The 72089-nt window shown below is 36.1% G+C and overlaps 3 protein-coding genes and 1 pseudogene across 3 annotated transcripts; 3 read left to right on the top strand and 1 right to left on the bottom strand.

The window, feature by feature from the left end:
• Positions 1–39350: 39350 nt before the first annotated feature.
• LOC126021027 (olfactory receptor 1P1-like) lies at positions 39351–40304 on the top strand. The gene has a single exon (XM_049782615.1). The coding sequence runs from the start codon at positions 39351–39353 to the stop codon at positions 40302–40304; it is 954 nt and encodes a 317-aa protein (XP_049638572.1).
• Positions 40305–51524: 11220 nt separating this feature from the next.
• LOC126021441 (olfactory receptor 1P1-like) lies at positions 51525–52487 on the top strand. The gene has a single exon (XM_049782641.1). It carries the CDS (start codon positions 51534–51536, stop codon positions 52485–52487), a length of 954 nt encoding a protein of 317 aa, XP_049638598.1. The 5' UTR covers positions 51525–51533.
• A 10390-nt stretch (positions 52488–62877) lies between these two features.
• LOC126021489 (olfactory receptor 3A2-like) lies at positions 62878–63834 on the bottom strand. The gene has a single exon (XM_049782644.1). The coding sequence runs from the start codon at positions 63823–63825 to the stop codon at positions 62878–62880; it is 948 nt and encodes a 315-aa protein (XP_049638601.1). The 5' UTR covers positions 63826–63834.
• Positions 63835–65895: 2061 nt separating this feature from the next.
• LOC126027530 (uncharacterized) lies at positions 65896–65991 on the top strand (annotated as a pseudogene).
• The last annotated feature ends 6098 nt before the right edge of the window (positions 65992–72089 follow it).

The raw sequence follows: 72089 nt of genomic DNA, 5'->3' as shown, positions 1-72089 counted from the left end.
CCTCAACTTCATTTCAAGCAGTATATGTTTCAAATTATGAACCTCTTGAAATGGAGGATGTAGAACGGTTTAAGAAAGCATGTAAAGAATATGGGGCTACCTCTCCATATTGTCAGGAGGTGCTAAGCATGTGGTGTCGAAAATCAATTTGGACTCTGCATGACTTTAAAAAACTTGCTGAAACATGCCTGCCATCTAAACAGCGAACTGAATGGGAAATGTTATATGCAGAGGGTGTGAAATCCAAACTATATAGTCCAGATGGAACCAAAAAACGAGTGGCAGGGGTTAATCTCTCATATGAATTATTAATGGGAGAAAATCAATATTCAGATATACAGACACAAGCAGCTTTACCAAAGGAAATCTCAAAAATAATTAAAGACATTGCATTATCTGCATGGGAAAGAATTGATACTAACAGTACTGGTGAGGGAACCTTTTTAAGAATCATCCAAGGTCCCCAAGAGCCTTATGTAGAATTTGTGGCTAAACTCAAAGATGCTTTAAAAATACAAGTTAAAAATGATGAGGTGAGGAAATTTCTAGAAAAATGTTTGGCTTATCATAATGCTAATTCAGCTTGCAAATTGGTATTGGCTCCATTGCAGGAAAAAGCTGATTTAAATGAATTTTTATATGTATGTAGGAATGTTTATGATATACCCCATTCATTAGCAAATTCAGATCAGGTGTAAACCTTTGCAATTACTAAAGGAAATAAACCTCTTTACCAAAGGGGACAAAAACTTGCCCGAAAACCAGGTCTCTGCCCAAAATGTAATAAGGGTTACCACTGGGCGAAAGACTGTAGATCTGGAAATCCCCCTAATAATAACATAGGAAGAGGTTTTAATACAAACCCTAGGAGACAATTTGCCTGTTACCATTGTGGAAAACAAGGGCATATTAAAAGAAATTGCCGTCTTTTGTTAAATTCAGTTCCTCCAGGATCTACAATTAAAAAACAGGGAAACTCCTACAGGGCCAATCCCCAGGCCCTTACAAATCAGGGGCAAAGTCATCAAACCATAATTCTCCCCAGCCCAGCCCAAGAAGATTAATCTCAATTAATGAATTAACACATGCCACTGTGGGCAGTGCTGGGCTTGATATAACTTGCCCAGTGGACATTACAATTTACCCAGGAGAATGCCCTTATATGTTACACACAGGCATAGTGGGACCACCACCCCCAGATACAATGGGTTTGATTCTGGGCAGAAGTTCCCTTAATGTAAAAGGTATATCAGTAACCACAGGTGTTATTGATTCAGATTCAAAGGGAGAAATTATTGTAGTTATCAATGTGCCAGTTACTTAGACTTTCAAAAAAGGGGAGACGATTGCCCAAATAGTAATAATACCTTATGTTAAATTTGGGACTTCAGATAAGATAAGAACTGGAGGTTTTGGAAGCACAGATCCAGGGGCTGCCAAAAACCCATTAGTGGCTCTGATTACTAAATGTAAAGATGAAAATCCAATGATTAAACTTAATATAGAAGGGCAAGTCTTTAATGGCATGATAGACACAGGTGCTCAGGTCACTGTAATTTCTGATAAAGAATGGCCAAAAAATTGGTCTCTGCAAGAAATTCCATATTCGTTAAAAGAAATAGGAGGCCTGAGTTCTTGCTTGTTAAGCACAAGAACCATGGTATTTTATGGCCCAGAAAATCAAAAGGCTATAATCAGACCTCATGTGGGCCCATTCTCACCATCCCTGGGGGGCCGTGATTTGCATAAACAATGGAAGGCAGAATTCCATATTCCATTAGCTCAAGGTGAGCCTGAACCTTCTTCTGAATTAAAAACCCAAAATTTTTGGTAGGGGCCACTGCCAGAAAAACCCCAGCACCAATAAAAATAAAATGGAAATCTGATGAACCAATTTGGATAGGCCAGTGGCCCCTTAAAACTGATAAATTAAAGGTGCTGACAGAATTAGTGGAAGAACAGCTAAAATTAGGACATATTGAGCCTTCGTTTTCTCAATGGAATTCACCTGTATTTACCATAAAAAAGAAATCTGGTAAATGGAGATTGTTAATGGATCTGAGAGCTGTGAATTTATCTATGGTACCTATGGGAAAATTACAGACAGGTTTACCATCACCTGTAGTAATCCCTAAGGAATGGCCACTAATTATAATTGACTTAAAGGATTGCTTCTATCATATTCCTATTCACCCAGATGATAAACACCGTTTTGCATTCTCAGTTCCTTCTATTAATAATACTCACCCTTGCAGGTGTTTTCAATGGACTGTTCTCCCTCAGGGCATGCTAAATTCACCAACTATGTGTCAATATTTTGTGGACAAAATTTTGAGCCCTGCTCGTGAAAGATTTCCCCAAGCTATAATTTATCATTACACCAATGATATTTTAATTACAATGAATAATGAAACAGATTTACAGAAATTATATGCTTATGTGATCAATTGTTTGCAAATGGCAGGACTGAAAATAGCTTTAGAAAAAATACAGACCATGCCACCATATCAATACTTGGGCTTTATTTTGGACAGAACATCAATACGTCCACAAAAAATTTCCATAAAAAAAGAGAACCTTAAAACGCTTAATGACTTTCAGAAACTTTTGGGTGATATAAATTGGCTCCGCCCAGCACTAGGAATCTCAAATGCAGAGCTGTTTAATCTATTTAAAACTTTGGAAGGTAATCCTGCATTAGATAGTCCCAGAAATTTAACACAAGCTGCTAAAAATGAATTGGACATTTTCTTGAACAGACTGCAAAAATCATTTCTCTTAAGATTTATCCCTGGAGAGAAGTTATTTTTATTAATTTTCCCTACAAAAGAAACACCTACTGCGGCTTTAATGCAACAGGCTGGTCCTTTGGAATGGGTGTATTTACATAACAAACAGCCTCAGTCTGTGATATCTTACCTGCAACTAATCTCAGAATTGATTATCAAAGCAAGACTCAGATCAATATCTTTGTTAGGTTTTGATCCAGATATAATAATATTGCCAATACCAAAAAAGGAAATTGAGTCAATATTGCCTCTTAATGAATCTCTACAAAGGGCTCTCTCAGATTTTACAGGAGAGATTTCTTCTCACTATCCAAAAGGAAAGACCTGGGACTTTTTGAAAAAGACTCAGTTTGTTATCTCTTCAATTGTGAGGGATTCTCCTATTCCCAATGCAAAAGTTTTTTATGTAGATGGATCAAGTGGGGGACGGGGCGGAATAACCGGAGAAAATATGAACATAACAATAGAAACCAAATATAAGTCTGCACAGAAAGTTGAATTAGCAACATTAATTTATCTATTAGAAAATGTATCTGAAGCCATGAATGTCGTTTCTGATTCTTTATATGTTGTAAATTTATGCCCGGTGATAGCCACTGCCTCCCTCAATTCTCATAGTCCTATTATACAGAATTTATTAAAAAAGTTACAACACATTATTCAAAAAAGAACTGAACCTATCTTCATCACACATATTAGAGCTCATTCAGGCCTTCCAGGGCCAATGGCTCAAGGAAATAAAACTGCTGATTTGTTGGCAATGCCTGTATTTAAATCACCTGTAGAGGAACATTCAGCCTTACACACAAATGCTCGTCGTTTACATGTAAATTATCAAATTCCATGGAGGCAAGCGAGAGAAATTATAAAAAGATGTAACATATGTGCCTCGCTAGCACAAAAGACCCATATAGCAGGAGCAAATCCAAGAGGCTTGCAGTCTAACGAATTGTGGCAAATGGATGTAACTCAAACAGACTTATTTCCCAAAAAAACCATACCTTCATGTGGTAGTGGATACATATTCTCGATTTATTTGGGCAATTCCTATGTCTTCCCAAAAATATAAGGCAGTTTGCAGTTTTCTTTTACAATGTTTTTCTGTTATGGGTATTCCGTATTCTATTAAGACTGATAATGTACCCTCTTATATAAGTAAAACTTTTGAATTTTTTTGTAATGAATGGCAGATAAAACATCTTAAAGGAATTCCCCACAATTGTCAAGGACAGGCAATTGTGGAAAGAGCCCATAGAACTCTGAAAACTCAATTGCAAAAGAATAGAAAAAGAGGTTTAATGCCAACTGAGCTGTTATCTTTGACTCTCATTACACTAAATTATCTAAATTTACCTCAGGGAGAGAGCTATACAGCAGGGGAAAAACATTTTAAAGAAGATAATCAGAGACAAGAAACAACAAATATTCCAATTTGGATAAAAGAGGATAAAAAATGGATTGCTGGTTATCTCCTCTTGAGAGGGAGGGGTTATGCTTATGTTTCTACAAATGACAACCCTCCTAAGAAATTTTGGGTCCCCTTGCGCCTCGTTAGAAATCGGACTGGCGCTGATGATCAAGGTCAGGTTGCTAGGACTATAGATTCCTCCCCACATCAAGTACAGAGTGCTCAAGATACTGACAGTTGTGGTGCTGCTGAGGTGACTGAGAAAGTAAGTGAGGGATTAACTTTTATACCTCATATTCTCAGTGAATCTGACAAAAGTGAAAAATCCTTACAGTCTGGACTACAAATAGAAAAACAGAAACCTGTTTTCACTGGATTACAAAATTTGGGTAACTCATGTTACATGAATTCAATATTGCAATGCTTGTATAATATTACAGACTTGACTCAGTATTTTTATCAAGATCATTATAAAAAAGATATTAACAGAGAAAATCCAAAGGGACATAAAGGTAAATTAGCAGATGAATTTGGTCATCTTATCAAAATCATGGGAAATGGATGCCATAAGTATTTCAATCCTGAAAGTTTCAAAGCAACAATAAGTTTACTCAATGACCAATTTGCTGGACACAACCAACAGGATCCTCACGAATTATTAATGTTTCTTATAGAAGGACTACATCAAGATTTGCTTAAAAATTCAATAACAGATGAAACTGTACACTTTATAGACAATGATAAATATGAACAATTTAGAGCTTGCAAATCTATTATCTATGATACCTTTCAAGGACAGTTTAAATCTATACTACAGTGTCTTACATGTTACCAAAAGTCTGAGGTTTATGAAACATTTGTTCAGTTGTCCCTGGCTGTCAAGTCTGCAGATAAATGTACTTTACAGGAATGCCTTGTTGAATTTTTTAAAGAAGAAGATTTGAGAGATAACAATAGAATTCACTGCAATAATTGCAGCACTAAAAGGGATTTTTCAAAGAAAACATATTTATGGAAAATACCTCCCGTATTGATAATTCATTTGAAACGTTTTGCTTTTGATGGAAAACAGATTAAAAAATTACACACTTATGTGGATTTTCCTTTGGAAGGCCTCAATTTAGCAGAGTTCACTCAAGAAGATAATAACAAGACTGAAAAATATAATTTATCATCAGTATCAAATCATTTTGGTCAAGTTCATTATGGACATTGTACTTCATATTGTAAAATTGCCACAGAACAGTATTGGATCAATTTTGATGATAAGATCAAGAAAATCCCTATTGTATCGGTAAAATCTACAGCAGCATATATCTTGTTTTATATTTCTCAGAGATCTACTATGAATATTTAATGATCATTTCCTTTATTTGTCAATTATCTTTGATGTTTTACTGGTCATTTTTTAGGTATGATTTCTTAATAGGAATGAATACGATGAATTCTCATTGTGGTTGTTTGTATGAGGTATTTATGCCTTAATTTCAGTATTGTTTTAGGTCACTATTAATTAGAAGATTTTGCAATATATTGATGTTACTTAAGACCTATATGAAAGAAAGATTCTTAATCATTTTAATGTTGCTTTATGATTGTGTATTGATATATGTTCATTTGGCAACTTTTGACTTTTCATTGTAACATCAGTGTTTTATTGCTTTCAACATAGATTTTGAGATGAAAGTATAATCATAGTTTTGATATAACCATAATTTTGGGTAGACTGTTCACAATGCTCATTATTGATGACTGATTATAATATATTTATTGTTTCATATTTGCATTATGGAATTTTATGGTCATGTTGCACATGAAATTCTTGATCACCTAAATTTACTTGACTTTAATTTAAAAAGTTTTTTTTTCATTACTATAATTTTTTGTTATTTTGAAATATTTATTTAAACAGTTTTTTCATTATTGTATTTTTAAAGTGTTTTTTTTTCTTTTGATTTAATTTAAATTTTTTTGGGCTTTATTTTGATTTCTGTCTAATAGATATTTTTGGCAATTATAAGTGAGTGTTATTCCCATAATTTTGTATAGTATGTATTTGCATGTTTATCAGTTTTGTGATTTTTGTTTATGGTTTTCTTTTTCTGATACTTTATGCCTTAATTTATTATTTCTCACAATTCATCTTTTCTTCCTAGTTTTTAACGTTTTATTTGTAGGAATCTCATCACAATTGCAAGCCTCCTGATATCGAACTGAGGAATACATCATTAACTGTTCCAGTGCTGTGTTCTATATCAAGTTACAACTCGTCTTTCCTGATTCATCAAATGTCTTTGATTGGACTTTTAGGAGTTCTATACTCCTTATTTTTTGAGAGTAACTTTGAACCTAGTAAAAAAAATTTTAACTTATATATTTGTATTTTTTATGACTAAAATCTTTTAAAGTATATTTAATTTATGATTAGTGTAATTAAATGTTTTTAATTAATTGAAATTAATGTTTTTAATTTTATAGTATTTAATATTTCATTAAAGTTTTGTAATTGTAATTATGTAGTGTTGTATTGTATTGTATATTATTATTGTATTGTATTGTATACTATTATTGTTTGCTTACAAAAAAGGGGGAATTGTTGAGTAATTGTTGTAATATTGTTTTTGCCTGTCATCCCACCTGGATCTTCCAGGTGGGGGTGATTAAGGAATGAAATAAAAAGCTTGTTGGGGAGGCATAGGGAGCTCTTTGGCCAGAACTGACTGTTGGTTCGGTTTGCTTTTTGGAGCTGGCTGCAACTGACAAAAGACTTTCTTTGCTGAACCTTTGGTCCCCTATTCTTTTGCATTCGTTGATTATTTACTCCGGACATTATTATCAAAGTCTCCCCCAAAAGGGGGGACGGAAGGATGGGATTCAATTTATCTTTTTGGGAATCATTCTTTGACTTGGAGACCATCAACAAGGGGTTTGACCTCTCCCCACAGATATCAAGGGAATTCAGATAGGAAAGGAAGAAGTCAAGATCTCACTGTTTGCAGTTGACATGATACTCTACTTAGAAAACCCTAAAGACTCTACCAGAAAAGCTTCTAGAAACAATAGACTCATATAGCAGGGTGGCAGGCTTCAAAATTAACACACAAAAATCAATGGCCTTTCTATACACCAACAGTAATAAGGAAGAAATGGACATTAAGAAAACAACTCCATTCACAATAGTGCAACACAAACTCAAATATCTTGGAATCAACTTGACTAAAAATGTGAAGGACCTATACAAAGAAAACTATAAAACTCTGCTCCAAGAAATAAGAGAGGACACGCAGAAATGGAAACGCATACCCTGCTCATGGATTGGCAGGATTAACATAATCAAAATGGCAATACTTCCCAAGGCATTGTACAGATTTAATGCGATCCCTCTGAAGATACCCGTGACATTCTTCAAAGAAGTGGATCAGGCACTTTTGAAATTCGTTTGAACAATAAACACCCTAGCATAGATAAAGCAATCATTGGGAAAAAGAATATGGAAGGAATTACTTTCCCCAACTTTAAATTTTAATACAAAGCAATAGTTATCAAAACAGCTTGGTACTGGAATAAGGACAGGCCCTCAGATCAGTGGAATAGGCTTGAATACTCAGAAAATGTTCCCCAGACATACAATCACCTAATTTTGATAAAGGAGCAAGAAATCCTAAATGGAGCAGGGAAAGCCTCTTCAACAAGTGGTGTTGTCACAACTGGATAGCCACTTGCAAAAAATGGAACTTAGACCCCCAGCTAACATCATGTACGAAGGTAAAATCCAAATGGATTAAAGACCTCGATATCAGATACGAAACCATAAGATATATAGAACAACACATAGGCAAAACACTCCAGGACATTGAGACTACAGGCATATTCAAGGAGGAAACTGCACTCTCCAAGCAAATGAAAGCAGAGATTAACAGATGGGAATATATTAAGCTGAGAAGCTTCTGCACCTCAAAGGAAATAGTGCCCAGGATACAAGAGCCCCTCCACTGAGTGGGAGAAACTATTCACCCAATACCCATCAGATAAGATGCTAATCTCCAAAATATACAAGGCACTGACAGAAATTTACAAGAAAAAACATCTAATCCTATCAAAAAATGGGGAGAAGAAAGGAACAGACACTTTTAGAAAGAAGAAATACAAATGGCCAAAAGACACATGAAAAAATGCTCCACATCACTAATCATCAGGGAGATGCAAATCAAAACAACTATGAGGTACCACCTCACACCACAGAGAATGACACACATCACAAAGAATGAGAATAAACAGTGTTGGCGGGGATGTGGGGAGAAAGGAACTCTTATCCACTGCTGGTGGGAATGCCGTCTAGTTCAACCTTTATGGAAAGCGATATGGAGATTCCTCCAAAAACTGGTAATCGAGCTTCATACAACCCAGCTATACCACTCCTAGGAATATACCCTAGGAACACAAAAATACAATACAAAAACCCCTTCATTACACCTATATTCATTGCAGCACTATTTACCATTGCAAGACTCTGGAAACAACCAAGATGCCCTTCAACAGACGAATGGCTAAAGAAACTGTGGTACATATACACAATGGAATATTATGCAGCTGTCAGGAGAGATGAAGTCATGAAATTTTCCTATACATGGATGTACATGGAATCTCTTATGCTGAGTGAAATAAGTCAGAGAGAGATGCAGAATGGTCTCACTCATCTATGGGTTTTAAGAAAAATAAAGACATTCTTGCAATAATAATTTTTAGACACAAAAGAGAAAAGAGCTGGAAGTTCCAGCTCACCTCAGGAAGTTCACCACAAAGAGTGATGAGTTTAGTTAAAGAAATAACTACATTTTGAACTGTCCTAATAATGAGAATGTATGAGGGAAATGGAGAGCCTGTCTAGGGTACAGGCGGTGGTCAAGTGGGGAGGAGGGAGACTTGGGACATTGGTGATGGGAATGTTGCACTGTTGATGGGTGGTGTTCTTTACATGACTGAAACCCAAACACAATCATGTATGTAATCAAGGTGTTTAAATAAAATATATATATATATATATATAAAGAATAGAATTTCAAGCCATGATATAAGAAATGAAAGACACATTGACCAGAGATTACAATAAATTAATAGATGAAGAAATGAACCGATTTAAACAAGAATTGCTATAAAATATGAAAGACTCCATACGAACAAAATTAAAAGAAAATAGTAAAACCGCAGAAAGCCAAAAGAGCAGAATCACACAGCTAGAGAATCACATAGAACAACTCAAAGATAAACTGCAAACAAAAGACAACAAATAAGCCAACAAAGAAATAGAAGGTAAAGCACTGGAAGTAAAAGTCCAGTATGTAATGAACAAAGACAAAAGAAACAATTTAAGAATTGTAGGTATACCAGAAGGGGAGGAAACAGGGAAAGGGGAAGAACAATTAGTCAGGGAGATAATAGAGGAAAATTTTCCCACCCTCTGGAAAGACACATCTGAGCAAATCCAGGAGGTTAAAAGAGTCCCCAACAAAATAGACCCTAACAAACCAACTCCAAGATACATAGTAATTCAAATGATAAGAAACAAAGAGAAAGGCGATCTACTTAAAGCAATAAGGGAGAAAAACACCCTCACATACAAAGGAAGGAACATTAGAATCAAACCAGATCTTCCATATGAAATACTTCAAGCAAGAAGACAGTGGAATGACATATTTAAACAACTGAATGAAAGAAACTTTCAACCTAGAATCCACTATCCAGAAAAACTCTCATTCTTATGAGAGGGAAGACTAAAATCATTCTCAAACAAAAATGAACTCACAGCATTTGCGCAAACAAAACCGACCCTAAATGACCTACTCAGAGACAAATTACACAATCCAAACCCCTGATTGTAACAACCACCCTAAACAACACACTGCACAACAGCCCTCTCTGTCAATAATCTCCTTAAATGTTAATGGACTAACCTCTCCCATTAAAAGACACATAATAGAGAACTGGATTAGAAAACATAAACCAACTTTTTGCTGACTACAAGAAACACACCTACAAGTACAAGATAGGCACAGGCTTAGAATAAAAGGATGGAAATCAATTATCCAGGCCAATAGAAATAAAAAAAAGGCAGGGACAGCCATTCTTATATCAGACCAAATTGCATTCAACCTTAAGAAAGTGATCAGAGACAAAGAGGTTCACTACTTACTGATCAGGGGAACTCTAGACCAAGAAGTGCTAACACTGGTTATTATCTACGTACCTAATGCAGAGCCAGCAAAATATGTATAGCAACTGCTTGCAAAACTGGAGAAACACATGAAAGAAAATGTGATAGTAGTAGCAGATCTTAATACTCCACTATCACCACTGGACAGATTTACCAGTAGAAAACTAACAAAGAAATAAGAGCCCTAAATAAAAAATTAGAAGAACTAGGGCTAATAGACTTATACAGGGCCCTCCACCCCCAGAAAGCAGAATACACATTCTTCTCAAGTCCACATGGAACCTTCTCCAGAATAGACCATGCCTTACAATTCAAATCTGACCTGCATAAAATCACAAAGGTAAGAATAATTAGAAGCACCCTTTTCAATCACTATGCAATAGAAGTCAAAATTGACTATAATAAGAAACAATGGAGAAAATCCAACACCTGGAGATTAAACAATGTGCTGCTCAAAAACAGCTGGATCAAATAGGTACTCAAGGAAGAAATAAAAAGATTTCTTGAGACAAATGACAATAAAGAAACAACTTGTCAAAACTTGTGGGACACAGCAAAAGCAGTAATCAGGGGGAAACATAGCAATACAATCCTATGTCAGGAAAGAGGAAAACGACAAAATTAGTAGCTTAAAGGACCATCTTAAGGACCTGGAACAACAGCAACAAAGAAACCCATACATAACCAGAAGACACAAAATAATAAAAACCAGAGCAGAAATAAACAACATAGAAACTAAGAAAACAATACAGAAAATCAATGAGACCAGGAGTTGGGGTTTTTTTTTTTTTGAAAGAATAAACAAGATAGAAAAACCACTGGCAAAACTCACCATAAAAGAGAGAAAACACCCAAATAAGCAGGATCACAAATGAAAGGGGAGAGATTACAACAGAACCCCCCAAAATCCAACACATATTATGAACAACTATACTCAGGCTAGAGAACCCAGAAGAAAGTGATAGATTCTTGGAAAAATACCAGCTTTCAAGACTAGACAAGGAGGATTTAGAAAGCCTAAACAGGCCAATCACGTCAGAGGAAATTGAAACAGTAATTAAGAAATTCCCAGAACAAAAGTCCAGGAACAGATGGTTTTACAGGTGAATTCTATCAAAAATTCCAAGAAGAATTACTTCCACTGATCCACAGGCTCTTCCAAACCATTGAATAGACAGGTATCCTCCCCAATTCCTTTAATGAGGCTAATATCACTTTGATTCCCAAAGAGGGCAAAGATACCACCAAGAAAAACTACAGCCCAATCTCACTAATGAACATAGATGCAAAAATACTCAACAAAATCTTAGCGAACCAAATCCAGCACTACATCAAAAAGATTATACACCATGACCAAGTGGGTTTTATCCCAGAGATGCAAGGCTGGTTCAATATATGCAAATCAATCAACATCATACACCACATCAATAACAAAAAAGACAAAAACCACAGGATCATATCAATCGATGCAGAGAAGGCACTTGACAAAATCCAACACCCATTCATTTTGAAAACACTAAGCAAAATAGGTCTGGAAGGAACCTTTCTCAAGATAGTTACAGCTATCTATGAAAAGCCCACAGCTAACATTATCGTTAATGGTGAAAAACTGAAAGCATTCCCACTAAGGTCAGGAACTAGGCAAGGATGTCCACTCTCTCCACTCTTATTCAACATAGTCTTGAAGTCCTAGCAATAGACAAGAGAAGGGAATCAAAGGAATTCAAATAGGGAAAGAAGAATTAAAACTATTTCTTTTTGCAGATGACATGATGATATACATGGAAAACCCTAAAGAGTCCACAGTAAAACTCCTTGAAACAATAAACCAATACAGCAAAGTGGCTGCTTACAAAGTCAATACACAAAAGACAGTAGCATTTCTCTATACAAATAACGAAGCAGAGGAGAGAGAGATTAAGAATACAACTCCATTTAAAATAGTATCAAAAAACATCAAGTATGTAGGAATCAACCTTACAAGGGAAGTGAAGGACTTATACCAGGCTCATGGGTAGGTAGAATCAACATAGTCAAAATGACTATCATACCCAATTTCTATATAGATTTAACGCAATCCCCATCCAAATTTAAACATCATTCTTTAAAGACTTAGCACAGTCAATCATAAAATTCATCTGGAACCACAAAAGACCCAGGATAGCCAAACACATACTAAAAAACAGAAAGCTGGGTGGCATCTCTTCACCTAACCTGAAGCTATACTATAAAGCAGGAGTCTCAAATTTGTGGCTCATGGCCTTTTGCGGCCCTCCGTACAACATTTTGTGGTCTGCGGCCGGCCTTCAAATTTCGCAGTATTCGCGATTATTCACTTACCGAATAATCGCAATAAAAATTGCATTAGTAAGAAAAAAATCGCATTAAACATTCGGATACTCCGAGCAGTTCCGTTCGGGGTATGCAAATGTTTAATGTGATTTTTTGCGATTTTTCTTACTAATGTGATTTTTTTTATTGCAAATATTCGGTAAGCGAATAATCACGAATACTTTGCACCTATCGCAGACGTCAGTTCTGCTGCTCCTGCCTGCGGTACCTTGCATTATTGGAGGCCTAAGGGAGAGAAGTTTATTACAGAATTAGATTTTGTCATACCTGCAGTGAAGAGAAAGATTGATGACGAGCACAGACAATTTCAGGAAGAGTGGGAGACGCAGTAGTTCTTTGTTGAGCACAGGGGTATCCCCACATGTCTTTTTTGCTCAGAGAAAGTTACAGTGCACAAGGAATACAACTTGAAATGCCATTATTCAACTAAACATGATGGGGAATGCACAAAATATCAAGGAAATGAGAGAGCCAAGCGGGTTGCCAGTCTTAAAGCATATCTAATGAGGCAACAAGATTTCTTCAAGAAAGCAACCAAAGAGAATGTTGCATCAGTCAAAGCTAGTTACATGGTTAGTGAGATGATTGCTAAGGCAGGGAAACCATTCACAGAAAGAGAGTTTGTTAAAAAATGCATGCTACAGGCTGCAAGTATTATCTGTCTGGAAAAGAAAGGTCAGTTAGCAAAATCAGCCTTTCTGCCAACACTGTGGCAGAGTGCATTTCTGACATGTCAAGTGACATTTATCATCAACTGTGTGAGAAAGCCAAATGTTTTGATGCATACTCAGTTGCTCTTGATGAGGGCACATATATAACAGACACTGCGCAGCTCACAATTTATGTCCATGGTGTTGATTGCAATTTTGAATTGACAGAGGAGCTGTTCACAATAATTCCAATGCATGGCCAGACCACCGCTAATGAACTATTTTGGCATCTGTGTAATGCCATTGAGAATGCAGGTTTGCCATGGAAGAGGTTTGTTGGAATAATAACTGATGGAGCACCATCGATGACAGGGAGAAAAATGGACTGGTGGCACTTGTTCAAAAAAAAAACTTGAAGAGGAGGGTGTAAAGAAGGTCATTGCTCTTCACTGCATTATCCATCAGCAAGCTCTTTGCAGTAAATGCCTGCCGTGTGACAATGTGATGTATGTTGTGAAATGCATCAACCAAATCAGATCCAGGGGCTTAAAGCACAGGAGGTTCCATGCTTTTTTAGAGGAAATGGAGTCAGAATATGGTGCTCTATTTCACTGAGGTACATTGGCTCAGCAGGGGAAATGCCCTGAAAAGATTTTTTGAGTTGAGAGACGAAGTGAAAGCCTTTATGGAGAAGAATGGGAATGCTGTTTCTGAGTTGAGTGATCACAAATGGCTCATGGACTTAGCTTTTCTTGTTGACATTACACATAAGCTGAATGTACTAAACAAGATGTTACAAGGCCCGGGGCAGCTTATCAGTGCTGCCTATGACAATGTGAGAGCATTCTCCACAAAACTTGTGTTATGGAAATACCAGCTCTCTCAGACAAACCTTTGGCATTTCCCAGCATGCAAGGAACTTGTGGATGCAGGCATACCATTTAGTGGTGAGAAATATGTTGATGCTATTTTTAAGCTAGAGAAGGGATTTGATCACAGATTTGCAGACTTCAAAAAGCACAGAGCCACTGTCCAAATTTTTGTGGACCCCTTTTCCTTTGATGTGCAAGATTCCCCTCCTGTGCTTCAAATGGAGCTCATTGACCTTCAATGCAACTCTGATCTCAAAGCCAAGTTCAGGGAGATTAGTGGAAAAGCAGACATGCATGGGCAATTTTTGAGAGAATTGCCACCAGCTTCCCTGAGCTTTCCCGAATCTTCAAGCACACCATGTGCCTTTTTGGAAGTATATATTTGTGTGAAAAGTTATTCTCCACATTGAACTTCAATAAGTCAAAGTACAGGTCTAGACTTGATGATCATCTTCAAGCCATACTGAGGGTCCCAACTGCTTCCTCTCTAAAGCCAAATGTGGTTCAGATTTGTGAGAAGAAGCGCTGTCAAGTCTCTGGCAGCAAGGAATAGGCAAAAGATGCCATGCTCAGAAGAACTGTTTATGATCTTCATTCAATTTTCTATTCATGTTCAGAAGAAATAATTAAAACTGTAAATAATGATGTTTGAGGACTTTTTTTGTGAAATCTCTTATGCGGCCCTGCCTCACCCCGACTTTGCCTCCTGTGGCCCCCAGGTTAATTGAGTTTGAGACCCCTGCTATAAAGCCATAGTGATCAAAACAGCATGGTACTGGTACAAGGACAGAGCCTCAAACCAGTGGGTTAGAACAGAATTTCCAGACATAAGCCCTCAGATATACAGTCAACTAATATTTGACAAAAGAACCAAGAACTTAAAATGGGACAAAGAAAGTCTTTTCAACAAATGTTGTTGGTACAACTGGAAAACCATTGGTAAGAAACTGAAAATTGACCCCATACCTCACCCCAGGTACAAAAGTCAACTCAAAATGGATTAAAGACCTTGAAATCAGACCCGAATCTATAAAGTTTATTGAGGAAAAATAGGCAGAACACTCGAAGACCTATATATCAAAAAAGTCTTTGAATGATAGAATGCCAATGGCTAGATCTTAAGCATCAAACATAAACAAATGGGACTACACCAAACTAAAAAGCTTCTGTATGGCAAAAGAAACCCTACTTAACACAAGAAGACAGTTAACTGAATGGGAAAAATTTTTCGCACTGAACATATCAGATAAAGTGCTGATAACCAGAATATACAAAGCACTCAGAAAGCTGAGTCCCCCAAAACCAAATAAAGCTATAGAAAAATGGGGAGATAAAATGAATAGACACTTCTCTGAGGAAGACCAAAAGATGGCCAACAAACACATGAAAACATGCTCACCTTCATTCATCATTAGGGAAATCCAAATCAAGACAACAATGATGTACCACCTTACTCCAGTGAAGATGGCTCACATCAAAAATAATGGGAACAATCTGTGTTGGTGGGGATGCGGTATGAAAGGCACTCTTATCCACTGCTGGTGAGAATGCCCCCTAGTCTAACACCTATGGAGAACAGTTTGGAGAGTGCTCAAAGATCTCAGAATTGAGCTGCCATTTGACCCTCTCCTAGGTATCTACCCCGAAGTTGGAAGGACATTCATTCCAAAGTATGTGTACACCCCACTATTTATCGCAGCACTCAGTATAATTGCCAAGTCTTGGAACCAACCTCGATGTCCAACAACAGATGAATGGATCATTAAGATGTGGTATCTATACAAAATGGAATACTACATGGCAGTCAGAAATGATGCAATCACAGACTTTGTGGCAACGTGGATGGACCTAGAACATATTATGTTAAACAAAGTAAGCCAGAAGATGAAAGACAAACACAGAATAATAGCACTATTCTGAAGCACCTAGAACATACACTCTATATACAATTAATACTCAACAATCAAATAACAGGGTTTAACAGGGTAGAAACTCCAAACACTGTAACAGTCAACATATACCGGAGAGCAGTGCTCAAAACACATGAAAGAGGAACAACATAAACTCTTGACTACACATTATACCACAAAGAAACCAGCAACAACAGAAACAGAAGCATAGAGAAAACAGGTATGTAATCAGCCTTTTACTACAAAGGCCCATAATAATCTCTTAGGGATTTTATACAGGATTACAGGTAAAGAATACCATGGGAAATCACTTACTCCAGTGGAAGCATTTCATAACAATTTGTTTTAATGCCTTAATCTTACTGTATTTAAAATAACCTCTCAGCTTTTCTGTCCACAGGCATTCTTGGATACAAAGGGTGAACAAACTAAGATGGCATCTCGGGGCTCACTCACATGAGATACCATACCCAGCTTGCACTATGAGAATGTCCTGATAAAACTCTTTAACATACCCTTTATCTCTAGGTTATACCTTCTTTTAGGACCTGAAACACGTGACCAGCCAGACCACTGAAGCAGCAACTCGGACCTACAGATTTATACTACAGACCCTACTCATCGAACACAATCAAGCAAACTAGCATTCCCATGCTCTTTTCTCCTCTCTTCTCACTACTTTCTTTTTTTAATTTCTCTTTTTCTTTTTAATTGATCTTCTCTTTTCTTCCTTTCCATATATCTTCCCCTTTTCCCCCTTTGGAAATCTGACTATTCCTTCACCCCTGAATCCCGCCCAGATTTCCCACCTTATTAAAACTCTTCAACCTCAGTTCTTAACCCATTAGGCATTAAGACTGACCTACCCCCAATGAACCAGTACCCAGCACCCAAACGAAGAGACAACCAGTCAAACCCACACCTCGTCCCCTGAAAGAAAAGGCAACCAACTCCCCTGCTGACTCATGCTGCGCAGTCCTCCTTACCAACCCTTCCTAACGTGGACTGTTACTTGAAACCGGGTTTAACTATAAAAGTATCCCCAATGCAAGAACTCTTCCCAAGACCTCCCTGCCGCAAATCTTTTGCCATTCTCAAGAGGGTCAGGTTGTGTGATGAAAAGGCGCCCGAGAACCCACACACCACAAGAAAATCTCAAAAGACAATGGGGAAACCTATACTTCCATCATAAGTATAAGACCTGTATTACACCACCTCTTTACCTGCTTTTTCCCAAATGTAAGGTAGTCTCTTGCATCACTCTGTTTCTTTAATCACTTTTTTATTTCATTTTCTTAAATCTTTTTTCTTTATATATATGTGAGCACATATATTTTTATTTCTATTTTTATCTTTTTTGGGTGTGTGATCTATTTCTGTTTTCTTCTCTTTCCACCCTCAAATGCACCGGCAATATATTGTAGCACCATTTCTCCCCGCAAAGGCACACTAAAAAAAGGGGAAATCTTACGTATAAAAATGATCTCTTATCTATTAGAGATAAGAACTCATACTTCTTTACAATACAGGGGCATCTCCCACCTTGTAAATATATCACATGGACCCAACTTATACCCCAGGTGATTAGACACCAACCGTCCAGCCTTGAACACTGGATCCCAGACATAGAAATGACACAGTTCTTCACAACAGCCACAGGAAACAAATCCCATTCGGGACATCCTTAATACTGCTCGGACATCTGTAAGTGCCAGCTCTAATATGATATCCTGACAACGAGGAAACTGGGAACAACTTTACCTAAGAGCAGGTTATCCTACCTCACCAGCTAACGATAAGACAAAATCAGAAGACTTGTCACTCTTTGGTCTGTCCAAATGCCAAGATTGTAATCTACAGATGACTGGCTGCTAGAACCATGACTGGACTGTATGTATCCTGGGACCAATAAAAAAGCCCTAGTCTAGGGTTTGATCTACAACCTGAACTACAACCACGATCTCTAGTTCCAGAGGTCTGTCTGAGACAATTGCAATGAAATGGGTCTTCTGGAAACATAATTAAAGACGCTATCCCAGACCCTGTCCTAGGATCAGCAGAAAGACCAAGACCACCAACCACGGAAAACGAATTAAAATGACACAGAGAGAACAGAACTTCTAGAACCACAACGAAAGACTTCATCATAAGTTCCACTCCCTGACCTGTGCAGATACAGAGATCTCTAGATACAGAGGTCTGATTGTATCACGCAGGATGGAGCAGAAGCATTCCATACACCACAAAAGCACCAAGGGGAGAGTAAATGAACCTGAAAGGAGTCTATAGTTAATCCCATGACAATACACTTCAAGGGTGGAGAAACCCTGTTTTTCTTAGGCCAAGGGAATTCCTTTTCGAATGACCCCAATATTTACTGTGCCTGGGCAGGAGAAAAGAAAAAAAAAAGGCAAAAAGCACATTTTTAAATTTTATTTATCTAGTTTTTGCCGATTTATTTGTTTTGATGTGGTTATTGAAGTTGTTGTCTCCATTCATAATTATTTTTTCTACTTTTCTTTTCTTCCTTTATGTGCTCTACCATGTTTTTTTTATCTCAAGACCATGGCCTTTATGTGGTGCTTATCTTTATTGTTGGAGTGTTCACTGGATGTTTTATTTGGCACTTCTTTTTGTACTGCTGTGGTGTTCCACCTCCTTTATTCCATTTGTCTCTCAAAAATAGGATGAGAGCTTCCAGAAGGACTCTGCCCATTTTTGGCGTATTTGATTTTTCCCCCAGTTTATTACTTTTCTCTTCAAGCAAAACCACATAACTTGAACTATCTAGTCCTGCCTCCCAACTAGAGCAGGAAATAAGGGAGGTACCAAGACCAAACAGGTGTAGAACCACTAAGTAGTTAGCTAGGCACAGAGGGGACCACTTATTCTGGCAGCCCCGGGGGTGAGGGAGGAGGATATGGGAGGTAGGATGGGAACGGAGGTGGAGGGAGGACAATTCGGTGATGGGAATTCCCCTGATTTTATGTTAATATGTACCTAAAATATTATTGTCAATGATACATAGGCCACTATGATTAAAATAAAATATATTAAAAATTAAGTAAGCAGAAGAAGAAAGATAAATGCAGAATGTTATCACTTATATGTATATTTAGAACATATACCATATATACATATAATACTCTATGAAGAAATACAATGGTCTAAATGGTAGATACTCCGAACTCTGTAGGTGCCAGGGAATAGTGAGGAGAAGCAATCAAATCAGTGGAAGAGGGGAAACACAAACACTTTACTCTCTTTTATACCTCAACGAAACCTGCATCAATGGATACAACTGTTTAGATCAAACAGGTGTTCAATCAACCTCACAATACAAAGGTCTATAATAATGTTCTAATGCTTTGTTTTGTTTTGTTTTGTTTTTGGTCACACATGGTGATGCTCAGGTGTTACTCCAGGCTTTGAATTCAGAAATTTCTCCTGGCTTGGGGGACCATCTTGGATGGTGGGGATCGAATCTAGATCTGTCCTGTGTCAGCCACATGCAAGGCAAATGCCCTACAGCTGTGCTCTCTCTCTGGCCCCATTTTTTTGTTTTGTTTTTATTTTTTGGGCCATACCCAGTGATGTTCAGGGATATGCAGTCAGAAATCCCTCCAGGCTCAGGGGACCATACGGGATGCTGGGGATTGAACCCAAGTCAGTCTTGGTTCAGCTGCATACAAGGCAAATGCCCTACCACTGTGCGATCACTTCAGCCTCTAATGTTCTAATGTTTTTATTGACAAATCATGTGCATAATATGATTGGAAGACAGGGACTCTCACTGCAGTGTTTAATATTATTATGTTTTAATGCCTTAATTTTATTATGTATAAACACACCCGGCATTTCTCAGGGGTTACTCCTGGCTGTCTGCTCAGAAATAGCTCTTGGCAGGCACGGGGACCATATGGGACTCTGGGATTCAAACCAACCACCTGTGGTCCTGGATCAGCTGCTTGCAAGGCAAACACCTCTGTGCTATCTCTCCGGGCCCCTAGTTATGTCTTCTTCTAAGATGTAAAGCTTATTACCATGGAGACCACTGAAATATATAACTGCACATAATAGACTTTTGTAACAGGTCCCTCTATTGAGTATGTTTTTGAAAATTACTATTATACCTTTTCTTTTTTCTTTTATTTTCTCCTTTATTCTTTTTCAATCAAGCTATGTTGCCATTATATCATCATGCTCATGCTATCAGTTTTTTTTCAGGAAAGGAACCTCGATGCAAAAGACATGGTGATGATACTACATAGGGTAGACTCCTCCTATACTGCTCACTACCATATTGTTTAGTACTCTGGACTTGAAAATTGTGTTCTCTTAAAATTCTCTATGGACAATCAGACCCTGAAATCTTCATTTAGCAAAGTTCACCCCTGCCACTGATGAAATGACTAGAAATTGGAAAACCTTTCCCCTCAGATTCAATAAGATGACATTGTGGGATGAAAATATAGCATGGATCTCGTCCCCACAAGACTATCTCAAAAGACTTCATGGGATATTTATATTTTTTCATATGTTTAATTCCTTAATAGTTATACCTCTTAGTATATTTATTTCCAAATGTAAAGGTAGCTTCCTCAATCCTTTTTTTTATTTTGCTTGTTTTGGTTCTGCTTAGTATGAAATTCTAGTAGAAAAGTCTTGCTTTGAAAAAAGCTCAGGTCAAAACCAGGGGACAGATATTGTCATAAGCCTGTCATTTTACCCCCAAATGCATCAACAGCATAATAGAGCATCACTACCTTTTGCATTGACACACTAAAATGGGGGAATATTATGTATAGAAACAAGCTCTTACTACTAGGAATAAGAATCCATACATTTTATAATATAGGGGCATTTCCTAACCTGAACATTTTTCACAGGGACTCTACTTAGACCACATGTGATCAGACATCGACCATCCAACCCCAAATCCTGGATCCCAAAATTATAACTGACACAGTTCCCTGCAACAGCACCAGGAATCAAGCTTCCCCGAAGGGAGTCCCTAATACCATTCTGGAACCAACTTGCACCAGGCTAGGTTCATATGACGTCCTGACAAAGAGGAAACAGCAACATCTTGACCTAATGCCATATTGACCTATCTCATCACCGAACGGTGAGATGAAATTTGAAGACAGTCCATTCTTTGCTCTGTGCAAAAACCAGTATCACTAATTACAGAAGACTGACTACAACAACCATGACTGAGCAGAAGTTTATAAACTGTAAAGACTCTATCCTAGACTTCATCCTAGGATCTGTGCAAAAGCCAAAATCTCTAATTACAGAGGACTGACTTTGACAATCTTGACTGAGCAGAACGTTTCCTGACACAATAAAAGACCTGGAGGTTTGACGTTTAACGTATCTGGAGCCTGTAGTTGGTCCCATGACAGTATGCTTCAAAGATGGAGAAACCCTGTATCTCTTAGGCCATGGGGATTTCCTTTCTAATTTCCCCCAACTTACTGTGCCTATGCAAAAATTATAAAAACAAACAAACAAAAAAACAACAAAATAAAAAATAACCAAAAAAAACCCAACTCAAACAACAACAAAAACAACAAAAACACACACACCTTGCCATACCAGTCCCCTGGTGATTTTCTCTTGGTTTGCTTTCTTTTTTTCTTTTCTTTCTCATTTTTTGTTTTCCTTTTCTTTCTTCCTTATTTTAAATATATATATATATATATATATATATATATATATATATATATATATATATATATATATTTATAGCTTCTAGACAGGGGCTCATTCCCACTTTCTTTTTTCATTTTCTTCTTTTTCTTAAACAGAACCACAAAATATGAATCATCTTTTTCTGCCTCACAAATTGAGAAAAAAATTGGATGTTATCAGGGGCAAGCAGTCTCATGATCATTGAGTGGAAATAAAAAATGATCAGCCCTAAAAACTTAATCCAAAGTCAATGATAATAGAATCAAGAGACCCAAACTAAAACAAGCTATACATAAAAAAGACCTGTCACACGAACAGTCCAGTGGGCTAAGGGTGAGGTATAGGATGCATGTTGGGTACAGGAGTGGAGGGAGGTCAACACTGATGGGAATATCCATTATTCGTTGTCACTATGTACCTTAAATATAACTGTGAAAGACTTGTAATTCACATTGGTCTCAATAAAAGTGATTTAAAAAAAACAAACAAAACACTAAATAAAATAGAATCTTCATCCTGAACAAAACACTCTTTAATTATTGTTTATATCACCTGCATGTATTTGCAAAATTATGTATAGTCACACAACAATATTATAATGTCATATATCATCTTAAGTATCTTATAATAGGTTGTACAGCAACAAATGAGAAAGTTGATTATTATTAATGATTTTAGTATTTCACTATAAAAATATAATCACATTTTTTATATTACCAATTCACAATGTCAGATTGTATCTGTAATTGATTATATTTGTGAAACAGTAAATCATGAGATGAAACTAATATTTTATTGAACTAGAACTAAAACTTCAAGTTAATATTTTAAATGTCTCTTTATACTATTAAATGTTTTTATGTTAAAAATCATAGTGTTAATTTAAGAAATATAAGAGTGTAAGAGATAAGTAATAATTCTAACATTTTATCTACTTTTTAAAGAAATATTTTTCTTTATGGAATTTTTTTTTGTCATGTAAATCTTTAATTTTTAAATTAATAAAGTCTATAATCGAATCACCCTAAAATACAGTGGCAAAATTGTTGATGATTTAGTTCTAGTTATAAATGCCATACAATGTCATCCAATGTCCTTCACCAGAGCCACAAAAGTTTTCCCACCCTGCCTGCCTCCTTTATGGCTAACATTTTTCTCTCTCTTTCTCCCCTTTGACATTGGGTTGGAAATATTGTTACTGAAGAGATATCAATGTATATTACTTGACCTCTGTTCAGCATTCAGTTTCTGTCCAGAGTGATCATTTCCAACTATCATTATCATTATCATAGTAGTAACTTCTCTGACTTAATTGTACTCCTCTGCTCTTTGTGTCAAGCTTCCTACTACAAACTGGTCCTCTTGGCTCTTATCTTTATTGTCTTTGGGCATCCTTACCATCTATTCTTTTTTACTAATATTTCACAAATGAGTGTGGTTCTTCCATGGTTCTTCCTATTTCTGACTCATTTCACTCAGCATAATAGTTTCCATATACATTCATACAAATAGAAAATATATTTTGATTTCAACATTAATAAAAATCAGAAATTATATTGGCAATAGAATCAACATATTAATATTTCTTATATAATAATATTGTATTATATCATAAAAATTAAAATAAGAATAATTATTTTATACAATAAAAGTGTTTATGTACTTTTCAGAAATGAGGTAATTATCATCAACATATCACCAATTTTTTTTTAATTTTTTTTTATTTAAACACCTTGATTACATACATGATTGTGTTTGGGTTTCAGTCATAAAAGGAACACCACCCATCACCAGTGCAACATTCCCATCACCCAAGTCCCAAATCTCCCTCCTCCCCACCCAACCCCCGCCTGTACCCTAAACAGGCTCTACATTTCCCTCATACATTCTCAATATTAGGACAGTTCAAAATGTAGTTATTTCTCTAACTAAACTCATCACTCTTTGTGGTGAGCTTCCTGAGGTGAGCTGGAACTTCCAGCTCTTTTCTCTTTTGTGTCTGAAAATTATTATTACAAGGGTGTCTTTCATTTTTCTTAAAACCCATAGATGAGTGAGACCATTCTGCGTTTTTCTCTCTCTCTCTGACTTATTTCACTCAGCATAATAGATTCCATGTACATCCATGTATAGGAAAATTTCATGACTTCATCTCTCCTGACAGCTGCATAATATTCCATTGTGTATATGTACCACAGTTTCTTTAGCCATTCGTCTGTTGAAGGGCATCTTGGTTGTTTCCAGAGTCTTGCTATGGTAAATAGAGCTGCAATGAATATAGGTGTAAGGAAGGGGTTTTTGTATTGTATTTTTGTGTTCCTAGGGTATATTCCTAGGAGTGGTATAGCTGGATCGTATGGGAGCTCGATTTCCAGTTTTTGGAGGAATCTCCATATCGCTTTCCATAAAGGTTGAACTAGACAGCATTCCCACCAGCAGTGGATAAGAGTTCCTTTCTCTCCACATCCCTGCCAACACTGTTTATTCTCATTCTTTGTGATGTGTGCCATTCTCTGGGGTGTGAGGTGGTATCTCATCGTTGTTTTGATTTGCATCTCCCTGATGATTAGTGATGTGGAACATTTTTTCATGTGTCTTTTGGCCATGCGTATTTCTTCTTTGTCAAAGTGTCTGTTCATTTCTTCTCCCCATTTTTTGATGGGGTTAGATGTTTTTTTCTTGTAAAGTTCTGTCAGTGCCTTGTATATTTTGGAGATTAGCCCCTTATCTGATGGGTATTGGGTGAATAGTTTCTCCCACTCAGTGGGTGGCTCTTGTATCCTGGGCACTATTTCCTTTGAGGTGCAGAAGCTTCTCAGCTTAATATATTCCCATCTGTTAATCTCTGCTTTCACTTGCTTGGAGAATGCAGTTTCCTCCTTGAAGATGCTTGTAATGTCCTGTAGTGTTTTGCCTATGTGCTGTTCTATATATCTTATGGTTTTGGGGCTGATATCGAGGTCTTTAATCCATTTGGATTTTACCTTTGTACATGATGTTAGCTGGGGGTCTAAGTTTAATTTTTTGCAAGTGGCTATCCAATTGTGCCAACACCACTTGTTGAAGAGGCTTTCCCTGCTCCATTTAGGATTTCCTGCTCCTTTATCAAAAATTAGATGGTTGTATCTCTGGGGAACATTTTCTGAGTATTCAAGCCTATTCCACTGATCTGAGGACCTATCCTTATTCCAATACCATGCTGTTTTGATAATTGTTGCTTTGTAGTACAGTTTAAAGTTGGGAAAAGTAATTCCTCCCATATTCTTTTTCCCAATGATTGCTTTAGCTATTCGAGGGTGTTTATTGTTCCAAATGAATTTCAAAAGTGTCTGATCCACTTCTTTGAAGAATGTCATGGGTATCTTTAGAGGGATGGCATTAAATCTGTATAATGCCTTGGGGAGTATTGACATTTTGATGATGTTAATCCTGCCAATCCATGAGCAGGGTATGTGTTTCCATTTCCGTGTGTCCTCTCTTATTTCTTGGAGCAGAGTTTTATAGTTTTCTTTGTATAGGTCCTTCACATATTTAGTCAAGTTGATTCCAAGATATTTGAGTTTGTGTGGTACTATTGTGAATGGGGTTGTTTTCTTAATGTCCATTTCATCCTTATTACTATTGGTATATAGAAAGGCCATTGATTTTTGTGTGTTAATTTTGTAGCCTGCCACCTTGCTATATGAGTCTATTGTTTCTAGAAGCTTTTTGATAGAGTCTTTAGGGTTTTCTAAGTAGAGTATCATGTCATCTGCAAACAGTGAGAGCTTGACTTCTTCCTTTCCTATCTGGATTCCCTTGATATCCTTTTCTTGCCTAATCGCTATAGCAAGTACTTCCAGTGCTATGTTGAATAGGAGTGGTGAGAGAGGACAGCCTTGTCTTGTGCCAGAATTTAGAGGGAAGGCTTTCAGTTTTTCTCCATTGAGGATAATATTTGCCACTGGCTTGTGGTAGATGGCCTTCACTATATTGAGAAAGGTTCCCTCCATTCCCATCTTGCTGAGAGTTTTGATCAAGAATGGGTGTTGGACCTTATCAAATGCTTTCTCTGCATCTATTGATATGATCATGTGGTTTTTATTTTTCTTGTTATTGATGTTGTGTATTATGTTGATAGATTTACGGATGTTAAACCAGCCTTGCATTCCTGGGATGAAACCTACTTGATCGTAGTGGATGATCTTCTTAACGAGGCATTGAATCCTATTTGCCAGGATTTTGTTGAGGATCTTTGCATCTGCATTCATCAGTGATATTGGTCTGTAATTTTCTTTTTTGGTAGCGTCTCTGTCTGGTTTAGGTATCAAGGTGATGTTGGCTTCATAAAAGCTATTTGGAAGTGTTTCTGTTTGTTCAATTTCATGAAAGAGTCTTGCCAAGATTGGCAGTAGTTCCTCTTGGAAAGTTTGATAGAATTCATTAGTGAATCCATCTGGACCTGGGCTTTTGTTTTTCGGCAGACATTTGATTACTGTTTTAATTTCATCAATGGTGATGGGGGTGTTTAGATATGCTACATCCTCTTCCTTCAACCGTGGAAGATTATAAGAGTCCAAGAATTTATCCATTTCTTCCAGGTTCTCATTTTTAGTGGCGTAGAGTTTTTCAAAGTAGTTTCTGATTACCCTTTGAATCTCTGTCATATCAGTAGTGATCTCTCCTTTTTCATTCCTGATACGAGTTATCAAGTTTCTCTCTCTCTCTTTCTTTGTTAGGTTTGCCAGTGGTCTATCAATCTTGTTTATTTTTTCAAAGAACCAACTTCTGCTTTCGTTGATCTTTCGGATTGTTTTTTGAGTTTCCACTTCGTTGATTTCTGCTCTCAGCTTTGTTATTTCCTTCTGTCTTCCTATTCTTGGGTCCTTTTGTTGAGCATTTTCTAGTTCTATTAGCTGTGTCATTAAGCTACTCAGGTAAGCTCCTTCTTCCTTCCTGATGTGTGCTTGCAAAGCTATAAATTTTCCTCTCAGTACTGCTTTTGCTGTGTCCCATAAGTTCTGAGAGTTTGTGTCTTTATTGTCATTTGTTTCCAGGAACCTTTTTATTTCCTCCTTGATTTCATCTCGGACCCACTGGTTATTGAGCATGAGGCTGTTTAACTTCCAGGTGTTAAAGTGTTTCTTCTGAGTCCCTTTGGAGTTCACAAATAATTTCAGAGCCTTGTGGTCAGCGAAGGTAGTCTGCAAAATTTCTATCCTCTTGATCTTATGGAGGTATGTTTTATGTGCCAGCATGTAGTCTATCCTGGAGAATGTCCCATGTACATTGGAGAAGAATGTGTATCCAGGTTTCTGGGGATGGAGTGTCCTATATATATCCACTAGGCCTCTTTCTTCCATTTCTCTCCTCAGGTCTAGTATATTCTTGTTGGGTTTCAGTCTGGTTGACCTGTCCAGTGTTGACAAAGCCGTGTTAAGGTCCCCCACAATTATTGTGTTGTTGTTGATATTATTTTTCAGATTTGTCAACAGTTGTATTAAATATTTTGCTGGCCCCTCATTCGGTGCATATATGTTTAGGAGAGTGAATTCTTCCTGCTCTACGTACCCCTTGATTAATATAAAATGTCTGTCTTTGTCCCTTACAACCTTCCTGAGTATAAAGTTTGCATTATCTGATATTAGTATGGCCACTCCAGCTTTTTTATGGGTGTTGTTTGCTTGGATAACTTTTCTCCAGTCTTTTATTTTGAGTCTATGTTTGTTCTGACTATTCAGGTGCGTTTCTTGTAGGCAGCAGAAGGTTGGATTGAGTTTTTTGATCCATTTAGCCACTCTGTGTCTCTTAACTGGTGCATTTAGTCCATTGACGTTGAGAGAAAGAATTGTCCTGGGATTTAACGCCATCTTTATTTCAAAATTTGGTGTGTCTTTTGGGTAGTCTTGTCTTAGATTAGGTCTTTCAGTTTTTCTCTTAAGACTGGTTTTGTGTCTGTGAAGTTTCTGAGCTGTTTTTTGTCTGTGAAACCATGTATTCTTCCATCAAACCGGAAAGTGAGTTTTGCTGGGTATAGTATTCTGGGTGAAGCATTCATTTCATTCAGTCTTGTCACAATATCCCACCACTGCTTTCTGGCATTGAGCGTTTCTGGTGACAGGTCTGCTGTAAATCTCAGGGAAGCTTGCTTGAACATGATTTCCCCTTTTGATCTTGCTGTTTTCAGAATTCTGTCTCTATCTGTGGGATTTGTCATTGTGACTAGGATGTGTCTTGGGGTGGTTTTTCTGGGGTCTCTTTTGGTTGGTACTCTTCTGGCATGCAGGATTTGATCACATATATTCTTTAGCTCTGGAAGTTTCTCTTTAATGATGTTCTTGACCATTGATTCTTCCTGGAAATTTTCTTCCTGGGTCTCTGGGACTCCAATGATTCTTAAGTTGTTTCTGTTGATCTTATCATAGACTTCTATTTTCGTCTGTTCCCATTCTTTGACTAATTTTTCCATTGTCTGCTCATTTGCTTTAAGTTTTTTTGTCCAATCTCTCCTGCTGTATGGAATTGTTATGTATCTCATCTTCCACAGCACCAAGTCTATTCTCAGCTTCTGATACCCTGTCCCAGAGCTTATCCATTTTGTCATTCACTTCGTTTACTGACTTTTTCAGTCCTGTTAGTTGACATGTTATTTCAGTTTGGAGTTTTGTCATTTCTGCCTTCATATTTTCTTGGTTCTTATTAGTGTTCTGTTCAACTCGATCCATGGTTTCTTGGAGTCTGTTGAGCACCTTCCATATTGCTAGTCTAAAGTCCTTATCTGAGAGGTTGATTAGTTGTTCAGTCATTATCTGGTCCTCAGAATTGTCATCTTCATTCTCTATGTCTGATGCTGGCCTGCGTTGTTTCCCCATTGTCACACTTGTATTGTGGGTTTTTCTACGTGTTGTAGTGGTATTCATTGTCTATATGATGTAGGCAGCACACTCCTCTGGCTCCTCCCTTTCTGGATGGGCTGACTTGCCTCTAAGGGAGGGGAGTCCTCCGTGGATGAAGCCTCACACTGGGTCAAATCTTAGGCCCGAGCATGCAACAGAGAAGACAGTCCAGAGAGAAATGTTTGCTTCTGTGATATAGCGCCGTTCTTAGTGTGATTTTTCCTTCTTGTTGCAATGGAGTTCTTTCCTTAGAAAGAGTGCACGGCCGCGTAGCGAAGCGGAGCGGCCGTGCTCCTCTGAGCCTCTTTTTGCCCCACTCGCAAGAGTTTCACGCAAGAGGACAGTAGACAGACATAGACAGGTCACACTCACAGTCTTTCACAGCTGAGCCCCACTGGGCCGGTGTACTTTTGCGGATTTTCCCCGCCTGGTGTCACACACAGGGAGCCAGCTTTTGCAAAGGTTAGCCGGTTTTTATGCTCTGAAGTCCCTCCCTGAAAATGGTGTCTGGGCGAGCGAGGTTTCTGGAGGCTCTTTTTGCCCCACTCGCAAGAGTTTCACGCAAGAGGACAGTAGACAGACATAGACAGGTCACACTCACAGTCTTTCACAGCTGAGCCCCACTGGGCCGGTGTACTTTCACAGATTTTCCCCGCCTGGTGTCACACACAGGGAGCCAGCTTTTGCCTTTATGGAATTTTTTTAATGAGAGCAAGGGAAACACTTGTCACAGAGATGCTTGTGGAATGATCTGTGCTGGATATCAACTGTGATAACATTGAAGTAGCAACAATTCAAGACCTAATTCTAGGCACTTATACTGGGGTTGGCCATTCACTAGTGACCCAGTATCATTCACATTAATTCAAGATAGCAGACTAAGCATTGTTTGACGTTTTTGGAGACCACTGTCATGGATGTCATGGATGTCCCATAGTTCCTGGTTCTTCTGTCTGGAAGCCAGATATTGTTATTTCACTATATTCCTTCACCCATACCTCAATTTTTTTCATAGTGATCTTCATAAAATGTAGGTCAGAATAAATGTTCTTCAAAATGTAAAAGACCATGATTTTTTATTTTATGATACTTCAAGAAGTTATTTCATTCAAATAAGAATCCAAGCATTTTTTGAGGTTTGTTTGTGACTTAAATATTGTTTTAGATATCAGTTACTAGAGATGATGGTTTTGAATGAGCGATGTGGCTTTCTAGCTGAACTAAAGCAATAGATCAAAACTAACTTTTCTTAGAGAAAAATATTAAGACTGCTAGGATATCCAAGCCAGGAAAAATATGGGTATACCAGCCATTCAGCTGAAATATGCCCTCAGGAGGAGAGAGCAGGCTAAGTCCCTGCCCTGCTGAAGCTACACCTACTATACTCACATCAACAATTGCCACTTCACCTATGGCCCTGTTTCACCACCCCTCTAGAACTTTATGCAGAGACACCTCTCTGACCAAAACTCCAGATATGCCTGTAATTGGAATAATATAACCATGACTTTTTTTGGAATAAGTGCAGGTATCCTTTCCCCAAATCCGCATACACCCAAGAAGACCTGACAGCTAAAAGCATGGCCTACAAAAGTGCTTGGAAATCCTAGACCACACAGCCTCATTTGTGGCTATAATAGCTCCTATTTGTTTAGTACTGTCATCCTCACAGGAAAACACCAAATTTAGATGCTAATGTGTATCTTAAGTCACCTAATCTTCTGAAACAACTGAAGTTAACAGAATTATCAGCTGACAACAAGAGCTTCTGACAATGACTTTATGACCTCATTGGAGAAACAATAATTTTCACAAATACTCTTGTTGCTATACTTCTTTTTCTTTCTATTTCTTATTCCTATTTTTATCTCTTTTCTTTTTAAAAATAATTTTGCTCTCACTTATCTGGAAACAAATGTATTATGATCAACCTTACCAACTATATGACACATGCACTTTAAATAAAGTAAATTAAAAAATGAAAAAGACTGGGGCTGGAGTGGTGGCACAGTGGTAGGGTGTTTGCCTTGCACACGGCTGACCTAGGACAGACCTGGGTTTCATTCCCAAACCAGGAGTGATTTCTGAGCACAGAGCCAGGAGTACACCCTGAGCGTCACTGGGTGTGGCCCAAACACCAAAACAAAACAAAACAAAACCCCCCAAAAACTTCTATAATAAATCTCTCTCCTATTCTCGAAACAGTACCTATGGGACTGTATATAGGGCATAGGATAATTTCACTGAGCATCCTCCCCCCCCAACAAAACACCCAAAAGGGATAATACTACTGGGAAATAGGTAACACAGTATCATTATAGCCTAGAACTAATAACCCTAGGGTTATTCTCACAATTAATAAGGCAAAACCTATGAGCTGCTCCACTTTGTTGGAGTGCTGTAAAATGTTGCTATAGTAAAGGCAGATAATCTACAAGAGATCTTATTATTAAGCAGCACAAACTGTATTAAGAAGATGATAATGTACCTTCCAATAATATAAAGGAAGAAGTAGATGCCATTGCCTGAGATGCTGGTGCTATTGCCTTAGATGACCACCAGCAAAAAGGTAAGATTCATAGCTGGAGTGGACATATTCTACAATTTATTTCACAGGATGTACAGATAAGCAGATCAAGCTTATCCCAACTCAATGAGGATATGGAAAAAGAATAAAGCACAATTTCCATCTGTGAATTGTCTTTCAGAAAAAGTGAGAAGGAAGAGACCTAAGACATCATGAAGACATCATAAAATCTTGATGCTACAGTCTTTGGCATGAAGGATGTCAGCCTGATTTTTTTTTTTTTCATCAGAAGGCTAAGATTCCCAAGGCAAGTAATAGGAACCACCAAATGAGGAACATAGAAAATAGGAAATGAAGAAGCAAATATAAGAGAGTGCCCACAAGATGGTTATTTAGGAAGGCTTTACAAGCAAGAACAAGACACTTGAACTTCCAGATTTAGGTGAGTCTTTTAGAATGAATTTAAATTTTACATCATCAGGGTCTATAAGATAGTGTCTCTATATTTAGACTGAGAAATTTTTCACTGGGCACAAGTGGTCTCAGGTTTGGCTGTGTATGAAGAATGTCTGATATTTTTTTGTATAGCTTATATTTTTGTTATTATATCACAATCACGGTGGGTTTTTGTTTGTTTGTTTGTTTGTTTTTGTCTTCGTGACAATAGTAACAGTAAATTATACCAGTCTTCAACCACAGCTCAATTTTTTCTTCTATTTAGTTTTAGTTCTTTTTTGTTTGCTTGTTTTTGGTTTTGGTTTTTTTGGGGGGCCACACCCAGCGGTGCTCAGGGGTTACTCTTGGCTCTGCACTCGGAAATCGCTCCTGGCTTGGGGGGACCATATGAAATGTTTGGAATCAAACCCCCATCATTCCTGAATCAGCTGCGTGCAAGGCAATTGCCCTACTGCTGTGCTACCACTCAGGCCCCTAGTTTGAATTCATTTTTTAAAATTTTAATTGAGGACATTGTGAATTATAAGTCTTTCACAGTTGTATTTCAGGTGTTTAGTAACAGTGAATTAGGGCCATTTCCACCACCAGTGTTGACCTTCCTCCACCATAGTTCCCCAAATGCATCCCAAATTCCTACTACTAGCCCCCTGGACTATTAGTATAACATTTTGTGCTTAGCTTTGGGTCTCTTGAATCTGTTGTCGTTGACTTTGGCTTGGGTATTTAGTTCTGACCTCTTTTATTTTCACTCAATGATCCTGAGACCACTTGGCACCTGGGACCCATCCACTTTTTTTCCCTTTTCTCAATTTATAAAAAGACATAGAAATATGAGGCAAAACAAAGTGATTCAAGTTCTATGTTTCTAGGGAAAAGTCAGAATTCCTATCTAGAATATAACTAAAATTAAAAGAATAAAAGAAGAGAAAAATGGGGGAATGGAGGGACAGGTGTGGCTTTTCCTTTTCCTTTCCTTTCCTTTCCTTTCCTTTCCTTTCCTTTCCTTTCCTTTCCTTTCCTTTCCTTTCCTTTCCTTTCCTTTCCTTTCCTTTCCTTTCCTTTCCTTTCCTTTCCTTTCCTTTCCTTTCCTTTCCTTTCCTTTCCTTTCCTTTCCTTTCCTTTCCTTTCCTTTCCTTTCCTTTCCTTTCCTTTCCTTTCCTTTCCTTTCCTTTCCTTCCTTCCTTCCTTCCTTCCTTCCTTCCTTCCTTCCTTCCTTCCTCCCTTCCTTCTTTCCTTCCTTTCTCCCTCCCTCCCTCCCTCCCTCCTTTCTTTCTTTCTTTCTTTCTTTCTTTCTTTCTTTCTTTCTTTCTTTCTTTCTTTCTTTCTTTCTTTCTTTCTTTCTTTCTTTCTTTCTTTCTTTCTTTCTTTCTTTCTTTCTTTCTTTCTTTCTTTCTTTCTTTCTTTCTTTCTTTCTTTCTTTCTTTCTTTCTTTCTTTCTTTCTTTCTTTCTTTCTTTCTTTCTTTCTTTCTTTCTCTCGCATAGGAACATCAAACAGGAAAATTAGAAAGAAAATTTCATTGGACTAAGAGATACATGGTGTCTTCATCCATCAAGCATACTGTCAAAAGACCAACTACAGGGTCCAGGCATGTTGGCTGCCAGCCCCAATGTCTCTCTTTATGGTCCCAGAGAAAATTTTGCTTAGTCGCAGTTGACAAAGTCAGTCTTCTGTAGTTAGAGATCTTGGTTTTTGTATAGCCCCCAGTGTAATTCTTAACTTAAAATTGGATGAGTGAATTCTACATGGGCATTATTTAATAATTTTATATTTATTTGATCACTTTTGTGCACACATTGATGCAGATTTGGGGAATCACATTAACAAAAGAACTGAGAAGGAATCCGACTTTTGAACTTTTATTTCAGATATTGGTGAGAGTGTGATTTCAGGCAGAAACTTATGGAGAGAACTCAGGAGATAAAGATAACATCTGTAAGCCTGTCTTTAGGAGAAAATCAGATCAGAATAAAGAATAAATCTTAGCAGGAAACTGTGATCACCAAGCCCCAGCTTTGTTTAGCCTTTTCTTCTACATAACACAGGATAATAATGCTTTAGAAGCCATGTTGAAAATCATACCCAGATTCTGTTAAGATCAGTGTCTAACCTTGGAGAATTCAGACAATTTTTGGAGTCTCAGTTTCACATTTTAGCACTGGATAACAATGTCTACTTCTGGTTAATACAGGGCAGTGGGGGTTTAGATATTTTAGTTCAGGGTCAATGAAAGGGTCTGTGAAATCTTTGGGGTTTCCTTGAAAGGTGTGTGCATGAGGACTGAAATATTAACCCTTACTATGCACATAGGCTAAGAGCTACCTTATGACCTAGCAATCCCTGTCTTGGGTATCTATCCCCAGGATAGAAAGACATTCATTCCAAAGTATATATACACACCACTATTCATTGCAACACTCCTCAGTACAATAGCTGAGGAACTTATTTAGCATGGGCTTGATGTTCGCCTTCTCATATGCCCCCTCTCTCTGATCACCAGGAGTAATACTGAGGGCAGAGCTATGAGTTTTGAGGGTTGTGACCCCAAATAAAACAAACAAACAAAAACTCCAACCCCTCCAAATTAGATAATCTTAGAATGTAGACAGTTCCACAAAGTTAACAAACATGACAACATAGAGCAGAGAATGTTGTGTCAATGTGACTTTTTAAGTAAGAATTAGAAAAATCTCAATAAGTGGAATTTAAACTGAGATTTAAAGTTGAGATTTATTAACTGAATTGCAATTGTGTTATAGTTACATTTTGATTAGGAGATGATGAGTATTTTTAATTCAAGTTCTCATCTAGAATAATTTGTTTTTTATTTTTATCTCTTAATTTTATTTAATAAGGCTGTATATTTTTCACTGTAGCTTATTTTTTATTTAAATTTTTTACAAGTTTTTTCACATTCGTATTTCAGTCACATAGGGACAGTCAACCAGTGTTGACCTCACTTCACCATAGTTCCCAGCATGCGTCCTGTATCTCCACCCTTAGCCCCCTGGTCCATTTTGTGTATAGCTTGTTATAGTTTTGGTCTTATGATTCTATTGTCATTGAAATTGGTTTGGGTGTGTAGGGCTGACCATTTTTTTTATTTCCACACTATGTTGCTGGGACCATTTGGCCCCTCAGTTTCATCTACCTTTTTTTTCCCCTTTCTCAGATAGTAGGGACACATATAAATGTGAGAATGAACCAGATGATTCATGTTCTATGGTTCTGTAAAAAAAAAAGTTACAAATATAAATAAAATTGAAAGAAAAGAAGAAATGGAAGGGGCAGACATGGCAAGTGGGATTTTTTCCCCCAAAGGCACACCGCGTGCTAGGCAAACACCCTGCCACTGTGCTGTCTCTCCAGCCCCATATACTTAAGGTGCCTAGTTAAGCAGTTGATTTTGTCATTTTCCTCTTTCCTAATAGGCTTGTTTTGCTATAAGTTTTCTCCTAATTACTGCTTTTGCTGTGTCCCATAGATTTTGACAATATGTTTCTTCATTGTCATTTGTCTCAAGGAATCTTTTTAGTTCTTCCTTGATTTCTTCTCTGATCCAGCTGTTGTTGAGTAACATGTTTAATCTCCAGGTTTTAGATTTTCTCCACATCTTCTTTTTACATTTTCAGATGTTTATGGTGAAAATTCATTTGACCAATAATTGATGTGTATATATTTACACTTTTATCCTCATATTCTTACCTGTTCCTGGCAGTAGGTAGTATTCAGAAATATATTGAATGAATTGAATATTATGCCATTAGTATTGAACTCCTTTTACCTAATGACAAAATTATTCTTTTAAGGGAGAAAGAAGCATTGAGTCAGAATGAATTGATGTAAAATCTAAGCTTTTAGATTTTGGTCAACTACTGAAGTTTTAAAACAGTTTCTAGGACAAATGACCTAGCTAAGATAATTAATACTAAAATTACTCTCATTTCGGAATGTGTTTGCTTTAGATTCAATTTCTCCAAGTAATAGTAAATTTTACTCTCCAAAGATTAGTTATTTAAATTAGAATTCCACATTTCTTCAGATATTGTTTTAAGTGGTTTTATGATTTAATCTTTTTCAGCATACATTATTTTACCAATTTGTATTTTCTCTCTTTTTCTTGGTTAAGTTTGCAGATGGATATTAGGTTAAGCTTATATCACTTTTTTTTTCAGGGAACATAAATGTTTAAATACTTCTATTGAATTATAACTTATATAAATTTATATATCATCAGTTGACTAACTTAGAAATCATTGCCAATGACTTTCGTATTCTATGTTCACTGGATTGTTGACAACCACTACAATCAACTTTAGAATATTTGGATCACTAGAAAAAAGGTAAATTATTTTAGTTACCTCCCCACTCACCCATTTATTCCTATTTTTGGCAGCTTCTAACCAACCTTTTGTTGCTAAGGATTTAGCCAATTATGATATCTTATGAAAATTAAAAATTTTATTTTATGTATTATTTATTACACTTAGAACTCTTAGTATTATTTCAAGCTCCATCAATATTATAGCATGAGTTCTACTTTATTTCTATTTATTGATTCATTTCCTTATTTCTTAAGTTGGTATGTTGAATATCATATATAATGTAATTATTAGAAATTTAGGTAATTTTAAAATTTTTGTCTAATATGAATCATGCTGCTATGGACATTTGTGTATTAACTTCTATGTGGGCGAAGTTTTTTTATTTCTCCTGCATATCTGGGATATCAAGTTGCTGGTCCATATAAAAATGTTAAATGTAGTCTTTTAAGAACCTTACAGATGCTTTTCCAAAGAAAATAACTATTATATATTTTCATTAACAGTGTGGAAGCCTTCCAATATCTTCACCCACACACTTATTATCTGACTTCCTGAATGTAGCCATCCCAGAAGATACAATTTTTGTATTATATCTATTTACCTGATACCTATAATGCTTAATATTTATTATGTGTTAATTTCTATAATGCTTAATATTTATTATGTGTTAATTGATGATTTGTATATCTTCTTTCTTTGTAGGACTGTCTTTTCAGTCTTTGCTGTGTTAAAAATTGTTAGTTTTCTTTCTTTTCTTTTATTTTGGGGCACACCCAGAGGCATTCACCGTTACTCACAGATCTCTCAGAAGTCGCTTCTGGTAGGCTCTGGGGATCATATGGGATGCCTGGATTCAAACCACCATCCATCATGGGTTAGCTTCTTGCAAGGCAAAAGCCCTACCACTGTGCTATCTCACTGGCCCCTAGTTTTCTTTTTACTATTGAATTTTAATGTTTCATAATCTTGATAAAATATATAATAGAGTCTGGAGAAGTAGAAGAGGGGTTAAGTACATGTTTTGCATGTAGCCATATCCAGTTAGATCCCTACCACACATGTGGTGCCTTAATCACAGCCAGAAGTGATCTCTGAACAAAATTCAGAAATTTTCCTAGAGCACAGTGTGGTATAGCCCCAAACAAATGAAAGTTAAAACAGAAAAAGCAAATATATCACACATTTGCTTTAAACATTTTTCTATTAGACTCTGAGTGTCATTTTATTGTTTTGATATGTCTATCAAAGTGCAATTGAAAATGAATGTTTTCAGTTTGGTGATAGTTTACTCACTTTTCTTTCACTGATTATACTCTTGGTATCATATTTAAGAAATCATTACTTACTCCAAAGACATGAAGATTTATATCTATATGTGCTAGTGTTAGCTCTTACAGACTCATCCATTTTAACTAATTTTGTGTATGATCTGAAGTAGTTCTAACTCATTTTAAACTTGTTCAGTGAATAGCAAGCTCTCATATCACCCTATTTTATAAACAACAATGAAGTCTTTTACATTTGTTTACTGATCTCCATTTTAATTTTTGCTTTGACTTTATTCCACATAGAGTTATTGTTGTTTCATATAAGTCATTAATTTATTATACTTTACTATTATTCCTATAAATACTCATGATAATAAATATTTAATTGCAGGATTTTACTGGTTACGATATATAGCAAAGTCTTCCAAAATCTACATTTTATAATTTTATTTTTGTGAGAGTATTAGTTGAATTGAGTATACTTTTCATAATTTATGATGTTTTCTTTGTGGCTTTTTTTGGCTGTTTGGGTATGCTTGAAATGAAGCTTTTTTTTTTTTTATACTATGATTGGAACACAGTGGTAAATACACCTCTGTTCTTTTTGTATCTTATGATGTCCACATCAGGTAATTTCTGTTTTATTTAAAACAAATTGACATAAATATCATATTATTATTTAAATTGATGTGATCAAAGTGATGTGATCATCAGATTATTATTATACAGTTATATGTACCTTGTTTAGAGCTTTTTATCCTAATTTATTCTGCCTTATGATATAAAAATTGTATTCTTTTGTTCAGATTAACTCCCTCCATCATTGCTCATAACTCACTTTCAATGATTTCAAACTGCTTTACTTTAATTATATTTTTGATATAGACTAGGATTTGGATTTTGTGAGTCAAATAAACTATTCTCTCTTAAAATATCCATTAAACTTATTTATATCTATAAAAAATCTGATGTTTGGCCTAGTAAAATAATTTTACATTCTTAAGAATATACCTTGTTCCCTTTTTCTCAGTTACATAATTTTTTACATACATTATTTCCTTTAGTTGGTTCCTCTTTGTTTAGACAATATCTTTGACTACTTATAATAAAGAATGAAATATAACTGATTTTCCTCTCCATTCACTTTTCTCTTTTCTCAACAACTGTATTTTATCAATGAGTTTTAAATAGGCTTAATTTTGAGAACATTGTATTGTTTTTCTTTTCTCCTATCTAATTGTACATTATAGAAAATGTAGAATTTCTCCTTTCTACTTTCCTCTTTCTTTGTACATGTATTAGTTGTATTTTCTATATTTTCTTTTTTTAAAACTTATTTTGATTTTTTGGCTATCTTTGTGTGTGTGTGTCACACCTGTTGACAGTGTCTTGAAGGAAGCTGAATGGATTAAATTTTAATAAATTTTAATAAAAATTATATGATTTTAATTTATAGACTCATAAATTTGAAAGCAGTATGTCAGGTCTTGGATTTGTTATTTATATTTGCACTAGACAAATTGATGGAATGAAAGAGCTAAGAACTTAATAAATAAAAGCTTTATAATTCCTTGAGAGTATAACTAAAGAGAAGCTACAAATACAGAGGAAGAAATATAGAAAATAAAATAAGAATTTTAAAAAACTTTTTATTAAACCATTGCTATTTGCAAAGTTATTCATAGTTGGATTTCAAATGTACAATGATTCAGGAAGGACCCATTTTATCTTAATTTTTTCTATAATTTTCTATCTTTATTCATAAGATTAAAAAATTCAAAAAAAAAGAAAAGAAAATAAGAAATCTTAAATTGTGTCCAATTCTTCATGACACTTGTATTTAGTAGCTTTTACTAAATATATAGAAAAATATATAGAAAGCACATAATTGCACTTTTTTGCAGAGTATAAAGAATGGCATATTAATCACTTATTTAGTGTTAAATGTGTTTTAGAGAATTTTAATGGCTCTCAACCAAGGTCTCTCAACCTTGCTCTGACTCTGAGCATCATGGCAGGAGGGAACCAGAGCAACAACTTCAATTTCCTCCTCTGGGGACTCGCAGAACAGCCAGAGCAACAGCGTGTTCTCTTTCTGGTGTTCCTGTGCATGTACCTGGTCACTGTCACTGGAAACCTGCTCATCATCCTGGCTATTTGCACTGACACACGCCTCCACATGCCCATGTACTTCTTCCTTGCCAGCCTGTCCTGTGAAGATATCTTCTTCACTTCCACCACTGTGCCAAAAGCCCTGGTAAACATCCAGACACGGAGCAGGTCCATCTCCTATGCAGGATGTCTGACCCAGCTCTATTTCTTCTTGACATTTGGGGAAATGGAAAATTTTCTTCTGACAACAATGGCCTATGACCGCTATGTGGCCATCTGCCACCCTCTCCACTACAAAATGATCATGAGCCCTCGGCGCTGTGTACTCCTAATTACTGTCTGTTGGACTCTCACAAATATCCTTGCTATGCCCCACACCTTCCTCATGTTTCGCCTTTCCTTCTGCCCGAACAAAATCATTCCTGACTTCTTCTGTGATCTTGTACCCCTGATGAAGGTGTCTTGCTCTGACACTAAGGTCAATGAGCTGGTACTCTTCTACTTGGGGGGAGCAGTCCTTGTCATCCCTTTTATACTCATCCTTATCTCTTACATCCATATCGTTTCAGCCATTTTCAGACTGCCCTCTGCCCAAGGGAGGCGCAAAGCCTTCTCTACCTGTGGGTCCCACCTCGCTGTTGTTGCTCTGTTTTTTGGGACGGTGTTCAGGGCTTATCTGTTCCCCTCATCTTCTTCCTCCAACTCTGTAGAAGGGGATACAGCAGCTGCTGTCATGTACACAGTGGTGACACCCATGCTAAACCCTTTCATTTACAGCCTGAGAAACAAGGACATGAAGGGAGCCCTAGGGAGACTTCTCAAGGGAAAAGTTTCATTATTAAAGGTCAGGTAGTTTCTACAGAGAATTGTAAGTTTTCACTGTGCCTTCTGATGAAAAATTTTATGGAAAGCTCTATATAAAATAAGTCATTTTTGAAATCCACAGATCACTTTCCTTTGTGAACCCCATTATGAGATGAATAGTGCTTAGGAAAATAAAAACTAAGTTTCATACGAAAATGAATCTTTCGAGTTGTTATTTTTAATCAACTTTTGATCATAAAATAACATTTACCAGGAGGAATGACTTTTCTTTGCTCATATTTCTAAATATTTATGCAGTCTTTCATATGGATTCATCAAAACTTGATCAACAATGTCTTGAAAATGTGTAAATGATAAAAAACTGACATAACTTTAATATTGATGTGTTCATACCAATGAACAAGTATTTCTTACATTAAAATATAGAAAATTATATAAACAATTTCTCAAGGTTGTGAACAAAAGTCTTTGTAACCAAAGACCTTTGAACCAAACTGAAAGGTCAGTTATTAGGGAACTGATTTGAGTAACAAACTAACCATAATAAACTATTCAAAAATAATCATAAGAGTAAATTATTCAATATAATAAATAATAATTGTTATTTATAATAAATAATAATAAAGTATGACTACTGCATAATAATCCCCAAACCTTCAAACTTACCAACTCAATGATATATTATTTTAATAATAATTCATATATATGCAATTAAACTATCTGTATCTCCTATTATTCAGTCATTTCCCTGCAGTTTCAACTAAGGATGAACCATAAATGAGTAAGTCAGGATTTCAGCTGATGGTGTCAAAATTCTTACCAATTTAAGAGTAAATACATATTCATGTCTAAATTTTTGTGTGTTTGTTTGTTTGTTTTGGGGCCACGCTTGGAGATGCTTAGGCTTACTCCTGGCTTTTCACTGAAGGATCACTGTTGGCAGGCTTGGGATATCACTTGGGTTTCCACAGATCAAACCTGTGTTGGTCACATGCAATGCAAGTGCTCTACTTACTGTACTATTGCTCTGCTGGCCCATCATGTCTAAATTTGAGGGCATAGATTAAGTTAATTAGAGATTCATAAGTAAAGATCTCTAGATTGGGGGTCAGAGTGGTAGCACTGTGGTAGGGCATTTGCCTTGCACATGGCTGACCCAGGAAGGATGTGGAATCAATCTCCGACATCCCATATGGTTCCCCTAACCAGGAGCAATTTCTGAGCTCAGAGCTGGGAATAACCACTGAGTGCCGCTGGGTGTGGCCCCAAAACAAAAACAAAACAAACAAACAAACAAAAGATCTCTAGATTGGTTTCCAGGACTCTAAATCTTTAAACATTTTAAATTACGTTGTGAGAGTTTCCTTTGCTATAAGCTACTGTTGTGGAAGCTGGAGAGCTATTAGGGCAGGTAGGTACTTGCCTTGTATATAGCCAAACAAGATGCAATGTCTGTAACCCTTTGGTTCTCAAAGTTAGCAAGAATAATCCCTAAATGATAGTCGTGACACAGAGGAAGAACTAAGCCCTGAGCAGCATTGGGTGTGACGACAAAAACAAAAAATACTGCTGTTATTTGTTGAACCACACCCGGTGCTACTCAGGGCTTATTCCTACCTATCTATGTGCTATTATTATTATTATTGTGTTTTGTCTATTAATATGAGGTTTTATGTAAATGATTAAGTTTTGACTACTCTAATAAAAACCTCTAAAATATGTATCTTTTTTTCCTAAAATATGCATCTTTTGAAAACTAAAAATACACACACACACATATATATATATCTATATATATATAGATATATATATTTCTCCTAATAATACAGGCCTGATATGTTGGCCACATAATCACCAAGAATTCAAGCTATTCCTTTTCAATTTTCTGTTAATCTCAAAGAGTATTTCATGTCACTTCTCAAAAATACTACTACATTTCTGCCAATAAATATTAATTTTAAGGAGAACACACATTCCCTATATGGTAAAATATGGTATAATTTGTACACTTTATTACCTCTTATAGACTAAATCTAGCTACTTGGCCTTACCAGGTTATGTTTTAGCTGATGGATGCATTCATTATACTTGCTACCCATATGCATGGTTACTATTTTATGTGTATTGAAAAAGAAAATTCTTGTATTTGAAGAAAACTATCAAATCTGTGATAGTAGGTATCATGATAACAGCTAAAAAGTTTGCTACTGGGCCAGAGTGAAAGTACAGCAGATAGGGCATTTGTCTTGCCCACGACTAACCTGGGTTCAATCCTTGGCATCACATATGGTTCTCTGGGCCCACCAAGAGTGATTCCTGAGCACAGAGCCAGAGCACAACTGGGTGTGGCCCCAAACCAAAAACAAATAAACAGACAAAACAAATAAAACCCAAAAAACTTTGTTATATGAGAAGCTGCTAAAATCAGACAATTTCATGGGTTATTTAGTCAGTATCTAAATTCATGAAATATAGGGAAGAAAATCTTTTCTAATTAGTTATCAGCAGAGTTTCCTGATAAAATGCCACCAAATGGGAGTAGCTATGAATGGTAACTGTAATATTTCTGACAGTCTTATCTGGGGAGAATCCTATCCAGAGGAATATTTAGAGAAATAGAAGCTAGGACTTAATCTTTAACTCCACTGAATGCCTAATACTAAACAGGGTAGCAATGTCTCTGTAGATCTTAAATACAATTGTCAAATTAATTTAACATCTGATAGTAGTAGACTGAAAATAGTTGAATTCTTATTCATCTGAATCTAAATTATTATTGAATTTTTATTGAACCTAATAATTATTGAAATTTAAAATAATGATGAATATATTTATAATTAAATATATTTAATATATTTAAATTACATTTAAGATTTTTATATAAAAAGCAAAATGAGGGCCCGAAGAAATAGCACAGCGGTGTTTGCCTTGCAAGCAGCCGATCCAGGACCAAAGGTGGTTGGTTCGAATCCTTGTATCCCATATGGTCCCCCGTGCCTGCCAGGAGCTATTTCTGAGCAGACAGCCAGGAGTAACCCCTGAGCATCGCAAGGTGTGGCCCAAAAACAAACAAACAAACAAAAAAAAGCAAAATGAAATATTGGCTATGAAAAATTTACAGTTATAGTAAGTAAACAAAGTGACAAGATACATAGCAGATTGCATAGTAGTAAACAATAAATTAAAGGTTATTGCCTCAGTACTCACGTTACAGTAACCAGAAGACATTCTGGCCCTTCCTGCCTGGTCCTGTATGACCAGCCCTGGCTTCCCATCCATGCTGTATTTTTGCTTGCCTCCAGGTGCATGTGCTTATTCTCATACTTATTAAGCTCTCTCCCATCTCTGTGAACCCACAAATTATTTTTGTAATTTTGCCACTCTCCAGTCCTTGTTTTGTTAGAGCTTGCATCCTAACTTAACTCTCACTAGTTCTGTGAAGAAACTTTCAAAGCAGCAGTGACTGCCAGTCAGTACAGTCATAAGCACTAGCTTGATGTTGGAAATGGGAGCACCCTTAACACTGCTCAGATGACCTGGAAACTAGAGCTCTACCCTTACAACCTAGAAAGTACCAGAATTAATACAAAAGTGAAGGAATTACCGTAAGTCATTTCAACAGATAGGGTCAGAAATCCAGGTAAGTTTTTAGGTACATCAGAACTTTTGATTATGCCCAAGCATGACTTGAGAACAATGGTACTTTCAATGTTAATTGAACTTTCAATGTTAATTGAACTGAGTAAATAATTGGAAGAAATACAATAAAACCAAAAAAGAATTGATGAAAGCCAGAGAATCAGTACTGTGGCTAGCATGTTTGCCTTGTATACAACCAAACTGGCTGTAATGCCCACATATGGTCCCTTAATCTCTGCCAAGAATAACCCTGAGCATAGCTTTGTGTGACTCAAAATTAAAACAAAAAGAAAAAATGGGATAAGAAAAATTGATAAAAAATTAAAGCAATCATTGAAATAGAATTTAAGAAGTTAAATAATTCAGTAACAGGACTCACAAGTAAAATGAAAGAAGATAAAAATCAAATCAGTGAGCTTGAGAATAAGGAACACAGCAATTATCAATATAGAAAAAGGTAATATAAAAGGGAGCTTTTGAGAATAACAAAAATTTAAGACATGTAATAGAAAAACGATACAAACAGCTTCCAAATTACTGGAATTTCAGGAAAGAAAAAGATAAAAGGTGAAAATGACTAGTGGGAGAGATAATAGCTAAAAAGTTCTACAGACAGAGGAGACAGATTTGTGCATTGATCCAAGAGTACCAAACAAAATTTTAATCAAAATGGTGATGATCAAAGAGAAGTGACAGACTACTTAGTATAGAGAGAGGAAAAGTCTCAATACAAGAGCAACAAAATAAATTCACATAAAACTCTTTAAGTAAGAGGAAGGTACAATTTTACATTTAAATAATGAATGCAAAACACCTCAGTCAATAATCTTTTACCCTGCAATGATATCACTCAGATTTGATGGAGGGGTTAAAAATATTTTCACATAGGGCCCAGAGAGATAGCACAGCGGTGTTTGCCTTGCAAGCAGCCGATTCAGGACCAAAGGTGGTTGGTTCGAATCCCGGTGTCCCATATGGTCCCCCGTGCCTGCCAGGAGCTATTTCTGAGCAGACAGCCAGGAGTAACCTCTGAGCACCGCCGGGTATGGCCCAAAAACCAAAGAAAAAAAAACTTCATATAAGCAGCAGTTAGAGACATTTGTTAAATTTAAACCAGCTCTGTAGAGAATACTAAATGGTATAATAAAAATAATAAAAAATTAAAAATAAAAAAATATAATAAAAAGCTAATGCGAGGAGCTAGAGCAATAGCACAGTGGCAGGACATTTGTCTTGCATTTGACCTAGCCGAAATGGATCCGGATTTGTCCTAGGGCAATCCATATGGTTCCCTGAGCCTGCCAGGAGCAATGTCTGAGCGCAGCGCCACTGGGCATGCCCCCCCCCCTCAAAGCTAGTGTCAACCAACAAAATAACATCCAAAATCATCATAGAAAAATAGCAACAAATTTGTTTATGGGTTGAAATCTCCTACCAAAAGGCATTGAGTGGCTGAGTGTATTAGAGATCAAAATTCAACCTTCTTCAACTTATAGGACCACACTTTAATTGATAAGATAAGCACAGGCTCAGAGTGAAAGTACAGAAACTAATCATACAAGCCAATGATAGATTTTAAAAAGCAGGAGCAACTATAACTATCAGATTAAAGAACATTCGACCTAAAAATAATGAGATAATGATGGATATTACATATTGATCAAGGGCCCAATAGATTAAGTAAACTAACTAGTATAACATGTATGAACCAAACAAGAGGGTAGAAAAAAATTTATAAAGCAGTGGTAAACCAATAGTAGTGGGAGACTTATCTTTTGACACTGGACAGATTGATGAGTTAGAACATCAGTAAGGAAGAAAAAATTCCAAATGAGGAACTGAAAGAAATAATAGGTTGGATCCTAATAAGAAATAATAGGTTGGATAATAATAGGTTGGATCCACAAGTCCCAAAAAGCTAAATACACATACTTCTCCAATGTATAGTGCACAATCTTCAGATGGTACTATAAATTGAGATTAATTTGAGTATTCAAGAAAATAGAAATCTTGTCAGGTATCTCTTCAGAACACAATGCCATGAAAGCAGAAACAAATCACAAAGTTGGGTGAGGGTACAACATTCGAAAACTAAACAACATGTTCTTTTTTAAATGTTTTATTTAAAAAACCATGGTTTACAAAGTTGTTTATATTACACTTATTTTGAGCATTCAATGTTCCATCATCAGTCCTTTTGTGGCATTCCATCACCAGTGAGATATTTCCTTCACCACTGTTCTAAGTTTCCCTATTCACCAACTCAATGCTTCACCCTGAGCAGGCACAAAAGAATTTATTTTATATTTCTTGGTACAATTAAATGACAAATGGAATTATGGAAAAATGCTTCAGCAAAATATTTTTTGAAAAATGGAAATGGGTCATTAAATCATTGTCTGAAAGTTTAATTAGCTGTCTGTTTCTAGTTGAACCATTTGTATTATTGGTTTTTCTTATTGATCTTCATTGGCTTCTATGCAAATTTCCCATCTAATTTGGTGTGCTCTACTGTCAGTAGTGTAGAATTTAGAGGCATGTATGACCATGCACTTCAGGGAGAACAATATCTGCAGAACTGGGTTGATGAGTTCACATAGTAGTAGCTGTGGCATGGGTGCTAGGACTTCTGGCAGTATGGGAGTGAAAGGGTTTTTCATCCCCACTTTGAGAATACCTCAAGTTTTCAGCCTGCACACCTGTGTACCTGGATTTTTTGGCTTGGCTTCTTGACAGATTAGTTACAATGGAGTGAAGTTGGGAAATTGGCACAAAATCTAAAGAAGAAATTTAAGAATTCTCCCAAACAAATAAAAATAAAATAAACTAAAATTTATAGAACATAAAATCAGTAGCAAAACCAGTACTGAGAAGTTCATAACAAAATAGGCTTACAAGAAGAATGAACAGAAATCTCAATTAATGCTCCTGTCTTGCAACTTCTAAAAAAAGAGTAATCACTGAATACCAAAGTAAGTAAATGGCAGTAAAAAAAAACAAATATCAAGAGAAATCAATGATATAAAAATAAACAAAATAATACCATTGGAAAAAGTAGGTGGATATTTTTCAAAACAATAGACTAGGCTATCAGATCCTTAGCTAGACTCATGAGGTAAAAAAAAAAAGAGAGATGAAAATAAATTGGATCCAAGCAAGGGAAGAAAATATAACACATATCTCAGAAATACAAGATTATAAGTGGTTACTATGAAGTGTTTTATGATACTAAGTTGGCTAACTTAGAAGAAATAGATAAATTTATAAAATCATACAACCACCAAGATTGACTAGAAAACAATGGAAAACCTAATAGACTAATAATGAGTAAGGCAATTGAAACTGCAATTTAAAATCTTCTCAGGAACAAAAGCCCATGTTCAGACAGATTTACTAGTGAGTCCTACCAAATCTTCAAAGATGATTAAGATCTCAAGACCTTTCAAAATATCAAAGTAAAAGTAATTCTTCCTTATAGTTTTATGAAGTCAAAACTGCTCTAATACTCCAAACAGACATAAATAAAACTAAAAGGTAAAAATATAAATATCCTTGGTTTCTATCAATGCAAATATGCTCAATAAAATTTAAGTGAACTGAATCCAACAATATTAGAAGGAACATGTACCATGATCAGATGGAATTTATCCATGACTCAATGTATGCACATGATTCAATATATACAAATAAATCTTATACATGTAATATGCAATATAATACTCCACATCAAAAAGAGGAAAAATAAAAATAGTATAATATCAATTGAGTCAGAGGATGTATTGACTATTCAACATCCATTCATGGTGTGATTGGAGCACAAAATATTGTATGGCTAAGACTCTGTTATTAATAACTATAAAATTATAGTGTAAAAATTAAAAACTCAAAAATAGAGATAGAAAAAACCTTCCTCAAGATAGAAATGACCATTTGTAACTAACCCACAGTCCCCATAATATTCTGTGAATAAAACCTAAACATTTTTCCTCTGAGAAAGAATGTACACTTTGTCCACTAGTATTCAATGTAGTCTTGGAAGTCCTTACCACAGCAATCAGGCAGGAAAAAGAAATCAAGGGAACCATATCAGATTCTAAGAGGCTAAACTATCACTATACTATTTGCTTATGGCATAAGAATATAATCAAGGACTTTTTCTCCACTACAAACTTTAAAAAAAATAAACCAGTATAGCAAAGTAACAGAATACAGATTCAAAACCACAATTAGTCAAAATTCTTTTTGTTTTGTTTTGTTTTTGTTTTGGGGTCATACCTACAGTGTTCAAAGGTTACTCCTGGCTCTGCACTCCAGGGCCATACCTGGTGGTGATTGGTTGACCATATAGTGATTGAACCCAGGTCAGACAAGTGAAAGGCAAAAACCCACCCTGCTGTGCTATAGCTCTGCCCCTCAAATTAGTCACAATTCTATATACAAAATACCCTAGAAGACAAAAAATGACTTCTTCATTTAAAATGCTGTTCAAGATTAACAAATATTTTAGAATGAATATGAATTTATTTATTTTATACGGTTTCAAAAGTCAATCCACACAAGAAATCATAATACTTTCAGAGGACTTTGAGGATTAAAGACTGTCATTTCAGTTGTCAGTGACTAAGTTGTATTTTTAATAGATGTAGCTTTATGATTCAGTCTAAGACATAGATAGTTACAACTTTTCTTAGCAGAAATCCCAATACTTCTGGACTACATCCTTTGAACTCTTGGAAACTGCACCTGAGGGATTGTATGGGGTATGGGACAATTACTGAGTGTTGGTTTCCCACAGGATTCCTGAAGTTATTCATACCGAGGCTATCTGGGAAATAAATAAACAAACTGAATAAGTCTCCTTAAGCAAAGGGATTGGAACACTAGGTTTATTGTTGATATAATGAAGGGAAATCCTATCTGCAGGCTTGCTGCAAGTAACAGAAACACATGCAGCAGCTGATGCAGGCAATCAGTAACTGAAACCATTATCACTGTTTCACTGGATACAGACGAAGAACCTGTGAGTGCTTGGGCAGATTATTACATCAATTCCCAATGATGCCAAGCACTGAAGAAAAGACAACAGGTCATTGGTGATGGTGACCAAGGTAGACACTGACAAGAAGGTAAGTTTGATAACTCAGGTGGAAAACAAGTTCAGATATACCACCAATGTACAAGAGCAAACATGATAAATCATCTAGGTGTAGTTATATTTATGAATAAAAATAAAATTTGCTTTATAGGATTGAAGTATCAGGATCAACCAGGGAAGAGAATACCTGACTGTTTTATAGTAAGAGTATAAAGAAATCTTCATACTTGCACTGTTTGCAGAGGTTGATGTAAATCAAGAGGAACATGTTTGTTTTATGTTTTTTTAATTTTTTTATAATATCTTTATTTAAGCACCACAATTACAAGCATGTTTGTAGTTGGGTTTCAGTTATAAAAAAGAGGGGCCGGGCGGTAGTGCTAGAGGTAAGGTGCCTGCCTTGCCTGCACTAGTCTTGGACGGACCACGGTTCGATCCCCCAGCGTCCCATATGGTCCCCCAAGCCAGGGGAGACTTCTGAGTGCATAGCCAGGAGTAACCCCTGAGCGTCACTGGGTGTGGCCCAAAAAATCAGTTATAAAAAAGAATACCCCTCACTTTACCAGTATAACCTTCCCACCACCAATGCCCCCATATTCCTTCTCCCCCACTCCTGCCTGTATTCGAGACAGGCAATCTATTTCTCTCGCTCACTATCATTGTCATGATAGTTAGTGTAGTTATTTCTCTAATTGCACTCAACACTCTTTGTGGTAAGCTTCATATTATGGGCCAGTCATGCCAGCCCTTATCTCTATTGTCTGAGTATTATTACAATGATGTCTTTTATTTTTATTAATTGCATGGCCTCTGCTCTGCTCAGTGAAGTGGCTGTGAATCACCCCACTCAGAACATCTTCTGAAGGCATGTTATCTGAAGACACATTTAGAAGTTTAGTTAATGAATATTAACTAAATTACCATCTGGATAATATACTCTATAAATAATGCTCAACTGGTGCCAACACATGGGAAAATAACAAAATGTTTATGTTCCTTCTCAATTCCTCCTCCATCTCATTGTATGATAACAGTGTCCATAGATTGAGATTTATGACTTACAGAATAAAGATCCTTTGTTTCATTACAAACATTTGAAAATTGGATCCACCTTCACCTTTCTATTAACTTTGAGCCATAATTCCTTTTCCAGCTCATACTGCTACTGATTGGACATTATCAAAAATTTCTCTTGCTATACAGCTTCTCATTGGGTACAATCCTGAGCTATGTTTATGGCCCAGAAAAATTTCAATTTTTAAAATCTGTCTACTCTGTATCTAAAGTGTATGTCCATGTGTGTGCAGGCACATGTGTGTATTGAGTCCTATTATAATTTCTTCATTGTTATTACAAATAGCTGAAGATTTACCTTTACATATCTTTATTAAACAACTATTAAATAGTTATATATTGGTCTTTGTCAAGATGAATAATATAAAACTTGTCTTAAGAATATTGGCTCTTGGGGCCGGGTAGGTGGCGCTGGAGGTAAGGTGTCTGCCTTGCAAGCGCTAGCCAAGGAAGGACCGAGGTTCGATCCCCCGGCATCCCATATGGTCCCCCCAAGCCAGGGGGCGATTTCTGAGCACATAGCCAGGAGTAACCCCTGAGCGTCAAACGGGTGTGGCCCAAAAAACAAAACAAAACAAAACAAAAAAGAATATTGGCTCTTGAGGCCGGAGAGATAGCATGGAGGTAAGACATTTGCCTTTCATGCAGAAGGTCGGTGGTTCGAATCCTGGCATCCCATATGGTCCCCTGAGCTTGCCAGGAGCAATTTCTGAGCATAGAGCCAGGAGTAACCCCTGAGCACTGCTGGGTGTGACCAAAAACCAAAAAAAAAAAAAAAAAAAAGAATATTGGCTCTTGGACTTTATATCTCAGATAACATGAAACTTATTTTGAAGGTGATATGATTTTAATGGAATCGAATAAATAGAAACTCCAGAATTAAAAAATTATTTTAGTGTATCTTTTTCTACCTATTTATCTACATAAAATACTTTGTGTTTTAGAATTATCATTACAGTTTTTGTGGGTTTTTTTTTGTTTGTTTGTTTGTTTGTTTGGGAGCCACATCTGGCAGTGCTCAGGGCTTATTCCTGGCTCTGTACTCAGGGATTACTCCTGGTGGTGCTCAGGGGAACCATATGGAATACTGGAGATCTGGGTCAGCTGCCTGTAAAGCAAATGCTCTACCTTTTGTACTATCACTCTGGTCCCTATTTACTTAGTACACTGACAGTTCAAGAATCTGTACTAGGTATCTTTGGAATGAAAGAATTACTGACAGACTCTGCTTCTGTGAGGGCACAGTGGAGGAAAAAAGAAATGTAAGACCTTTTGAAACAGAAGTACAGAGAAATACAAAAAGAAATAATCATTTAACAGATAACATTATTTTATTTTTCTTCCTCTTTGGTTTATAGGATGCCACATTCATCATCATTTAGAGTGAAATATATTTAGAAAAATACAAATGTGACTCTAAAAAGTCATTGTTCTCTGACTTCTGGGCTTATGGCAAGAGAGAACCAGACAAACAGCTTTGAATTTATCCTCTGGGGACTCTCAGAGAGACCAGAGCAGCAGCATATCCTCTTCCTGGTTTTCCTGTGGATGTATGTGGTCACAGTGGTTGGCAACCTGCTCATCGTCCTGGCCATTTTCACTGATGCACGTCTCCATACCCCAATGTACTTCTTCCTTGCCAGCCTATCCTGTGCAGACATTCTCTTCACCTCCAGCACAGTGCCCAAGGCCCTAGTGAACATCCAGACCCAGAGTAGATCCATCTCCTATGCAGGATGCTTGATTCAACTCTACTTCTTTTTAACTTTTGGAGATATGGACATTTTCCTCCTGGCTACAATGGCCTATGATCGCTATGTAGCCATCTGCCATCCTCTTCATTACACAATGATTATGAGTCCTCGACGTTGCATCCTCTTGATTACTGTTTGCTGGACTCTTACCAATCTTGTGGCCATGACCCACACCTTCCTCATGTTTCGACTTTCTTTCTGCCCTAACAAAATTATTCCAGATTTCTTCTGTGATCTGGGTCCCCTAATGAAAGTGTCTTGTTCGGACACTCAGGTAAATGAGCTGGTTCTTCTCTTCTTAGGGGGTGCAGTCATATTAGTTCCCTTTATACTCATTTTGATCTCTTATATTCGCATTGTTGCAGCCATCCTCAGGGTGCCTTCTGCCCAGGGAAGGCGCAAAGCCTTCTCTACCTGTGGCTCCCACCTTGCAGTTGTTGCTCTGTTCTTTGGAACAGTAATCAGGGCTTATTTATGTCCCTCGTCCTCTACCACAAACTCAGTAGAAGAAGATACAGCAGCTGCTGTTATGTACACAGTTGTGACTCCCCTTTTAAATCCCTTCATTTATAGCCTAAGGAACAAGGACATGAAGGGAGCCTTGGGGAGACTTTTCAGAGGCAAAGTCTTCTTTTTGAAGGCTCAGTAAATTCTAAGAGATTACAAGTGTTCTCTGCTGTCTGGCATATAGCTTAATAGAAATTTCTACCTCAATCTGATTTCTGAATTTCACATGTTATCTTATATCACTCATATATCACCTCTCTCTGTTCCCTGAATTTCATTGAGTTGCATTTTGATGAGAAAAATAAAATTTTCACCATGCTATGTAATTAATTTGAGTATTTCTTAACATTTATCAAGTTATTTCACAAGGAGTACTTTTACAGTATTTATATTGCTATAAGTCACAGCATTTTATATTTCTTAAGAAATAAATATTATGGTTTATGAGTATACAGAAAAGACAAAATTAGAAAGCTATAAAATTGATCAATTATGGACACAAAGTAGTATAGGCATTTTAACTATACAGTTGACAATGATCTAGGCTACTTTTTGTTTTTTCCAACCTTTAATAGTGGTTTCTAATTATGGCGCTGGATAACTGTTAATGTTTATCAATATAATTTTACTTCAACCAGTGGGAAGAGGGAAAGAGATCAATTGACAAGGAAAATTTTCCCTTGAAGAACAAAATCTGCAAGAAATGTGACATATCTTATAACTTTATATGCTGTTGGCCTGAATTTGATGACTGATCTGAGTCAATTGCAGTTATGTTTGAGAAATGTTTATTGTACTCAGTGCCCATACATTGAGCTTAGATTATATTACTATTAAGGAAGATAAACAAACTTTAATTAAGAGAAAGCATGTCATTTTGCTCAGTGCAGTATCATAAAGCATTTAAAAGACAACATTATAAGAAGACATAATCAAGTGACCTCACGAACACTGAGGCATAATGTAAATCCTCAAGACTCTTGAAATACAAGCTACAGAATTTCTTCTTAGTGATTACAGAAGTTTAATTTGGTATAACATCTTGGCTCAGATAGCTGCATTATCATCTGTAAGTATGAGGGAATTGTCTTCCTTTTTCTTTTTCCAGGTGAGTATTTATAGACAACAGAAACTGGGGTGATCTTTGGCTCTTCTTTATAGTGTCAATTCCCAAATATTGCAGCAATATTTTTGGAAGCATGAATTCATAGTTCAAGCTAATCTGATATCCAACTACAAACAGAATAAAAATACACTTTATCTGGATGATATGTTTCAATGTCTCACATGTGTGATCTCTAGCACTAAATAAATACATATATAGTTGACACCTCAGTAATTACTGAGTACAGAACCTGCAGTAATGCCTGAGCACCGCCGGGTATTGCCCTCTCAAATAATCAAACAAAAGAAAAAGCTATTTATGAAATTTTGACTCTGTGGGTAACAGTTCCCCAAATCCTAGACTTTCAAACATACAATCTATATGACAGGAACATAATTACTTTTAAATAGTTACAATTTATTACAAGCATGATAGCTACAGTCAAGAAAATTAAGGAATATGTTGAGATTGTGGCATTAAAAACAAAGTTGAAAATTATTTGTGAAAACATGGTAACAATAAGTATAAAATTCATAGATAATATGAAAGTATGATGCATATAAGTAAAATTTAATTAGAAAATAAGATATCAAATACTATAATTATCTTAAAGACAAACAAGAGTAAAGAGTAACAATAGGGGTCAGAGCAGTGGCTCGAAGCAGTAAGGTGTCTGCCTTGCCAGTGCTAGCCTAGGATGGACTGAGGTTTGATCCCCTGGTGTCCCATATGGTCCCCCAAGCCTGGAGCGATATCTGAGTACATAGCCAAGAGTAACCCCTGAGTATAACTGGGTGTGCCCCCCCCCACAAATACAAAAAATAAAGAATAACAATATAGCAAATAGTGTTTGAAAGTACAAAAAATATAAGATATAAAAATAGCACATTAAGCAAAATAAAATTCCTAAGAGATATGGAGAAAATCTGGTAAAAATATTTTAAGAAATGTGATACTTAATTTTACATAAATAAAGTATATGAAAAATTCAGAGTAAGAGCTTTATTTTTTTGTGGAATATAACCCTTATATGTGCTTTTCTTAAAAGCATACAAGTATTAACAGTTCATTTGTAAAAAAAAGAAAATAACAACTACATTTTTTTTATTTAAACATTGTGTTACAAGGTTAGCAACTATATTATAACAATCTTGTAAACATACTGCTTAAATAAAGTTTTAAAAAAGGGTATTAGTATTACCGGAAAACAAACAGTAAACAATTATGTGGTGCTATATAGCCTTTTGCCATATCTATGTGGTGAAATATGACCATGTTTTCATCTTTCCAACTATGTCCTCTCTACCTTTTATTTAATGTTTTTGTGTGGCAGAACCCAGACCCAGCTTTTGCATTGTCACAGCTCTCTCCCTCTACCCCCAACTCTATTTCCCAGCCTATTCTGGGATGTAATTTGTGTTTTCATTTTGCTTGAAACTTTACAAATTACAAGACAGTGTGTGACAATTAAAGAGCACTCAGGACTGAAGCTCTTTAAAAGGTTGCCGTTGTCTCTGCTTTAAAAACATAAGATAAGGGACAGAACCCTAATATGTACAAGATTATGCAGGCTTGTTTGTGTGTGTGTGTGTGTGTGTGTGTGTGTGTGTGTGTGTGTGTGTGTGTGTGTACCTAAGTCTTAGATTTCTACCGGTTCTCATTGATTTTGGTGCATCTTCTTAATTAATTTCTGTGAATTGGTCTCCCAAAAGGTTTTTTACTTTAGGGGCTAACAGTCTTCCTATTTTACAGGCTACATTATGTTCCTCTTTTATGTCCTTATAAATAAGTGCCCCTATATGAGTTCTCATAGTAATGGAAAATTTGTACGGTATGTTCCATTCTCTGTCCACTCCCTTGAAACAGTCAAATGGATCCATTGTTTTTTCCCTTTCCTTTTTTAGAACATAATGCATTTTTTCTTCCTCAGGATTTGCACTTTTTTAAAAAAATATTTTATTTAAATAACTTGGTTACAAACATGATTGTGGTTGTGTTTCAGTCATATACAAGGACACCCCCCCCATCACCAGTGCAACATTCCCACCACCAATGTCCCAAAATATCCCTCCTCCCCAACCTGTCCCCGCCTGTACTCTAGACAGGCTTTCTATTTCCCTCATACATTTTCATTGTTAGGATAGTTCGCAATGTAGTTATTTCTCTAATTAAACTCATCACTCTTTGTGGTGAGGTTCATGAAGTGGGCTGTAACTTCCAGCCCTCCTCTCTTCTGTCTCTGTAAATTATTGCAAGAATGTCTTTCATTTTTCTTAAAACCCATAGAAGAGTGAGACTGAGATGGCCTGCGGCTCTCAGTTATTCATGGTCGTGGAAAGGACTCTTGCCTGAAAGAAAGAAGGGTGGGAGAAAAGGGACACCAAGTCAAGGATTCTGATCAAAGTGTCAATTTTATTTCAAACAAGCAGGGCTTATATAGGAAGTGAACAATAGTGGGAGATTTTATAACGGTAGGTTACATGAACAACACAATCTCTAGGTGTATTCATAAAAATCACAATGTTCTGCCAGCATACCTCCGGCAAGTACATACATGTTATAACAAGCCTTTTTGTGTGGTCAAATTCTTGCAGGGCAGTCTGAGTCAACTCCTGCCCATTTGGCAGGTACACATCTTAAGTTCAGATTAAGGGCAATGCTGAGACAAAATGTCTGTCCGAGGCAAAATGGCTGTACTTATACTAAGCTATATTTCAAAGGATCTGGCTCCCAACATGAGACCATTCTGCATCTTTCTCTCTCTCTCTCTGACTTATTTCACCAGCATAATAGATTCCACATAGATCCACATATAGGAAAATTTCATTACTTCATCTCTCCTGATGGCTGCATAATACTCCATTGTGTATATGTACCACAGTTTCTTTAGCCATTCACCTGTTGAAAGGCATCTTGTTGTTTCCAGAGTCTTGCTATGGTAAATAGTGCTGCGATGAGTGTAGGTGTAAGGAAGGGATTTTTGTATTGTATTTTTGTGTTCCTAGGGTACAACCCTAGGAGTGGTATAGCTGGATCGTATGGGAGCTCAATTTCCAGTTTTTGGAGGAATCACCATATTGCTTTCCATAAAGGTTGAACTAGATGGCATTCCCACCAGCAGTGGATAAGAGTTCCTTTCTCTCTGCATCTCCGCCAACACTGCTTGTTCTCATTCTTTGTGATGTGTGCCAATCTCTGTGGTGTGAGGTGGTACCTCGTAGTTGTTTTGATTTGCATCTCCCTGATGATTAGTGATGTGGAGCATTTTTTCATGTGCCTTTTGGCCATTTTTCTTAGTTTTCTTTACCCCAATAAATACTTAAAAAAAACATTGTACATGATTTTGACATTTTAAGTTGTAGAAGATTGTGACCAATTATTGTTTATTCATGGCCTTTCGGTGGTGATTGTATGTCCTTGAGGAGAAAAGACCAACAGGACTAAAATTCCACTCAAAGTAAATAAGCAGTTTCCTGCTACTCAGCTTCCACCTCACATTGTAATGTGTTTAAAACAACTTCTAGTCTGAAACAGCATGAAGAAGGCAAAGTGGAGACAAAGAAAAAATTATAATTTCTTGTCTAGCCTAGAGTTTTATAACAAGATATTCAATATCTGGCCCTGGTTTGAAGTTCCAGGTTCTCACCCACTGGGTCCACACTGCTTTAATTAACTGAGTCTTTTTTTAGTATAGCTACTAATTTCCTAATTTCATTCCTAATTCATCCATATCTTAAACATTACTAGAACCTTTTATGTATACATTCTCACATATCCTATTGTTATTAATTGTATTTTATTTATATTTATTAGTGATAGTAAGGTTGAACTTTTTTGCTACTATTTGTAACTTGCATTACTTTAAAGATAGTCCAAATATTTAATTTTCGCTAATAATGAAATATTATTCAATAACTTATACTCTGTATACATGTTGACATTTCCCTGATTGAAATACATGAAAGTATTTACATTTTGATCTATTGTTATCATTATTTTTTATCAAAACATAGTTTTTACTTTTCAAATAAAAAATGAGATATTTTATATTAACAAAAACTATGTATTTAAATAAATATTGTAAAATATAAAGAATTATGTAATAAATATTATGTATCCACAAAATGAAGAACAAATAGAGCATATCTAGTATCATGAACCTCTTTATTCATTTTTTAGGAATAAATATCATCCTGAATTTTGTGTTTATTAATATAATCCTTTCTTTTATAATTTTGATTGTTTTTCCCTTTCTATGGTAATGTCCTGCAATACTCAGGGTATACTCTTGGTTCTGAACTTAGGAATCACTCCTGACCAGGCTCAGGGGTCAATGTCAGGTACCAGATACCAAACCCAGTTCAGCTGTGTTTATGGTAAGAGTACTTACTACTCATTGTTCTATCACTCCAGTTCCCCATTTTATAACTTTATTACCTACATATGTATATAAATATGCATTTGTACTTTTAAATGGGAGTCAATGTCAATAATGTAATATGTATTCTTTTGTTTTAAGGAGTTATAATTAAATATAATTTTAAACATACAATTTAATGCATTTTTGCCAAATCTATATAGTATTGTACCATTTACTACAATCAAAGTTTCTAATTTTTCCTCACCACCAAAAGATTTTTCTAGTGTTTTCTAGTCATAAATTCTTCCCCCACCAAAGGACCCTGCTATCACAGATATGGCTCATTTACTATCGGCTTATACTTTTTATACATCCAGAAAAACAAAAATCATTTGTGTCTTTATTCACATTTTATCTTAACCACGTTATAAATTTTATCTATCTTATTATGACTATCAGTAGTTTGTTCCTTTTTTGATTATTGAATTCCAATGATATACATTCATCCATTGATGACCTTTGCGTTCTTGGGTTGCCAGCTGCTAAAATGCATTTAATTGATTCCTTCTCCTGGTTGTCATGTCCAAATACAGTAACTTCCTTTGTGTGTAAACTAATTTGGGAACTTACATCCAACCTAAAGAATACATAAAACAAAATATATCACTTATGAAATTAGTAAATTACTAGCTTTCTCCTTTACCAACTTTATGTCTATTTTCTTTACCATCTATTTTTAGAGCATTGAATTATCATTAAAGTTTTTGTTATTAGACATTATTGATTTACTAATTTTTTTAAAATTTTTTGTTTGTTTTTGTTTTGGGTCACATCCAGCAGCGCTCAGGGGTTACTCCTGGCTCTATGCTCAGAAATCGCTCCTGGCAGGCTTGGGGGCCCATATGGGATGCTGGGATTTGAACCACTGTCCTTCTGCATGCAAGGCAAATACCTTACCTTCATGCTATATCTCTGGCCTTCTTTATTTACTAATTTTATAACAGAGAGTTATACCCTTTGAACAATATCTTCCATTTTCTCCATCTGCCTGCCCACCTTATTTTTCCTTGGTTCTGTGAGTTAAATACTTTTATAATCCATGTAAAAAAGTGAGATAGTATTTTTTTTTAGTGTCTAGTTTATTGTTCTTAGAATGGTTATTGTGAATAATGTTGCAATGTGCACAATAACAAAAATACCAATTTATATTTTACAATAGTGTAAATGTTTCTTTATAGTACCTGGTTTGTTACTATCTCTGGTTATATTTTGCTTTCTTGATAATACCTGTCCTGGTATTATCAAGGTGATAATTATTCTTTAAATTTGAATTTATAATGAATGAATAATAAGATCTAATCATAAGAGCAAATTAACATCATTTTATATATTTACTGATTTTTCTCTGTTTCTGCTGGTGCTTTATTGAATTCAATATGAGTCAATAGTTTTCAAAAAGTACTCTCCTTTCTCTTTCATCTCTTTAGTTTTTCTTTCAACTTTCTATTTTTTTTATTTTTTATTTTATTTTTTTTTGGTTTTGGGGTCACACCTGGCAGCGTTCATAGATTACACCTGGCTCCATGCTCAGAAATCACTCCTGGCAGGCTCATGGTACCATATGGGATGCCGGAATTCGAACCAATGACCTTCTGCATTAAAGGCAAAAGCTTTACCTCCATGGTATCTCTCTGGCCCCCTTTCTATTTAAAAAAAAAAAAAAACAAAACATGTTGCTTTTGGTCTTCCTAAAAATGTATTATTATTATCAGTTATGTCAACTATGTAATGCATTTTCTTTAAATAAATTAGATTAAAAAATAGAAATGTCAATTAAAGTTATTTTTATACTTTATGTTTTTTCTTTGAGGACTGTAATTTTTATATATTTTATATCTTAACAAATTGTTAGATATGTTGTTTATAAAAATTTGCTCTTATTCATAGATTTGCTCTTCATTTTATTAGTTTTTCCTTTGCCTTTCAAGGAAGCTTATTTACTTTGACAAAGGAGAACCAAATGTAAAAAGATATAGATGTGCTTCATTTCTGATCCTTGCACTATATTAGCAAGCACTGCTCCCTCCCAAACTGAGGATGATTATAACTATCATGGGCCAATCTTGTGTCCCTCAGCAGTTACCTCCTCCCTTACTCTCTCCCAACAATAAGTCCTAATGTACTGAGCTAGGCAGAGAAACAAAAGAAAATTCAAACTATTTTACAGCATTATGTCTTTAGAAAAACATATTTTCTGGCTCTCTAGAGGGTTCCTACTATACTATTTTAAAGATATTAGTTATTACGGGGCCATGCAGTAATGGAAATTGTTCTGTGGAGTGAATTTTCCTTTCATCTCAGGTCACTATGCAATGATTTCTTACTCAATTTTTTGACATTTGACATGACTGACGCTTCTTGTCTGATATTCTAAGTTTTCTCATTCTTCTTTCATGTCACTCTCTCATATCTTTATTTACTTTTGCAACAAAAACAACTTCTAAGTTTTTATATCTGTGTAATTTCCTTCACTTCTTATTGTAGTGGAACAGACATGTTGGAAGGGTTAGATGTGTGTCATTAATAATCAGATGTATAGAAATCACTTCAAGTTTTTGCTTGTGAAGAACAATTCAGTGATGAACAATTCTATTCTTCGCCAGACAAGAAACTCTTTCACCTGATTAACCTGTTCCTTTGGTTATCACTAACTAATTTTTTTTGGTCCAAACATTTATTTATATTTTAGTTCATCTTTTGTTCAATCTCTGTAAAATATATTGAGTAAGAATATAAGGTTGCCTTCACTTAATCACTTCTTGATTCATATAAGACATAAATGGTAGAATTTCATCTTTATTTGCCGGGCTACCAAGTCCATACCAGTGGTGCTCAGAAGACCATAAGGTTTTAGGAATCATATCAAGGCTTTCTTGCTTCCCAGCCGCCAAGATTTCATCTCTTTTTTTTTATGTATAGAGATGACCTAAATCTCACTTTGTACAGATCTTCTGGAGATGGACATTTTTGTTATTTTAAGCTTTTCACACAGGTGTCATCAGAAAAATCTATGACCAAAGTTAGGGAGAGCATCACCGAGGTGGGACGAGAGAGAAAGAGAGAGGGGGGGGAGGGAGGCAGAGAGGGAGAGAGGGAGAGAGACAGAGACAGACAGAGACAGAGACAGAGAGACAGAGACAGAGAGACAGAAACAGACAGAGACATAGAGAGAGGTCAGTTAGCTCAGACAAAGACATGAGAATACAAAACACAGAGGCGGTTTATTTCTTTAGCTAGGTAAGGGTCCAAGACTTCCACCTGACAACAGGCTTCCAGTCAAGGACCACAAGACATTATTCCACTCAGGTTATACAAATATTCAGTATCAATCTAAACCTACCCAGTTACCTTTCTATTGGCACCTCCCACATGTTAAAGAATACATCCTCTATTTCATTGGGTACTCTTAATGTTAAAATTCAGACAGCCTGATTCCATGGTAACAGACATTGATGTAATTGTCCCCCTTTATCTATATTGCCCATGTGGGACAGCCCAGCTATCTGATCCCAACGGGTGGTCTCCCTGCATCTCCAACTCTTATCTGAAGGTCATATTCCTATAGGCATACAAGCTGACAAAGGGAGTGTAGAAGCTCATAAGCAGTTTAGCAAAAAGTAGAAACTTTCACAGGAAAAGCAGAATTCTCAAGGTCCCACAGTAGCTCTTAGGTATTATATATAATTTTATAAATATGGACCTGCATGTCCTTTACCTAAATAATATTATCTATTTACTCTCTTTACTCAACATCTCATCCCTCCCTTTATTCACAGATTTTATTTTCACTCCTCCATTCTCAATTCTGTACTATGTCTCAGAAATCATAGATAAGACCATCAAGTGTATTGATGAGGTAATTTTAATAATGACACAGGAGAGAAACAGTTTGATTGGTGTAGGGATATAGTCTTCCATAAGACATAGGAAGACATATAAATTATGACTAGATGCATTTAATATAAAAATATCAAGGTAAGAAAAATTTTTGCCTTGTGTCTGTACTGATAACTAATAAAGTTAAATTAGAACAATGCATAACTTGCTAGAACTGCATTCATGAATATTTTCTGAACTTGGAGAATTGGGAGAGAAAAGACTTGGAGATAGTTAACTTGGAAATTCTATAGGGACATTAGTAAGGACCTGGTTGGAATAAAACTTATTATTTTAAAGTCATTATAATATGTGAAGATGACTTGTAAGAGAACAAGATGTAGCAAAGGACAGATATGAAACATTGCTCTTTCTATATTAAATTATATCATATATGAATTAGTGTATTTTTATTTTTTGGTTTTTTTTCCCACTAGATTTTACTGATCCTTTAATAACCCATGGGAATATTGTGTGTAGTAGAAGATGGTAACTTATATTCTTAGACATGAAATGCAAATAGTAGAATGGAATAGTGTTGACAGCACTTAATAGACAAGAAAATCTCACATTCCAACCAGAATAAAAATATTTACAAGATAATAATGTTCTTATATACAGAGACTGAAATATTAGACAGTTACCCCAATATGACACTGTTACCCAGATCTTTTGGACTTCCATGAGTTCAATGTTTTTTGAAAAAAAAAAAAAAAGGAGAAGAAAACTTGCTGGGTACTTGCATTTCATAATTTTTATTCAGAGGAATTTATTACATATATTTCTCTGAAAAGCATTTTTATGTAATAATATATAATATAAAGTGATAACTTATTTTATTTACTTTACATTATATTTCTTAATCATATATGAGTTATATTAATATGGGTATTTTTTGTCAAGTTTCCTCAAGCAATATCTTTGACTAGTATCTGGACCATAAAAGCAATTCAAAAAGTATGGGTTGCATAAAAAATGAGTTAGTGAGGGATTTTCTACAAAACAAGCACAATACACAGATATTCAGAATCAGAAGATTAATATTTTATTCTATTATTTATTTTAAAGATTAATATTTTAAAGGGTCATTTTTCTCAACCCAGAAAAGACAGCAAAGTAACCTTTCATCTCTCAGGTCTGTGACTGCCTTCCTACAAGAACCCGCCACAAAGCCCCCTGAACATCAGGATTTCTAAGACTATAGATAAAAGGGTTTAACATGGGATTAATAACGGTATTGAAAATTCCGACCCCTTTATCCTTGTCAGAGGCCTCCTCAGACCCGAGACGCATGTAGTTGAATATACCAGTCCCGTAGAAGAGGCAAACTACAGTGAGGTGAGAGCCACATGTAGAAAAGGCCTTTTTCCTGCCCTCCACTGAGCGAATTCGTAGAACTGCAGCTGCAACGTGAATGTAGGATATAATGATGAGCAACACAGGAATACCTGCCATTAGAAAACCCAGACCAAAAAGAATCAGCTCATTAAGTTGAGTACTGGAACATGAAAGCTGGAAGAGCTGTGGGAGGTCACAATAGAAATGATTAACCTTGTTGGGACCACAGAAGTCCAGGGTACTTAGAGCAATTGTGTGAGTCAGAGCATTGGAGAAGGCACATGCCCAGGACACAGCCACCAGTATTATCTGGATTGTCTTGCTCATGCGTGTGCTATAAGTGAGGGGCTGGCAAATGGCCAGGAATCGGTCATAGGCCATGGCTGTCAACAAGAAGCAGTCCATCCCAGCCAGGAGGTGAAAGAAGAATAGTTGTGAGAGGCAAGATACATAAGGAATTGTAGGCCTGTGAGACAGGAGATGAACCAACATTGCAGGAACTGTGACTGTTATACATCCAACATCCAGCACAGACAGATTTCCCAAAAAGAAATACATGGGGGTATGGAGTTTGGGATCTCGCACAACTGCTGCCAGGATGCTGAGGTTGCCTCCCACTGTGACCAGGTAGGCAAAGAAGAAGATTGAAAAGAGCAGATATTGCAGCTTTTCTGTTTTCACCAGGCCCAGTAAAATGAACTCAGTAACAGCTGTCCTGTTGATTCCACTGGTAGAATCCATGAATCCTTGTAAAGAAAAGTCCCATAAGGGGAAGTATTAATTTACTTACCTTTTTTTTGGGGGGGGGGGCACACCTGGTGTCACTCAAGGGTTACTCCTGGCTATCCCCTCAGAAATCGCTCTTGGCTTGGGGACCATATAGGATGCCGGGGATTGAACCGCAGTCTGTCGTAGGTTAGTGCGTGCAAGGTAAGCACCTTACCACTTACGCCCAGTTCTGGACCCTTACTCACTTATTTGTTTAACATAATGCTTTAAACCACCTATGTCCAATGCCCCACGCTAAATTCCCAGAAGTTCAGATGATGAGTTTTTCACTCATCGATTATACCTCTTTCACCAACAACCTTCCTCACTTCAGTACCTTTATTATACTCTCATCTTGCATGCTAAAGCCTTAACACCTTTATATTCCATTTATTCACATAAATGTCAGAAATAAAAATAAAAGCCAACTTCTGCTTTTATGATAATTAGAAAGTAAAATTAATATGAAAACTCCACATTTTGTCTTAGGATCATCAAAACAACTTAATAGATTTCAAACATTCTCAATGAACATCTATCCTTGTTATATATATATATATATATATATATATATATATATATATATATATATATATATAACAAGGATAGATGTTCATATATATATCATATATATATATATCCTTGCTAAACATTCATGTAAATGTCCTCAAAAATATTCAGTGATGGAGCTGCAGAGATAGCACAGCAGTAGGGTGTTTGCCTTGCACACAGCTGACCCAGGACAGACAGTGGTTCGAATCCCAGCATCCCATATAATCAGTGATTTCTGAGCACAGAGCCAGGAGTAGCCCCTGTGCACCGCCGAATATGACCCAAAAACTAAAAAAAATTTTTTCAATGAATATTCAGTGAAATAAATTGGGCAATATAGTAAAAGAAATATATACCATGATTATTTTGGGTTCATCTTAGGAATGTACATCTAGTTTAATATTCTCAATTCAATTAATGTAAAGTATTTCAACAAAGGCAAATATAAAATGATATGGTCATATTAATTACCAATTTATGCAGTGAAGATATTTAAGAATCTATTCATTATTTAAAAAAAGCCAAAGGAGCATACCTTATGATAATAATTGGCATCTATAATAAACCTATAATAAATATCAGACTAAATGATGAAAAAAGGAAAGCCTTTCATTCAGATCTGGAACAAGGAAAGACTATCACTGTGAACTCTTTTATTCAGTATAGGATTGGAAGTCTGTATCACAATAGATAAGAAAAAGATATCAATGGAATCAAAATTAAAAATGAAGTCAAACTGTCACTATTTGCAGGTGTCATTCTACAGATTTAAAATAAAAGACTTCACAAAAAACTCCTAGAAAAAAATACAATAAGGTTGTAGGTTACAAAAATATGTACCCAAACAATAAACCAAAAGAAGAAAATTTAAAGACAATAATTTTAAAATAGTTCCCACAAACATCAAATACCTAGGAATTACAAGGTATTACAAATTACAAGGTAGGTGAAAGGCAAATCCCTTCTTATTTTATTCACATGGCAATGGTAATTATACATTACTAGTAAAGAGAAATTGAAGATTGCAATATATTAAATATCTCCTGTTCATGGATTGGAAGAGTAAAATAGTCAAAGTGACTCTCCTTCCCAAATCATTATACATTAACATTCAATGATGGCTCTCTACTCCCTGAAGCCCATGCAATGAAATAATGAAAAGTAGATAATTAAAACTAGAGAAAGCTTTATGCAATACCCATTAAAATTAGAGATATAAAAGACAAATAGAGATCTAAAGGAAATATACATTCTTTGAAATAATAAATAAAACTGTCAAACCCTTAGATAGGTCCTTTAAATAAATGAAAGAGAACCCTTTAAGAATGTGACATAAATGGAGAAGTTACAATCGCCACAGAAATATAAGGTTCATAACTGACTACAGTAAAATTTATGCCCCTAAATGAATCTAGAAAAATGGACAAAATTTGAATTACAAAACCTTCCAAAATTGAACAAGAAATAAATAGAAAACTTGAGCAAACCAATTTCAAGAAAGAAACTAAAATTGGAATGATACAGAGAAGATTAGCATGGCCTCTGCACAAGGATGACACGCAAATTTGTGAAGCACTCCATATTTTAAAAAAAGAAAAAAAGAAAGGTCATTGAAGTAGTAATCTGAGTTTTCCCTCAGAAACAAAAATCAGGTCCATCTGTTTTCACAATTTATGAGACTTTTTAATATGTCATATTATCTGCTCTCAAGATAATATAGAAAGTTGAAGAAAAGTTTTTCCAGTTCTATGACAGTTTTTGTACTGATACCAAAAGCATCCATAAATATCACAAGTATAGAAAAGTATATAGAGTACTTCCAGACTAAGCTATTTCTTGACATTCCCTCAAATTAAAGTCTCTTCTTATTTTATTGACATATTAATAATACAAAAGATAGGAGCAGATTAAAATATTTAAAGACACACAAATACAAAAAATACAGAAATGTAATATATCTTACAAAGGATTAGTAGTCAATATTTTCATGTGCAACTCCTAACTGGATTGTTCAATTACATAGAAGTTTTATAACAAAATATAAATGTGCAGGTATTTCATTAATCTTTCTGATTTAATTTAGTTAAAATTAAACAAAATAATTCAGGTAGATCCTGATTATGAGTGTGGTATTAGAGCCTCCCAGGGGTGGTTCCATTGTTTAAGCAGGACATAAAATCTCTGAGATATTTGCAGCATTAAGATTTGATAATGACTTACTGATTTTTTCTTCATTGCTTTTCTTCTTACACAAACTTTACCAAGTTATCTGGATCCTCTTCATTCACAGGGACCCATTTTATTTAATCCCATACTCAATAAATGATAATAGAGTTACCCACACTTTCAGTTGTGTTGTGTTTACTTTTGTCAACTTAATTTAATAAGAATATGTTTATTATCTGAGAATCTGAAGGACAAACTGCCCAAACAAGGTATTTTTTTTTATGTCTAGGCAATTGGAAAGGTAAAGAGGAAGAAAAGCTAGAAGTAATGATGCCTAAAATTCTTAAAATTCTAATATTACGTACAATTTGTGACATGGTAGTATAATATAAAACCTGATTTCTATTGTAGTCTATACATTGACATTTATTTTTATAGAAAAATATCAAAATAATGGGGCTGGAGCGGTAGTGCAAAGGGTAAGGCATCTGTCTTGCCCACGCTTAGCCTAGGATGAATCCCAGTTCAATCTCCAGGCATACCATATGGCTCCCCAAGCTAGGAACAACCCCTAGCATCACCAGGTGAGGTACAAAAAAAATCCCAATAAGCATATAGAATGATAGCACCATAAGCAAGGTGCTTACCTTGCACTTGTATAACCTGGGTTCTGGGTTCAATCCCCAGCACTTCAGTGATCCCTCAGTGTAGAGGTAGGAGTAAACCCTGAACACCACTGAGTTTAGTTACAAAACAAAGCAAATATAAAAATTCAAATAATAAAGTTGTTGAGAAAGATATAACTTACACACAAATTTTAGCCAGAGAAAGAACAAGACAACACAGCTGTGACAACTCTCAAATGGTTATAGAAGCAGCTCACTTGAAATTAGCAGGATTCTGTAGACCTCTGATATCTAGAGATATGCAGCATGTTAATAATATCACCATGACTCCTATCACTGAGATCCCAATTTCATTAGCACTCTGGATGTCAGAATTAACTGAGCCATAAAGGTTCTCTTCTCTTGCATGTCCTCGCAATGTAAAAGTTTAAAACTAACTAAACTAATTGGACTCAAGGCTCTAAGCTACTTAATAAAATGTTCCCTGAGTGGTAAACACAGTGATTCTCCTCATATTCACATAAAAGAAAAACAATAAGAAATATTCATTAAAGAAAGGGGACATAGGCTCTCTACATTCTAATTATTATAAAAGGAACCAGGACCTCAGAATTATTACCCCAGATATTCTCTTAAAAATATTCTTTTCTGAGGACCTCAGCTATACTATGTACAAAATCACTTTAAGTTAATAATAATGGAATCTCTATCCCCTCTTGTAAAACATTGGAGAAGGACCTGTAAGGTACTCACCCTGCAATGGGACAGAACACTGTAAGGTTTCTTGAGGAGAAAAGATAAAGAGCCGTGCAATCTGGTTATTAGTAAGAAACTAAGTGAAGAACTCTAGTCAGACAAAGGAAAACAAGTTGCTCTATTCTTTACCATAGGATGGTCTTCACTATGGCATTTGAAAACCCTGAAGGCCTCAGAAAGTATCTCTTCCAGGAAAGAGAAGGGTAAGAAGAGAGATTTTGTGACAACTCAGTTCCTTTCTTTATACAGTGGCACTGTCTCACATATTATTGTTTTTAGGCCTTATTTTTAAAAAAGCTTTATCACTACCTCTGGCTTTATATTAGTAGTTAGGGTGATATTAGTGCCAATAAATGGCTCTTTTGCTAAGGACGATAGTAACTCCCCATAACTCTAAAGTTACTGAGTAGATATATGCTCCCTAATGGAGTGGTTTCCATTCCAAGATTTCATCTCTAAGCAGTTCTTTTGAATAGGGAAAATATAATTTCCAAATTTTCCTTGCACTTTATATGAGAAGAAGATCCTAAGGGAGACATGGGGAAGAAGCTTTCTCAAAGTTGCTCTCCTAATGAGTCAGCATGAACATGGAGCTTTGTCCTTCAGGACTTTGTTAGTGTAGCTGGATGTGCCTTGGGATCTGATAATGAATTCAGAATACTTGTAGAATATATGCTACAGCAGAAAGACTTATGCAATCTGCCTAATAATATGCTTTATTGACTGGGTGCAAGGGCCCAAGGCTGCCAGGGATGCAAGGATGCACACGGCAGAGGCCCAAGGCTGTCAGGGCCCGGTGCTGCAAGGCTCACAGGCAGGGACACATGAAGCCCAGCTGCTGGGTGGGACTTTTTGCCCACCCAGGGATGCCAATATGTAGCAACTGCCCACCAAGACTGAGAGAGAGAAAACAGAAAGAGTAACCAAGTATACTTTTTACTCTTCCTGGAGTCTGAAAACTATTTCTGCTTCCCATCCTCTGGGAGGGTGGTGTTCTGAGAGAGAGGGAGAGAAGTAAATTCACAGGCCAGAGGTGACTGGGAGAAGCCCTAGTACAAAAATAGAAAGAAAAAGGAACAGATACAAGGCAGGCAGCATCTATCTTATGTTTTATCTCTGGCCCCCCACAGACCAGCAGCACTGCTCTAGAGGGTCACCATCCTGGAATCCTCCCAAAGGTCCAAATTTTTCCTTTTATACCCAGCATGACAAGGGGGCATGTCCAGGTTCACATATCATTACAGTGAGGCTTATCCAAGTCCAACTGCCATACATCAACAACTTGATGCTTATAAATTTAAATTTTAAAATTTTTATAAAGTTCACAGATAAGAAACATAAAAGGTGAAAGTATTAAAAGATTCTTCAAATTCTTCGTCCATCAATAATTATTCATTCACCACATCTCCTCAAAGAAAATGTACCCCTCATCTACCACCAGACAAGTGCAATAGAAAAAAAAACCTCTTAGACAGACTTGTACTTTTGGTTTCAGTGTTTTAACAAGCTCTTAAATTCTTCCGAGCCTTTGTTTCCTCTTTTTTTTTTTTTTTTGGTGTTTTGGGTCACACCTGGCGGTGCTCAGGGGTTACTCCTGGCTGTCTGCTCAGAAATAGCTCCTGGCAGGCACGGGGGACCATATGGGACACTGGGATTTGAACCAACCACCTTTGGTCCTGGATCGGCTGCTTGCAAGGCAAACGCCGCTGTGCTATCTCTCCAGGCCCTCGTTTCCTCTTTTATCCTCTACTACAGAACATTGTGAAGAAATTTAGTATAAGATTCATTAAACTGCTAAGGAAGTTTGGTAAAACATCATCATACTAACTGGTAATATTCTTGAGTGCTTCTCTGTACATAAAAATATACTAAGAAATGTAGCAGGTTAGATACTCAATAAATCTGTAAAAATTCTAGGAGGTACTTTACATAAGACTTGTGAGATATCATGACTTACACATTTCTAAGCCTATATTCTGGCTTTGTGTTGTAAAGTTTTCATTCGGTTCTGCTTTTTGTGAACTAAGGAGTAAAGAGCTGAAGAGATAAGAGTATTGGGTAAGGCACTTGCCTTGCATATGAGGGACCTGGTTTTGATCCCTAGATCCCGTATGATCCACAGGAACCTACCAGAAGTAATTCCTGAGCTCAGAGCCAGGAGTAAGCTCTGAGCACCACAAAGTGTGACCCCCAAACAAACCAACTAACCAAACTAAAAATCTCAAAAGTCACAGACATGAATATTTGGCAGACACCAATTTTCCTATCAACACCCTTCACCCATAAAACTCAAATTTGTGGACTATTTCTCTCATTATGTTTCCTTGGATCTTTGTTGCTACTTTGTTTTCATATCTTTGTCATACATATGAGAAAGATCATTCTGAATCTATCCCTTTCCCTCTGATTATTCTGCTGTTCAGAGCTTCTATTGACTTTTTATATCCCCTACAATTTCTGCCATTTCTGATTATAGTAATATTTTTTCATGTTAACTCATACTCTTTGTGGTCTGTTGAACATCAATACTATCATTTTATTGAGCTCAATAATTATCCTCATCATAGTGTTACTAAAGACACTCACTGAGAATTTACTGAACTGGTTGGTGTTATGTCTTTATTGATATTATTTTCATTCATTGAGCTTGGTGTACTTCTACATGTTTTCTCCATTGTTTCTCTAGTGTTTGTGCTGTTTTTGTGAGTATTTGTAGTTAGACCCCTAGAAGATTGGGATCTTCCCCAATCTTGGCCCAAGTTGGGTGTGGAGGTTGCTGGTATCTGCTCACTAGGGAAGGAATCTGTCTCTAATTCTAGAACAAGCTCAGTGATGTCACCCTGAGGAAAGCCTCACTTGGGATGATGGAGCAGCAAGCAGAAGACCTATATTATAACTTCTTGAGAGTCTCTTTTTCCTAAATCTCCACCAAATTTTACTGTTTTCTAACATTTTTTTCTTATAATATCTTTATTTAAACATCTTGATTACAAATATGATTGTGATTAGGTTTCAGTCATGTAAAGAACACCCCCCTTAACCAGTGCAACATTCCCACCACCAATGTCCCAAATCTCCCTCCATCTCATCCCACCCTCATTTGTACTCCAGACAGGCTTTCCAGTTCCCTCTTTCATTCACATGGTTATGGTAGTTCTCAGTGTAGTTATTTCTATAACTGCACTCACCACTCTTTGTGGTGAGCTTCATGAAGTGAGCTGGAAGTTCCAGCCCTCCTCTCTTTGTCTCTGAGGATTGTTGCAAAAATGACTTTTATTTTTCTTAAAACCCATAGATGAGTGAGATTATTCTATGTCTCTCTCTCTCCCTCTGACTTATTTCACTCAGCATAATAGATTCCATGTACATCCATGTATAGGAAAATTTCATGACTTCATCTCTCCTGACGGCTACATAATATTCCATTGTGTATATGTACCACAGTTTCTTTAGCCATTCATCTGTTGAAGGACATCTTGGTTGTTTCCAGAGCCTGACCATTGTGAATAGTGCTGCAATGAATATAGGTGTGAGGAAGAGATTTTTGTATTGTATTCTTGTGTTCCTAGGGTATATCCCTAGGAGTGGTATAGCTGGGTCGAATGGGAGTTCAATTTCCAGTTTTTGAAGGAATATCCATATTGCTTTCCATTAAGATTTGACTAGATGGCATTTCCGCCAGCATTGATTATTCTCATTCTTTGTGATGTGTGCCATCTCTGTGGTGTGAGATGATATCTCGTCGTAGTCTTGATTTGCATCTCCCTGATGATTAGTGATGAGGAGCATTTTTTCATGTGCCTTTTGGCCATTTGTATTTCTTTTTTTATCAAAGTGTCTGTTCATTTCTTCTCCCCATTTTTTGATGGGATTAGATTTTTTTCTTGTAAAGTTTGTCAGTGCCCTGTATATTTTGGATATTAGCCCCTTATCTGATGGTTATTGGGTGAATAGTTTCTCCCACACGGTGGATGGCTCTTGTATCCTGGACACTATTTCTTTTAAGGTGCAGAAGTTTCTCAGCTTAATGTATTCCCATCTGTTTATCTCTGCTTCCACTTGTTTGGAAAGTGCAGTTTCCTCCTTGAAGATGCCTTTAGTCTCAATGTCATGGAGTGTTTTACCTACCTGTTGTTC

The sequence above is a fragment of the Suncus etruscus genome, chromosome 1, assembly GCF_024139225.1.
Source record: "Suncus etruscus isolate mSunEtr1 chromosome 1, mSunEtr1.pri.cur, whole genome shotgun sequence".
In the NCBI taxonomy this organism is placed as follows: domain Eukaryota; kingdom Metazoa; phylum Chordata; class Mammalia; order Eulipotyphla; family Soricidae; genus Suncus; species Suncus etruscus.
Note: the sequence above shows the minus strand (reverse complement) of the source record. Positions and strands in the feature narration are given on the sequence as shown.

Coding starts and splice junctions, on each gene's coding strand:
- LOC126021489 (XM_049782644.1), bottom strand. CDS start 63,825: ATGGATTCTACCAGTGGAATCAACAGGACAGCTGTTACTGAGTTCATT.
- LOC126021027 (XM_049782615.1), top strand. CDS start 39,351: ATGGCAGGAGGGAACCAGAGCAACAACTTCAATTTCCTCCTCTGGGGA.
- LOC126021441 (XM_049782641.1), top strand. CDS start 51,534: ATGGCAAGAGAGAACCAGACAAACAGCTTTGAATTTATCCTCTGGGGA.